The sequence below is a fragment of the Ranitomeya variabilis genome, chromosome 1 (assembly GCF_051348905.1).
Source record: "Ranitomeya variabilis isolate aRanVar5 chromosome 1, aRanVar5.hap1, whole genome shotgun sequence".
NCBI classification, from domain to species: Eukaryota; Metazoa; Chordata; class Amphibia; order Anura; family Dendrobatidae; genus Ranitomeya; species Ranitomeya variabilis.
The window spans coordinates 698,005,247-698,077,335 of record NC_135232.1 but is presented as its reverse complement, the minus strand read 5'-3'; the positions used below and the strand labels follow the sequence as shown (position 1 = coordinate 698,077,335).

Genomic DNA, 72,089 nt, shown 5'->3' with positions numbered 1-72,089 from the left:
TATTACCTTTTTGTGCATTACTGCCCTTTTCCAAGATGGCGTCTTTGGTCTCATGTGCACTGTGTCTTCTTGCTATTTGCTACTTGTCAAGTGTCTTGTTTGCCCCCTCTTCATATCCTTGCTGGACTGGTTCATATTAGCGGTCGCGTCCAGCAATCCACTGTGCTGTGATTTACTATATTGTGCTGAGCATCTCGTTACAATTGCAAGAATATCTGTGTTAGTTCTGTTTGCTTTCTTGTTTACCATATTGTGCTGAGCCCCTCGTTACAATTGCAGGAATATCTGTGTTTAGTTCTGTTTGCATTTCTGTTTTGTTTAAATACATCTTTTTCTGCAGCTTTGCTCTCAGACTGGTTTTATCCCACGCTATCAGATTCCTTAGTACCTATATATTGTTACATGATACTCAAGCCATTTAGGAATCTGCTGGGATAATCATACCTCCCAACCGTCCCGATTTCAGCGTGACAGTCCCGCTTTGGCACCGGGGTCCCGCTGTCCCGCTTCGGGCATTTAAAATCCCGAATTTGCGGCCGCCGGTGAAGCCCCGCCCACTTCCGGGACGTAGAGAGAGCCCGATTAGGCTTGTGGCTGTTTTTTTTTTCTTATACATGCTGGGTCTCCTCCCGACCGATCCCTCCCCCGCCCCCGCCCCCGCCCCCTGTGTGTGCGGCGCTGCCACGCTGAGGAAGAGAGCCAGCAGCGATCAAGATGAGAGGTCAGCGACTCACTACCTGAGGTGTGTGCACAGAGCTCTGGCGTCTCCTGCTCTTAGCTGCTATCCCGGCAGAGAAGGAGAGACGGGGGAGGTGCCGGGACAGTGCAGAGCTGTGAGCAGCCGGAGAAACTGAAGAGCTGCACATGGACAGATCAGCCGCCCCTGCACCACAGAGGAGATTGTGTGTGTGTGTGTGTGAGATGTGTGATGCTGCATTTGTGTGTGTGTCATGTGTGTATGAGGTATCTGGTGTGTGTGATGGCTGGGTGTGTGTGATGGCTGGGTGTGTGTGTGTGATGGCTGGGTGTGTGTGTGTGATGGCTGAGTGTGTGTGTGTGATGGCTGGGTGTGTGTGTGTGTGTGATGGCTGGGTGTGTGTGTGTGTGATGGCTGGGTGTGTGTGATGGCTGGGTGTGTGTGATGGCTGCATGTGTGTGATGGCTGCGTGTGTGTGTGTGTGATGGCTGCGTGTGTGTGTGTGTGTGATGGCTGCGTGTGTGTGTGATGGCTGCATGTGTGTGTGATGGCTGCATGTGTGTGATGGCTGCGTGTGTGTGTGTGATGGCTGCGTGTGTGTGTGTGTGTGTGATGGCTGCGTGTGTGTGTGATGGCTGCGTGTGTGTGTGTGTGTGATGGCTGCGTGTGTGTGTGTGTGTGATGGCTGCATGTGTGTGTGATGGCTGCGTGTGTGTGTGTGATGGCTGCGTGTGTGTGTGTGATGGCTGCGTGTGTGTGATGACTGCGTGTGTGTATGATGACTGCGTGTGTGTGATGACTGCGTGTGTGTGTGATGGCTGTGTGTGTGTGTGTGATGGCTGCGTGTGTGTGTGTGATGACTGCGTGTGTGTGTGATGGCTGTGTGTGTGTGATGGCTGCATGTGTGATGCATTTGTGTCAAAGCTGCATGTGTTTGTGAGCTGCGTTTGTGATGCTGCGTGTGTATGTGTGATACTGTGTGTGTGATGCTGCATGTGTGTGAGCTGCGTGCCTGTATGTCATTATACAGTATGGAGAACTGTGGCCATAATACAATATGGAGCATCATGTGGGGTCATTATACAGTATGGAGCATCATGTGCAGTCATTATACAGTATGGAGCATCATGTGCGGTCATTATACAATATGGAGCATCATGTGCAGCCAGTATACAGTATGGAGCATCATGTGTGGTCATTATACAATATGGAGCATCATGTGCAGTCATTATACAGTATGGAGCATCATGTGCGGTCATTATACAATATGGAGCATCATGTGCGGTCATTATACAGTATGGAGCATCATGTGCGGTCATTATACAGTATGGAGCATCATGTGCGGTCATTATACAGTATGGAGCATCATGTGCGGTCATTATACAATATGGAGCATCATGTGTGGCCATTATACAGTATGGAGCATCATGTGTGTTCATTATACAGTATGGAGCATCATGTGCAGCCAGTATACAGTATGGAGCATCATGTGCGGTCATTATACAATATGGAGCATCATGTGCGGTCATTATACAGTATGGAGCATCATGTGCAGCCAGTATACAGTATGGAGCATCATGTGCGGTCATTATACAATATGGAGCATCATGTGCGGTCATTATACAGTATGGAGCATCATGTGCGTTCATTATACAGTATGGAGCATCATGTGCGGCCATTATACAGTATGCATGCGGTCATTATACAGTATGGAGCATCATGTGCGGTCATTATACAGTATGGAGCATCATGTGCGGCCATTATACAGTATGGAGCATCATGTGCGGTCATTATACAGTATGGAGCATCATGTGCGGTCATTATACAGTATGGAGCATCATGTGCGGCCATTATACAGTATGCATGCGGTCATTATACAGTATGGAGCGTCATGTGTGTTCATTATACAGTATGGAGCCTCATGTGTGGCCATTATACAGTATGGAGCACTGTGTGGCCATATTTTTTTGTTTATAACTATTGTATATGAAACAGTGTGATCAGCAGTGCTAAATGGGTGTGCTTGGGACGTGGATATGGGTGTGACTAATTATGAATGGGTGTGGTCAGAGGCGTGGCCTAAAATTTGCGCGCCGCAAACTTTGTCCCTCTTTCCCATCTTCAAAAGTTGGGAGGTATGGATAATGTTGGCTGAGACAAAGTTGGATGAGTTGTTTTCTATGATCAACTCCTTACAAGGGGACGTAGAAACTCTGCAAAACAAGGTGGCTCACTGGGAGGCCCATTTCGGGCAGGCGCTGCAGGATTTAGGTAATCAAGTAACAGCACGGGCGCCTCCGTCTCAGGGACAGTTACTGCCAACTAGTCCTCCCAAGTTACCGCCGTTTAGATTTAATGATGAACGCTACAAATTTCGTGGGTTTATAAATCAGTGCATTTTGTATTTTGATGTACATGCTGCCCACTTTCACACAGATCGATCCAAGGTTTTGTGTATAATTATGTTACTTACTTCCCGAGCTCTTGCATGGGCGAATCCACTAATTGAGACTCGTGACCCTCGCTTAAATAACCTGGATCATTTTCTTGCTGCAATGTCTATGATGTTTGATGATCCAAATCGTCGCACTACAGCTGAAACTGCATTGTTGTCTTTACATCAGGGTAAGCGTTCCGTTGTTGAATACGCCACTGAATTTAGGCGGTTAGCAGTGGATACGGTGTGGGACTGTTATGCTCAATTACCCATTTTTAAGAAGAGTCTTTCTAGTGTGATTAAGGACGAATTAGCCCATGCAGATTCTCCTCAAGAGTTAGAGGCGTTCATACAACATTGTGTGCGCATTGACATACGTGTCACTGAACGTAGACAGGAGAAAGTTGCAGCCTTTAACCGTGTTTCTAACTCTCCCCTTCCCTCCAAAGAACTTGCAGGCAAAGCCTCTTGGGAAGCAGAACCAGTCCCTATGCAAGTGGATGCTTTACAGCGCCGTGAGAGTAACGAGCGCAGGGAGCATCGCTTTCGTGAGAGTTTGTTTTTATTGTGGTCAGTCTGACCATTTCCTTATAAACAGCCCTAAGCGGCCTCGCAAGATACTAGCTGCTGTAGGGGAACATGAGAATTGTGATGATGAATCTGTCATTTCTGAGTCCAGCTTTTCTGTGAATGCTGTGTTTCCTTCCCTAGCAATGACTGCAGCTCCCAAGACACGTAAGGATAAGGATACACATTGTTCCCTTCCCATTAAGATCTTGTTGTCGGGCCAATGGATCTCATGTGCAGCTATGGTGGATTCTGGAGCAGGGGGTAACTTTATGGACATCACATTTGCCAAGGAGCGTGGCATACAGTGTCAACAGCGAGCCACTCCAGTAACCATGGAAACAGTAGATGGTTCCCCCTTAGCCTCTGGACCGGTGGATCAGGAGACGGTACCCCTGGAGATTTACATAGAGCCCAATCATCGGGAGGTGCTTTCTTTTATGCTAATTTCTTCACCACATTTTCCTTTGATTTTAGGAATTCCCTGGCTTCAGGCACAGAACCCAATCATCAACTGGGAAACCAAGGAGATCACTTTCCCACCAAAGGAAACACCAGTAACAGGTCAGGTAAATTCTCGGGATGCAGAATGCATCACTGGAGTTTCTATTTTACCAGCCATTTACAATGAATTTTCTGATAACTGTGATAAAAGGTTGGCAGATCAGCTTCCTCCTCATATATCCTATGACTGTCCTATTGAGCTTCTTCCAGGGGCGGCTATTCCATTTAAAAATGTTTACCCACTAGCAGCTCCGGAGCTGCAGGCTTTGAAAGAATACATTGATGAAAATCTGGCTAAGGGTTTCATCCGCCCCTCTTCATCTCCAGCAGGAGCACCCATCTTTTTCGTAAAGAAAAAGGATGGAACCCTGAGACCGTGCATTGACTATCGGGAGCTCAACAAGGTAACCATTCGCAACCGATACCTTTTACCATTAATTCCCGAGTTGCTGGAAAGAGTACGACACGCCAAGATTTTTTCTAAGTTGGACCTCCGAGGAGCGTATAACTTAGTTCGGATCCGTTCTGGGGATGAATGGAAGACAGCATTTAGATGTCGTTATGGGCACTTTGAGTACCTTGTGATGCCTTTTGGTCTCTGCAACACTCCGGCCACCTTTCAACACTTGGCTAATGACATCTTTAGAGATTTGCTAGATCAATTTGTCGTAATCTATCTGGACGATATTTTGATTTTCTCCGATTCTTTGCAGGAGCATCAAGAACATATTAAGACTGTTTTAAGACGCCTGAAAGAGAATTATCTCTACATCAAGCCGGAGAAGTGAGTTCCACCGCACTGAGATTAAATTTCTAGGCTACGTCATCTCGCCACATGGGGCTTAACATGGAGGCATGTAAGATTCAGGCTATTCTTGATTGGCCTGCACCTAAGAATGTCAAGGAGGTACAACGCTTTATCAGGTTTGCTAATTTTTATAGACGATTCATCCGTAATTTCTCTGAGATTGTCCGACCGATTACCCAACTAACCAAGAAAAAAGAGACTTTCGTGTGGTCTACACTGGCTCAGGAAGCCTTTGACCGTCTTAAGTCTCGTTTTACATCTGCACCGCTGTTGATTCATCCTAACCCCGCACATCCTTTCATAGTGGAGGTGGACGCTTCGGATTGCGCATTGGGGGCCATACTCTCGCAAAGAACTGGGGAGAAAGGTCTGTTACATCCATATGCCTTTTTCTCCCGTAAACTTTCTGCTGCAGAGAAGAACTATGATGTGGGAGATAAGGAGCTCCTAGCCATCATTGCTGCATTTAAAGAATGGAGACACCATCTGCAGGGGGCAGCACAACAAGTTATTGTGCTCACGGATCATCACAACCTAGAATTTTTGAGGTCTGCTAGATGTCTTTCTCCTCTTCAGGCTCGTTGGAGTTTGTTTTTGAACCAATTTAATTTTGTCATTTCATACCACCCAGGTTCACGTAATGGGAAAGCGGATGCTTTGTCCCGAATCCATGCCACAGATTCCGTACCTGGGACCCAGTCCAAGACAATTTTGTCCGATGCCAATTTTGTCTGTGTCATCCAAGATAAGGACTTATGGAAGACTATTAAGGAGGCCTATGACGCTGATCCATTCCTTGCCAACCCTACTGATGATGTGAATCTAGTTCTTAGGAACGGTATGTGGGTTCGAGATCAACGTTTATATGTTCCAGAGGTTGTAAGGCTGCAGGTTCTCAAGTTTGTCCATGATTCTAAGTTGGCTGGTCATCGGGGGGTACAGAAGACACAAGAGTTCCTAAGTCGTTTCTTCTGGTGGCCTACCTGTCTGAAGGACGTGAAGAGCTATGTTCTATCTTGTGAGGTATGTGCACGTTTTAAGACCCCTCGTGTAACACCTACGGGTTTGCTGCAACCACTACCAGTCCCCTCTCGCCCTTGGGGGTCTATTTCGATTGATTTTATAGTGGAATTACCCACCTCTGGTGGAAAGAACACCATTCTAGTGGTGGTGGATTGTCTTACTAAAGCTGCTCACTTCATCCCTTGCACTGGGCTTCCCTCGGCTAAGGAGACGATTGAGCTGGTCATTCAGAATGTTTTCCGTCTGCATGGAGTTCCGGATGAGATTATTTCTGATCGGGGAGTGCAGTTTACCTCCAGATTCTGGAAGGGATTTTGTTCTGCACTTGGTATCAATGTCTGTCTGTCCTCAGCATATCATCCTCAGACCAATGGGCAAACGGAGCGGACTAATCAGACGCTGGAGCAGTATCTTCGGTGTTATATCAACCACTCGCAGGATGACTGGCTGGAGTTGCTTCCTCTAGCAGAATTCTCTTATAACTAGTGTTGGCCATTCCGATACCGCAAGTATCGGGTATTGGCCGATACTTGCGGTATCGGAATTCCGATACCGAGTTCTGATACTTTTGTGGTATCGGGAATCGGTATCGGATCCATATTACTGTGTAAAATAAAGAATTAAAATAAAAAATATTGATATACTCACCTCTCCGGAGGCCCCTGGACATCACCGCTGGTAACCGGCAGCCTTCTTTGCTTAAAATAAGCGTGTTTAGGGCCTTCCATGATGTCACGGCTTCTGATTGGTCGCGTGCCGCTCATGTGACCGCCACGCGACCAATCACAAGCCACGACGTCATTCTCAGGCCCTAAACTCCTCATTCTAGGAATTTAGGACCTGAGAATGACGTCGCGGCTTGTGATTGGTCGCGTGCCGCTCATGTGACCGCCACGCGACCAATCAGAAGCCGTGACGTCATGGAAGGCCCTAAACGCGCTCATTTTAAGCAAAGAAGGCTGCCGGTTACCAGCGGTGATGTCCAGCGGCCTCCGGAGAGGTGAGTATATCAATATTTTTTATTTTAATTCTTTATTTTACACATTAATATGGATCCCAGGGCCTGAAGGAGAGTTTCATCTCCTTCAGACCCTGGGAACCATCAGGATACCTTCCGATACTTGGTATCCCATTGACTTGTATTGGTATCGGGTATCGGTATCGGCGATATCCGATACTTTCCGGGTATCGGCCGATACTATCCGATACCGATACTTTCAAGAATCAGACGGTATCGCTCAACACTACTTATAACAACTCGCAGAATGCATCTACTAAGGTAACACCCTTCTTTGCCAATCTGGGATTTCATCCTAGTATCCTCCCCAGATCCCCGATTGAGGCTCCAGTGCCCGCAGTAGATGAGAGGTTGGCAAGGATGAGACAAAATCTGGAAACTCTGAAAGAATCACTATCTACCGCACAGGAAAGATACAAGAAATCTGCCGATAGGTTCCGGAGACCTGCACCTATGTTTAAGGTAGGAGACTCTGTGTGGTTATCCACTAAGAATTTAAAATTGAATGTGCCTTCACAGAATCTGGGACAAAAATTAATCGGTCCTTTCAAGATATCTGGGATCATAAGCTCCGTCGCCTGTCGTCTGAAGTTGCCAAGGACCTTGAAGGTACATCTTGTGTTTCATGTCTCCCTGTTAAAACCAGTGTCTCCAAATACTTTTCAGGGTCGTATTACACCTCCTCCTCAGCCTGTGTTAGTGGACGGACAAGAACAGTTTATTGTGGAGAAGATTCTGGACTCTAGGATCTGCAGGAATCGACTGCAGTATCTCATCAAATGGCAAGGATATCCGTCTGAGGAGAACTCTTGGGAGCCAGTGGGCAATATCTGTGCTCCCCCAAAAATTGCTCTGTTCCATCAGAAATATCCTGACAAGCCTGGTCCTGGATCGTCCTGAGGCCGCTTCTGAGATGGGAGTAACGTAAGGATTCCGGACTTCCCTTGTTCCTGTTTGCCCTGATCCAAGATGGAGTCTTAGATCTCACCCTGTCATGGAACTTCCTGTCTGTCCTGATTTAAGTCCGAGTCATGTGGTGTTCTGTGCTTGAGTATTTTGTGCTGCTGGCTCCTGAGCTTTTGCCTTTGGTCTGGGGAACTCCCTGCTTCAGCTGCTCACTACTCGGCAGTCTGCCTCGCCCCTTTGAGCTGCATCTCACCTCTGAAACTGCTGCGACTGGCAGCACACCTGTGGAAGGATTTCCCTTGTTTGCTAAGCTTTTCCCAGTGTTGTGCCTCTTTGCACAACCACACCAGGTGAGCAAGATTCCAGTGTTGCTTTTCTCACCAAGAGAGTTTTGTACTTATCTACTACGCTTAGATAGCGCTCTTCCTCTTTTTCCCTTCATCCTCTTTCACCAGGACTTCATGCTCAATGCACCACCTGCATATTATTGAGCTTCCACAAACAAGTGCTGTGCGCACATGGAATCAAGTTTTGCTGGACTTCCTCGTTTAAGTACTGTGTGCATTTCTACTTCACTTCTGCTGGATTCCCAAGTTTAAGTACTGTGTGCATTTCCACTGATAACCTACTAGACTTCCTTGTCAAGTGTCTTGTTTGCCCCCTCTTCATATCCTTGCTGGACTGGTTCATATTAGCGGTCGCGTCCAGCAATCCACTGTGCTGTGATTTACTATATTGTGCTGAGCATCTCGTTACAATTGCAGGAATATCTGTGTTAGTTCTGTTTGCTTTCTTGTTTACCATATTGTGCTGAGCACCTCGTTACAATTGCAGGAATATCTGTGTTCTGTTTGCATTTCTGTTTTGTTTAAATACATCTTTTTCTGCAGCTTTGCTCTCAGACTGGTTTTATCCCACGCTATCAGATTCCTTAGTACCTATATATTGTTACAAGAACATTATAAGAGATCGGCTGATAGATTCCGTAAACCTGCACCCATGTACAAGGTAGGAGATTCCGTGTGGTTAGCAACTAAGAATCTGAAGTTAAACGTTCCTTCACAAAAACTTGGACAGAAATTCATTGGCCCTTTCAAGATCAATGGTATTGTGAGCTCTGTGGCCTGCCGGCTGAAGCTGCCTAGGACTATGAAGGTACACCCAGTTTTTCATGTATCTTTACTAAAGCCTGTATCTCCTAATACCTTCCAGGGACGTGTTGTGCCACCTCCGCAGCCTGTGGTGACTGATAGGCAAGAATAATTTGTGGTGGAGGAAATTGTTGATTCCAGGATTCGCAGGAATCGGCTCCAATATCTGATAAGATGGCAGGGATATCCCCCTGAGGAAGACTCTTGGGAACCTGTGGAAAACATCAATGCCCAACAGAAGATTTCTCGTTTTCATCAGAGATTCCCTGAGAAACCAGGTCCAGGATCGTCCTGAGGCCACTTCTAAGGAGGGAGTAATGTCAGGACTCTGAACATTTTTTATTACCTTTTTGTGCATTACTGCCCTTTTCCAAGATGGCGTCTTTGGTCTCATGTGCACTGTGTCTTCTTGCTATAAAACTCCACCCCAGCCTTCAGTCTGTACTAGAGTATTCTGCCTAGCATCCAGCTCCTAACCTCTGGTGACTCCCTGGCTATATATCTGCTCCTGTGAACCTGTGGGGTTATCCTGCTACTCTGCTCTGAGTTCCTGCTGCATACACCAGTTCCAGTAATTCTCTTTCATCTGCTGCTCGTGTTTGCTTCCATCTGCATTTGCTGGACATGTAAGCTGTTTCTGCTCTGCAAGAACCTGAGACTATTACCCAGACCTCCCTGGTTGAGCTAAGATATTATTTGAACTGCCTTATAAGCATATCTATCTGTGTTGTGGACTAAGCAAGGACTTATTCGTGTCAAGTATCCTCAAGAATGATTGTGCTTCATAGACTTTCTGCGTGATTGCATTTTCCTCTGAAGTTTCCTATAGACTGCTGAGCTGCATTTGATATTTGCACCAAGTGTTGTGGACTTGAGTTTCTCTCTGCACCTGTTTGAATCACCGTGTGATAATATAGACTTTACCACTTATAAAACTGTGTCCTGTAGTTGTCTTGTTCCACGCAAAGAGTCTCCTGAGTTATCCCCTATAATTATTACAAGTGGATTGTGTTTTATATTGCAGCCATCAGTTCTCTCTGATATTAATTAGGAGAAAATTGTTTATTTCCATTAGAGATTAGATACTTGATTCACAGCATCAGAGATGCACTTACAGGGGTTCTCCTGTGAAAAAAGCAATCACCTATCCACCGGATTAGTGATAACATACTGATTGGTGGGGGGAATCTGACTGCTGGGACCCAGTCAGCAGAATGTGGAACTTTAATCCCTATTAGACTGGAGTGGTATGTCTGACTTGACCACTGATCCATTCATTCACTCTGTGGCTGCGAGCGCTGCTCTTATTTTTTCTGGAAGCACCCAAAGAGAATGAATGGAGCTGCGGTCAGACATCTGTACTGCTGCTGCATTTTAAAATGGGGATAAGTTTCCTGTCATTTATAAAACTTCCCCATTCTTCCGATCGGTGCAGTGTCTAATGGAGCCCATGGATCAGTGATAACTTGTTTTTACCATAGAACCTTTAATGTAAACTACCGTAATTGTACATGCCAGTTATGGGGGCACACAGTAGATGTGCAGGAGCCGTCTGTGTTTTACAGTCGATGCTCCACTATATTGGGGATAACGACTTACAGATATTTGCATATAGCTGTAGGGTGGCCCCCTAGAGTCCATTTCCCTGGTGGGCCCCAGACACCCCAGTCTGACCCTGTCTGTGTATAATGTCACCTGTGATCACTGTATTACCTGTACACTGACACTATATACTATATACAGAGCTCCTGTGTATAATGTCACCTGTGATCACTGTATTATCTGTACACTGACAGTATATACAGAACACCTGTGTATAATGTCACTGGTGGTGGTCACTGTATTACCTATACACCAACACTATATACAGAGCTACTGTGTATAAAGTCACTGTTGGTCACTGTATTATCTATACACCGACACTATATACAGAGCTACTGTGTATAAAGTCACTGGTGATCACTGTATTACCTGTACACTGACACTATATACAGAGCTCCTGTGTATAATGTCACCTGTGATCACTGTATTAAGTGTACACAGACAATATATACAGAACACCTGTGTATAACATCACTGGTGATCCCTGTATTACATGTGCACTGACAGTATACACAGAGCTCTTACGTATAATGTCACTGGTGGTAAAAGCCGTGTTGTTAGTATTGTGGTTTGTATTCATGATCAGTATTGTAGTATTCAATCACTATGTGATGGTAATATGTGGTCTGGTCACAGTGTGTTGGTATTTATCCCCTATATGTGGTATTATTCGGTCACTATGTGGTGGTAATTTGTGATCTGGTCACGGTATGGTGGAATTTATCCCCTGTATGTGGTATTATTCAGTCACTGGGGCAGGGCAATTGGGGTAATGAGGTTTGGTGTCAGCTGTGATTTTTAAAAGATCACAGCTGGCATCAAGCCCTTGTGTTAGTAATGGAAAGGTGTCTATCAGGCTCCCCCATTACTAAACCAGTAGTCCCAAACACACACACACACACACAAAAAAATACTTAATTTCAATAAAGATTTCCCCACACTTTCCCTGTTTCACCAATTTATTAAAAACAAAAGTATCCCTCGCTGTTCCACCATAGTCCACGGAATCCGATGTAGTTCAAGAAATGGAAACCTGAAAAACAAAAAAAGAGAAAAGCAAAAACTATATACCGTATTTTCCGCTTTGTAAGACGCACTTTATTTCCCCCAAATTTAGGGGGGAAATGGGGGTGCGTCTTACAAAGCAGATATACCGCTTACCGTTACAGGCTGGGATGAGGGGGTGTCCGCTGCCGCCCGCTGCTGCTGCCGCCCACCGCTGCTGCTGCCGCCCACCACCGCTGCTGCTGCCGCCCGCCACCGCTGTCGCCCGCCACCGCGGTTGTCCGCTGCTACTCCGGTGCTGCGGGGGCTCTGGCGACATTTTGTGAAAGACCAGAGCCCCCCGGCAGTTCGTCCATGCGTTCCTTCCTGTATGACTGACTCCGGGAAAATGGCCGCCGAAATCTCGGGAGATGAGATTTCAGCGCTGAGATCTCATCTCTTGAGATTCCGGCGGCCATTTTCCCGGAGTCAGTCATACAGGAACACATGGACGAACTGCCAGGGGGCTCTGGCCTTTCACAATATGTCGGCAGAGCCCCTGCAGCACCGGAAACAGCCCTGCAGCCCCGAAGCCCCCCTGCAGCACAGGAGCCCCCCACAGACCACCTCATCCCAGCCTGCAGCACAGGAGCCCCCCTGCAGACTGCCTCATCCCAGCCTGCAGCACAGGAGCCCCCCTGCAGCACAGGAGCCCCCCTGCAGACCCCCTCATCCCAGCCTGCTGCACAGGAGCCCCCCTGCAGACCCCCTCATCCCAGCCTGCTGCACAGGAGCCCCCCTGCAGACCTCCTCATCCCAGCCTGCAGCAATGATCCACTCCTGCCTCCAGCAACGACCCTGGGACCGTGATCCACTGCAGCCACAACCCCTGGTAAGTAATAAGACGCATGGATTATAAGACGCCCCACCAATTTATGAAAAAAACGTTTTTTCCTATTTTTCTCCTCAAAATTTGGGGTGCGTCTTATAATCCGGAGCGTCTTACAAAGCGAAAAATACGGTACTTTCTTTTGTTCACAAATTTATTAGAAAAAATGTTCTCACCCAGCTCTGACGTAGTCCAGAGTTCCCTGAATCCTGCCGCGACGACTGAATAGCAGAAAGGCTGAATGACCGTCGGCTCCTGCTCTGCTGTGAGTGTGAGCCAAGAGTCAAACTACTGTGCGTCGATCCTCTTGCACACAGGGGATCAGTGTACAGCTGCAAAGAAGGTGAAGAAATTAATTTCTCCATCTCCTCCGCTGCTGGCATCGGCATATATCGCACCGCACTCGGTTGATATCCGAGTGCTGCGCGTTGTCACTCGCACCCATAGATTTATATGGCTGCGAGTGAGCTGAGTCTCGCTGTCAATTGCCCCATGCTGCGATTGTTCTCTCATGCCGATTCGACATGAGAAAATAATCGCAGATCTGATGTGCCCCATAAAGTAACACTGGACTTCATTGGAGCTGTGTGGGAGCATTTTTTCTAATACATTGGTGAACAAGGAAGAGTATATTGTTTTTCTTTCTTAGACATATTCCTATATGGTGTCCTTCTAGAGGAAAATTGACAGAGTGGAAATCCAAATTCAGATGTGCGTGAAACCCTGTACGGTCTGGACCAGCAGGATGGCTCCTGACCCAAACTCCACAGCCTAATCGATACCTATGAGGCTGTTAATTTCAGGTTAGGAGACCAATGGTCAGTCCAGACATAATGGACTGTGCTCAGATCACGGGCCCAAGGGCTCATTCAGACATCTGTCTTTCTTGTACAAGTTCTATCTATTTTTATCACGGATATATCTCATCCCTTTGAAAGTTTATGGGCCTGGTCACATATCTGTGAATTTTGGCAGACCAAGTGGTCGGCACAAAATTGCAGAGTTATGTCGGATATTGATCAGAGTGTCAGATCAGAATAAGCAAAGTAAGTCTATGGGTCTTTGAAAAAATCATACAGCACTTGGATGCCATTCCTGCGCTGTCCGTTTTTCACTGACAGGTTAATAAGAGACACTGAGGAAATTTTTTTTTTTTTCTCTTCCAAGAAAAACTAATGTCAAAGAGATAATTTGCACATTTAATTTCACAGAGGAGCACGCATGGTTTTAAAGTCTCCTCACTCTGACATGTGAGAAAAACTAATGAAACTTGTAACAAACTCATATGAAACGCTGATAAAAAGATACTAACTAAAGTCATCTGAATGAGACCTAAGGCTGTTGTACGCACTTATGAACTAGGCATAAAGTAAAAAAAAACATCAGCATGCATAATTAGTACAAAAAATTAGACAATAAGTTCCTCTAGGGCGTATACTTCTGGAAATGAGACTGTAATTGTATAATAATCAAACAAGTCATGGGAATAATAAAAAAATAATGTTTCTATTTTCAAAACCTGGTCTTCAGCTTTTAGTTGTGCAGCGACGTGTGTGCTTGTTTGTGTGCATATATATATGCAGTCTCACAAAAGTTTGTAAACCCATCATCCAATTACATATTGTATTGATTTGCAAGGTGAAACTTATATATGTCATGACTCTGCTGACACAAACAGAAAATAATTAGGCAAATGTGAAAAAAGCAAACAACAAAATAGATTTATTTCTCAAGGTCGTCAGGTGAGTCGTTACAATACACAATATCTCTGTATCTGTACATAGTGCATTCAGTATCACTACATTAAATATAAAATAATTTATACATTCGGATCGTACATTCAGTTGCTTCATTCTGCTTTCGGGCGGACTAACAAGGGCAACACAAGAAATGCCTAAATTTACTGCTGCCCACCTTAATACCTTCGAAGAAACAAAGTTTGTTCCGGTGACGGTCCGTCTGCCTGTTGCGTATGTAATATAAAAGATCTTTTTTTTCTTTAGTGCTCAGGTTTCCTTTGATATTCAAGATGGCGTTAAGATGTTCCTCCCTTTTAAACAAAGTAATGAAAAGTCAATATAGTTACTGACTAAATGGATCAAGCAGTAATGTAGCAGCTTCCCCTTAAAGTTATGTCAGCTACTTACTTTCAAGAAACGACCTCAGGGCCTATATGTCTTAACAGACCACAAAGAAGAGGTCTGTCCTGATGCGGTAAACCCCCTTTAAGGGCTGCATTTGGGACCCCAAAAATGTAGTTAATAAAATAAAAAAGACATAAATACTGGGGTTTACAACATCACTCACCGTAAGTCCTGGTGCTTATCGATAAAGAAGACGGTGGTCGTGTGTAGTGATGTGTAGTCATTGGCAGTCAGCATCTCAGATATGAAATCTAGTGGATCACTAGGAAGGAGGTAATTGTCTGAAACCTTGATAATAAAAAAAGAATAATTTAGACAAAGTATTTTTGCATATTATTATTTTCAAGTCATCAACATTATCGATCACACACAGATGATGAAACGTAGAACAGGCCTCCAACCGTGAAAGATGCCCATATGCCTTATATAACTCGCCCTACTCCCTATACACATGAATGCTAAGCTTGGCAGAGTGCTCGTGTTCTTCATGGGGAGAGAAGAGTAAGTCACTGCCAGACTCCTCCGGCAGCAGATTATCTGCCTGCAGAAAAAGATCGGACGATTAGAGCTAAACTGCCTGATCCTCATCTTCCCTGAAATCATTTGTTGGTGGAGAGTTGGGAGGCGCCATACACATTTCTTGACTAAATTGGTGGTTTCAACCAACCTTCATCTCATACACTAAGGTTTACTATAAAAGCTATCCTATGCGGGTAAATGCTGCTGATTTCAAGTCATGTGATGTCACTTTCGGTGACATCATAATTAAGCTTCAATTAGGTAAGCTACCCTGACATCACATGCAAGTCTTAATTTGCTAAAGTGTCACAGAACTACATCTCAATTCCATTTTTTGGCTATTTAGATGGAAGCCCCCAATGGAGTGATCAGCAGGTAGCAGAACATGATGGCTTAGTCATTGAATGCCACCTTAGTCAGGTGACGTCAGAATTGTTGCATTTGTGGGGTTTTTTTTTTCCTGTTTTTTAGTGTTTTGTACCTGTTTATGTTCATCTGCTTTATTTAACATATTTTATTTTATACTGGCAGAGTTTAAAGAGATTGTCAATGACCTCCTTTTTTTTACTAAGGTCCTAAAATCTATCAGGCCCATGGTAGGTGCCTGTTCTACATAGTGGTCAACGACCACTCCTGCTGCTAAATCAGCTGCTCCACGTGAACAGAGCAGCTCTTCTTCTTCTGAGCTGCTCTGTCAATGGTGCATGACTGCCTACATCATGCTGATTGATAGCTGGCTCCCTGCAGGTAGTCCGTGGGGAGCCGGCTATCAATCAGCATGGCGTTGGCAGTCACTCCCCTTCAATAGAGCACAGTGGAAGAGAAGCCGCTACTCTGTTGACATGACATCAGCCGCTGAATCTCCATGAGGAGCGGTCTTTGACCCCCCTGTGCCGGCAGAGATGGGCAGCGGGCACAAGAAGCAGGTAGGTAGCAATCAGCCTGTTGTTCTTAAGCACACTGTAAACAAAAAATAGTCCCAGAAAAGCCCTTTAAGTTGCAAAATTTGTCTCAAAATTTACTTCAATCTCGACCCCTGGAGTGATTTTATTGATGCTAGATATTCCGGCACAGATTTTTAGATGACTTTTTACAGCATAAAATTACAAAATAAAAGTTAACGACAAAAAGAAAAATATTTTTTTACTTTTGTGTAAAATTCATTAACCGTGTGTGCCGTTTTGAAGAATTTGACAAAAAAAGAGCAGCAAATACCACAAGGCAAAAAGAAAAGTGCCATAACCATCCCCCATAAATGATGAATGGGGATCTCTGTGTTTTCATCAAGTAAGCTATTGCATTAAAATTTGCATTTGAAAATGAAGGATCCTAACGGGTATTTTTGCACATGGGGCAAATTCTGTGTCTGTCGCTGAGCAGTCCTGGTTGTTGTTTAGCTCACAGAGGATAATCCTGGTTGGATATGATATAAAATACCATCAAACATGAAAAGTAAGAACTTGACTTTTAAATTCACTGACATGGTACTTACCATATCTGTAAAAAAATCCAGCAGTTTTTTGCATCCATTAGAAAAAATTTCCCCCGAATTTTGATGGGATAATTTTTTGGAGCATTGTAAAAATGACTGAATGAACAGGACGACAAGCCGGTGGTGAATCAGTGTTACCATTTTCTGCAGAAACAAAAATATTAGGGTTACTAAAACACCCATTGCTTATGTAAAATCAATGCTCCTCCATTTAAGGGGTTGTCCCAACTGAACAAAGCCCCCTAAAATGCAAGCCACCCAAGTGTTCAGCTCATTCCTGGCAGGTAATGCAGCTGAAACCTCTAGGTATCGTCATCAGGAAAGAGGAAGCTGTGAAAGATTAAACGTTTTCCCTACAGTGGCCACTAAAACCCTGCTTTACTCTTCTCTACAACTTTATCCTTGACCTGTCTGGTGTGTTCCTTGGTTTTCATGATGCTGTTTGATTCCAGATATTCTCACACAAACCTCTGAGGTCTTCACAGAACAACTGTAGTTATACTGAGGGGTATGAGACTACAAAGGGCGAAAAAATCATATGCGGCATAATTTTCAGATTTATATTTTTAAAATAATTGCAATACCATGTATCATTTCCTTTACACTTCACAAATACTTGCTACTTTGTGTTGGTATATCACCTAAAATCCCAATAAAATACATTTTGTGGGTGTAACGTGCAAAAATGTGGAAAAGTTCATGGGGTATGAATACTTTTTCATGGCACTGTATTTATTTATCAAATTTTTTTATATCAGGGGGTACATATGCCTGCCTTTGGACTTTTGTTTCTGATCTTTTAGGACCCCACCAACAAATGCCGATCCTCAACAGAGATATTAATAATACATTTTCTAAGCCAGACACCCCCTTTAATCATGATCCCACATTATCAATACCAGTAATTAATAGCTTATTTTATTTACCTGGTCATTGTGAATGTCCTCCTTTATTAATGCACGTTGTAAACGCCTGAGCACATTCTCATATTCATTGCAGCTCTTCTTAAAGTAATTTTGGAAAGCTTCCTGAAGTGAGAAAAGGTATTTTCAAAATAAATGAAAACTTGGAATCTTTTATGTGCGACTGATTTGCCAATACATAGGCTTATAATTGTATATTACAAAAAAAAATCACCCTAATGTAATGAAAATATTACCTTCAATGATGGTTTCAAATTGCTGAGTACAAGGTCGATCCCTTTGTGCTCACATTGCCCAAGAAGTTTCTGAATTCTCTGTGCTTCCAAATCCTGCGCTGCACCCAAATTATTCATTGTATTTCTACATGGGAGAAAATATGTGGAACACAGATGTTATCATCTGAAGATATATCTATACCTGTCTTAGATAAGTAAGGGTTTTTTCGGGACCAAAATATTGATGACTTATACTTAGGGCAGGTGCAAACGACCATATTTTTAGTCCAAGTGCAATCCGACAGTACATGGGATTGCACTCAGACCAACGTTATTCTATGGATCTGTGCACATGCCTGAATTTAATCCGGATCGTTCTCGTCAATGCAAGTCAATGAATCCGTGGATTGCAGTCCGAATTCCGTGGACTGACAGAATGGAGAAGATGGAGAAATATATTTCTCCGCCTTCTCATCATCTGAGAGAATCGGATTCTACTTTGATCAGAATGTGATTTGCATAATTGACCTAAATCTCTCGGATAAGAGAATACACTCGTCTGCATCTGCCTTGAGAACTGGTCATCAATACAGGATTGTTAGGGGGCACCGCCGCAGATCAGCGGACTGAAGGTGCCCGAATGAAATGTGTGAAGCTCTGCCCAATAAACAATTAAATACATAACTGCTGTGGACCCTTTAGTTAACAGGTTAATGGTGGTGCCAAAGTGCTGGCAGGAACAATACCGCCTAATGTTAGATGCACCCAAAAGTCTCAGGATGGGGGTTTGAGGGGTTCTCCGATACTTCACAGTTGGAAGGCATGATTATCCATACTTGCACTTGCACAAAGTCCTGACCTTGAGTACCTCTTGGCATTAAATTAAATTTCAAATGTAAACCAAGCATTAGTGGCAAACCTTATTCACACCTACAGCTCTGGAAAAAATTAAGAGCCCACCACATCAAAACCCTGTCATGGGCAGCCCAATCTCCAGACCTGAACCCCATTGAAAACCTCTGGAATGTAATCAAGAGGATGATGGATAGTCACAAGCCATCAAACAAAGAAGAACCACTTACATTTTTGAACCAGAAGCAATGTGAAAGACTGGTGGAAAGCATGCCAAGACGCATGAAAGCTGTGATTAAAAATCATGGTTATTCCACAAAATATTGATTTCTGAACTCTTCCCTAGTTAAAACATTAGTATTGTTGTTTCTAAATGATTATGAACTTCTTTTCTTTGCATTATTTGAGGTCTGAAAGCACTGTTTTTTTTATTTTGACAATTTTTCTTTGACAGAAAAAAAATACAAAATTTATTGCTTGGAAATTTGGAGACGTTGTCAGAAGTTTATAGAATAAAAGAACAATTTACATTTTACTCAAAAATAAACCTATAAAGAGAAAAATCAGACAAACTGAACATTTTGCAGTGGTCTCTTAATTGTTTCCAGAGCTGTACATGGTAAAATAAACGCAAATCCTTTGCACCATCTTTCATACTAGTGGATAGTCTCCCTAGCACAGACTAATTCTAAGTAAATGGCGGTGGGTTTGGATTGACATAATCAATGTTTGCATTAGCTCCAACACAATTCATTTTGAATCTTATATCACTCTCTCACACATCCAAAATAGATCTTCTAAGTATCACATGAACTCCCCCATTCTCTCATATACTGACATTTTCCATCGTACATAAACAGTCATGGCCGAAAGTGTTGGCACCCTCGAAATTGTTCCAGAAAATGAAGTATTTCTCTCAGAAAATTATTACAATTACACTTGATTTGTTATATGTAGGTTTGTTTCCTTTGTGTGTATTGGAACAACACAAAAAATATTGAAAAAGGTCAAATTGGACTTAATTTCACACAAAACCTCCAAAATGAGCAGGATGAAATTGTTGGCCCTTTGTAGTAAAAAAATTGTGGGTAAACAGCTTTGCTTTAATTAATTTATTTTTTTAATCTCATTAATGTCTTATTTTTCATGTATGTTTTTAAATTGGCATAAATAAAGTGTTTAATTTTTTATATAGCTTTGTCATAAACACTTCTTGGTCTTTATGCCACATACTTGCCGCATGATCAGTATGGTTCTTTGTTTCAAGTATGTGTTGTTCATTCAAACTCACCTGTAGGGCAAGTAACAGGTGTGGGCAATATGAAAATCACACCTGAAACCAGACAAAAAGGGGAGAAGTTCACTCAATCTTTGCATTGTGTGTGTCACACTAAGCATGGAGAACAGAAAGAGGAGAGGAGAACTGTCTGAAGACTTGAGTAACCAAAATTGTTGAACAATATCAACAATCTCAAGGTTACAAGTCCAGAGATCTTGATGTTTCTTTGTCTACGGTGTGCAACATAATCAAAACATTTACAACCAATGGCACTGTAGCTAGTCTTCCTGAATGTGGAACGGACAGAGAAAAATGGATGAAAAGTTGCAATGCAGGATAGTCCGGATGGTGGATAAGCAGCCACAGTCAAGTTCCATAGAAATTGAAGCTGTCCTGCTCAGGGCGCATCAGTGTCAGCATGAACTATCCACAGGTGTATGAGATGAAATGCTATAGCAGGAGACCCAGGAGGACCCCACTGCTGACACAGACACATAAAAAAGCTAGACAGGGCAGCACGGTAGCTCAGTGGATAGCACTGCAGCCTTGCAGCGCTGGAGTCATGGGTTCAAAATCCCACCTTGGACAACATCTGCAAGGAGTTTGTATGTTCTCCCCGTGTTTGTGTGGGTTTCCTCCGGGTTCTCCGATTTCCTCTCACATTCCAAAGACATACTTATAGGGAATTTAGATTGTGAGCCCCATTGGGGACAGTGATGATAATGTGTGCAAAACTGTAAAGCGCTGCGGAATATGTTAGCGCTATATAAAAATAAAGAATATTATTATTATTATTAGACTGCAATTTGCCAAAATGCACATGAGTAAGCCAAAATTCATCTGGGAAAGCGTCTTGTGGACAGACCGAGATAAAGCACATCATTCTACTGTTTACTGAAAATGAAATGAGGCCTACAAAGTAAAGAACACAGTACCTACAGTCAAATATGGTGGAGGTTCAAAGATGTTTTGGGGTTGTTTTGCTGCCTTTGGCACTGAGTGCCTTGACTGTGTGCAAGGCATCAAGAAATCTGAAGATTACCAATAGATTTGGGGTTGCAATGTAGTGTCCAGTGTCAGAAAGCTGGGTTTGCGCCCTAAGTTATGGGTCTTCCAGCAGGATAATGACCCCAAACATACTACCAGAAGCACCTAGATATGGATGAAAACAAAGCGCTGGAGAGTTCTGAAGTGGCAAGCAATGAGTATGGATCTAAATCCTATTGAACACCTGTGGAGAGATCTTAAAATTGCTGTTGAGAGAAGACAATCTTCAAATATGAGAGACCTGGAGCAGTTTGCAGTTTCATTTTCTGGAACAAGTTCAAAGGTGTCAACACTTTCGGCCATGATTGTAGTTACATAGGTTGAAAAAGGTCTAAATCCATCTTGGTGACTTGTGATCGGATATACTAATGCTCTCTACATTGGCAGAATACTGTTCTCGTGCCAATGCCATAATAATTATCTGTTTTGTTAAATATAAAATATATCACCTATGATATTTTTAATTATTAAAACCAGTGATTGACACATATTCTTTTTGTACATTTTTTTACATTGTGTTTTCTGTAAATTATTATGGAGGTTGCCATCTTTAGTTTCTGTTAACAGTATTTAGATATATGCCTTACACTTACAGCAGCCACAACATGGGCCTCTGATATCAATATGATGGAGATGTTCACTGACTTTATTGGGAGTTTTGTGAGCATGCTCAGTGACCTGTGCAGAAGTCATTGTGCAGGGAAGGGGGAGGAAGCGAATTGTGACCATTACTTATCAAAAATATAAAAAAAAATGTCTAACATAAAAACTTGGTTTAATGACAATAGTAAATTTTTGTGATAAATTTATTTAAAAATAAATGATTTACAATACACCCAACTTTTCCTGGGTTGTAACTCATTCATTATAACTTTTCTACAGCAACTGTAGTTTTTTTTCAGTTCAATGCGATCAAATTAACACACAAGTGATAAATGGTTTAGATGAGACTAAAACGAGTTGCGAAGATCCGAATCCAAGTTTGATATCTACTGACTGTAAAGCGCGCCATACTAGATAGGTTATGAGAGTATGCATGTGCTTCCAATTGGGATGGACACCTCTGGTGGAGACTTACTTCCTTTGAGGACTAAAGGGTCATGTTTTTCCTTGTGGAGAGTGACAAGCCTGGCATGTCAGAGTGAGGAGACTTATAGGCCATGCATGCTCCTCTGGGAAATTAAATATGCAATTTGTCTCTTCAGAGAGGAAGAGTACTAGAACTCTAGCGCCACCTATTGGAAGCAGCGACCCTAAAAGTCAATATCAACTCTTTAACGAGCCTTGTCATATAATATTTTTCTTTCGCCATCTGCCATTAAACAGATAAACAGATTAGACGGTCCGTTGTTCATGCTAAACTAGTCAGGCTTGGCCGACATTAAAGGGGTTCACAGATTTAAAGCTGAAATACATATGTGGGTACATTGTCATCAGTGCCCCTACATATTCCCGTCTGGCCATACAGAAATGTGGATCTGGTGAATGAACCTTGGACTGTCATTGCCGTGCTTTGGAAACAGAAATATATTTATACAAATAGTTCATTTCTATTTATGATCCACTATATTCAGTAAGAAATGAACAATTGCACAATAATTTTATGTGATCACTGTTTATATCAAGATGTGGGGAAAGCAAAAACAAGAAATCTATATTACTCATTACTGTCTTTTACTACTGTATTATTATTATTATTATTATAGAAAATTATTAGATATTAAATTAATTGATCTATAGAAATACAATGCTCAGCATAAAGGAGTACACCCCCTTTGAAAAGTATGATATTAATCAATATCTTGCTGAGCACAAAAGCAATTTCTAAAATGTTGAAAGGACTGAGTGTGAGTGACATGGAACCTTTTTTTTTAACCCATAACATAAAACTAAGGTTAATAATGTAGGGTAACTTTCATTACAAAATCTTCAATTTTACTCAAGGGAGTTGATGCAAAAATGAGTACACCCCTCATCAAAACTACTACAAGTAGTATTTTGTGTGATCTCCATGATTTTTAAGGACAGCACCAAGTCTTCTAGGCCTGGAAGGAACAAGTTGCCGACATATTGTAACATTTATCTTTTTCCATTCTTCAAGAATAACAACTTTTAGAGCCTGGATGATAGATGGAGAGTGATGACAACTTGTCTCTTCAGAATTCCCCAGAGGTGTCTGATTGGGGTCAGATCGGCAGACACTTGGCCACTGAGTCACTTCTTTAGAAATGCAACAGACGTGTTTTGTATCATTGTCATGTTGGAAAAGTGCACGTCTAAAGGGGGCACGGACTTGGCGGCATCTTCTCTGTCACTATAGAGCTGCCAACAGTCCGTGCCCTTGGTACACGTGCAATTTTTCAACATGACATTGACACAACAAACACATCCGATGCATTTCTGAAGAGGAACAGCTCTGCACTGTATATTAGATAGAAAAATCAATAGGTTACAGATAGACAGAATAACCCCCAAAATTCAGAAACCTCTTGAAGAATATGGTAATTACCGTAAAATGATGCAATTCTTAACTATTCGGATCCCAACGCAGATCCCATTCTCAGAGGACGGTCCACCCAGTTTCTCTATAAGAAATGTTTTATACCTAAATTTGAAAAAAAAATATGCATATTAGTCCAATCTGGGCTCACGCAGGGATTTCCCGCCATTTTCACTGCACGCACACGTCACAACTTTTTGGTTGTTTTATATCTATGCTCTTGGAGTGTTTGTGTGGCGTTTGTTTGATCCTAAATAAGAAAAAGCAAAACAAGAAAATGCAAACAGTGAAATAATAATGTAAAGCCTTTTTTACTGTATGTAGAACTGCACTTTCAGTATTCAATATAACAAGGACATAATTCTCCTGCCACTAACACATGTAAGCCACCGTCAGACACTTGTGGCTGTTGTGCAGTTTCATAAACAGTGCCATCCTTGTCCACAGGCTGTGTCTGGTACTCCAGTTCATCCTTTTAGCTTTAAAGGGAACCTGTCACCCCTCAGGGCCTATTAAAGTAAAAGAGCCACCTTCAGCAGCACTAAGGCTGCATTCTGTGAAGGTGGCTCTTATGTTTATTATCCCTAGGAACGCTGAAATAATGAGTTTTATAAATTTCCCGCCATACCTCTATCGAGTCAGGGAGGTATGTGTTCTCCCCCTGACTCAACCACCTCGCAGCCGTCCATAATCCCCCTCTGGCCTCCGGGCGCTGCCTCCTCTCTTTCTCGTTACATCACTGGCGCCTGCGCTCTGCAATCTCGCAGGCACCAGATTCCCAGTCCCGCAGTGTGAATACATCATAACACACTGCCGGGCAGGATCTGGGGCCTCCGCTACACGCAGGCGGGATATCCTTACATCACCTTATGTAAGTTCCCTGGCACGGTGCATGCCCGAGAACTGATTGCAGTGCAGGCGCCGGTGACGTCACGAGAAAGAGAGGAGGCAGCGCCCAGAGGCCAGAGGGGGATGATGGACGGCTGTGAGGTGGTTGAGTCAAGGGGGAGAAAACATACCTATGGTGATATGGAGGGAAATTTATAAAACTCATTATTTCAGCATTCCTAGGGATAATAAACATAAGAGCGACCTTCACAGAATGCAGTCTTAGTGCTGCTGAAGGTGGCTCTTTTAGTTTAATAGGCCTGGGGGGTGACAGGTTCCCTTTAAAGCTCCAGGGCCCAACACACATCTATAACAATGATGACACCTTATGATGGGGTAGACGGGCTTATGGGTTTTCTCAGAAATCAGGATCCATTAAGGATTATACTTTTGTACCCCATATAAGCTCCACACCATAGCTTATTTAATGGGGTTGTCAATCTTTATGTTTTCCAGATCACATAGGTATTTTGTCTGAGAAAAAAGAATCACTTTACTCGCCCCTATTGCCCCTGTGTTGCCTTCCTGGGCATCCCCTTGGTCTTTGTTTATTGGGCTACAGAAAGGAAGTCCTGTCTACGGTACAGCACTTGACTGTAGAGAATTGCTGTAGATGTCTCCCGCAGCACTGCTAATGTGCTCAGTGATTGTCTGCAGTAGTCATGTTCTGTAGACATGATGTCAGCGCTGCAGCCAATTCAGCAAAGTTAGATCCAGAAATATTTGGACAGTGGCTGAATCTGCATGATTCAGGCTTTGCATGTCACTATTTATTTTTAGTTTTGAAACAACTGAGATGCAATTTAAGTGGAGACTCTCAAGTTTAATGTAAGGAATTGAACAAAAATATCATGAGAAACAGGAATTGCAACCATTTTTCTAAAAAGCCTCCTCATTTCAGGGGCTCAAAAGTACGGTAATTGGACACATTTATTTTACCATAAATAAAATGTTCATTTTTAATAATTTGCAGAGATCATCTACCATTGTTGTCTTCTGTGGACGTCCATGCCTTTTGAGTTCCCAGGCTTACTAGGGCTCTTTTTTTTCCACAATGAACCAAACTATTGATTTGGTCACTCCTAATATTTCTGCTATCTCTGTGATGGATTTCTTCTTTTTTTTCAGCCTAATGAAGATCTGTTTCTCTTCCATTGAGAGCTATTTTGGCCGCATGATGTATGTTCACAGCAACAGTTTCCAAATACAAATACCACACCTGGAATTAGTTCCAGATCTATTACCTGCATAATTGATGATGAATTAACGAGGGAAACGCCCATGTAGCCCATTAAAGAGCTTTTGAGATAATTCTACAATTACTTTTGGTCTCATTAAAAAGTGGCAGCTACATACTAAAGAGCTGTAATTCCTAAACCCTTACTCCAATAAGCATGTGAATCTCCTCAAATTAAAGCTGAGAGTCGGCACTTTAAGCCCATATTGATTATATAACAGTATCTTGAATATGTTTGGGTAAATTGGTAAGCAGCTAAACTGCCAAAACGTGTGTGACTACTAGTGATGAGCGAGTATACTCGTTACCAAGAAAGCAAACATTCTGCCGGGGTATGTAAAATTTTGAGCACAACTGTATATATATACATATATATATATCTATATAAAAATATATAGTACAGACCAAAAGTTTGGACACACCTTCTCATTTAAAGATTTTTCTGTATTTTCATGACTATGAAAATTGTACATTCACACTGAAGGCATCAAAACTATGAATTAACCCATGTGGAATTATATACTTAACAAAAAAGTGTGAAACAACTGAAATTATGTCTTGTATTCTAGGTTCTTCAAAGTAGCCACCTTTTCCTTTGATGACTGCTTTGCACACTCTTGGCATTCTCTTGATGAGCTTCAAGAGGTAGTCACCAGGAATGGTTTTCACTTCACAGGTGTGCCCTGTCAGGTTTAATAAGTGGGATTTCTTGCCTTATAAATGGAGTTGGGACCATCAGTTGTGTTGAGAAGAAGTCTGGTGGATACACAGCTGATAGTCCTACTGAATAGACTGTTAGAATTTGTATTATGGCAAGAAAAAAGCAGCTAAGTAAAGAAAAACAAGTGGTCATCATTACTTTAAGAAATGAAGGTCAGTCAGTCTGAAAAATTGGGAAAACTTTGAAAGTGTCCCCAAGTGCAGTTGCAAAAACCATCAAGCGCTACAAAGAAACTGGCTCACATGAGGACCTCCCCAGGAAAGGAAGACCAAGAGTCACCTCTGCTTCTGAGGATAAGCTTATCTGAGTCACCAGCCTCAGAAATCGCAGGTTAACAGCAGCTCAGATTAGAGACCAGGTCAATGCCACACAGAGTTCTAGCAGCAGACACATCTCTACAACAACTGTTAAGAGGAGACTTTGTGCAGCAGGCCTTCATGGTAAAATAGCTGCTAGGAAACCACTGCTAAGGACAGGCAACAAGCAGAAGAGACTTGTTTGGGGTAAAGAACACAAGGAATGGACATTAGACCAGTGGAAATCTGTGCTTTGGTCTGATGAGTCCAAATTGGAGATCTTTGGTTCCAACCACCGTGTCTTTGTGCGACGCAGAAAAGGTGAACGGATGGACTCTACATGCCTGGTTCCCACTGTGAAGCATGGAGGAGGAAGTGTGATGGTGTGGGGGTGCTTTGCTGGTGACACTGTTGGGGATTTATTCAAAACTGAAGGCATACTGAAGCAGCATGGCTACCACAGCATCTTGCAGCGGCATGCTATTCCATCTGGTTTGCGTTTAGTTGGAACATCATTTTTTTTCAACAGGACAATGACCCCAAACACACCTCCAGGCTGGGTAAGGGCTATTTGACCAAGAAGGAGAGTGATGGGGTGCTACGCCAGATGACCTGGCATCCACAGTCACCAGTCCTGAACCCAATCGAGATGGTTTGGGGTGAGCTGGACTGCAGAGTGAAGGCAAAAGGGCCAACAAGTGCTAAGCATCTCTGGAAACTCCTTCTAGATTGTTGGAAGACCATTTCCGGTGACTACCTCTTGAAGCTCATCAAGAGAATGCCAAGAGTGTGTAAAGCAGTCATCAAAGCAAAAGGTGGCTACTTTGAAGAACCTAGAATATAAGACATATATAAGTCTTATAAGTATATAATTCCACATGTGTTAATTCATAGTTTTGATGCCTTCAGTGTGAATGTACAATTTTCATAGTCATGAAAATACAGAAAAATCTTTAAATGAGAAGATGTGTCCAAACTTTTGGTCTGTACTGTATATATATATATATATATATATATATATATATATATATATATATATACACATATATATATATATATATACACACACACATGTATATACTTATGAAACCTAAATGTATATGCGGACAGTAGGTCCAGAAATACTTGGATAGTGACTAGTGATGAGCGGGTATACTCGTTGCTCGGGTTTTCCCGAGCACGCTCGGGTGATCTACGAGGATTTGTGACTGCTTGGAGATTTCATTTTCGTCGCCTCAGCTGAATGATTTAATCTGCTACACAGCTTGAATACATGTGGGGATTCCCTAGCAACTAAGCAACCCCCACATGTACTCAGGCTGGCTAGCAGCCGTAAATCATGCAGCTGTGTCAACAAAAACTAAATCTCCAAGCAGTCGCAAATACTCGGAGACCACCCGAGCGTGCTCGGGAAAACCCGAGCAACGAGTATACTCGCTCATCACTAGTCACTATCCAAGTATTTCTGGACCTACTGTCCGCATATACATTTAGGTTTCATAAGTATATACATGTACACTCACCGGCCACTTTATTAGGTACACCATGCTAGTAACGGGTTGGACCCCCTCTTGCCTTCAGAACTGCCTCAATTCTTCGTGGCATAGATTCAACAAGGTGCTGGAAGCATTCCTCAGAGATTTTGGTCCATATTGACATGATGGCATCACACAGTTGCCGCAGATTTGTCGGCTGCACATCCCAAAGATGCTCCATACAAGGCAGGATGGATCCATGCTTTCATGTTGTTTACGCCAAATTCTGACCCTACCATCCGAATGTCGCAGCAGAAATCGAGACTCATCAGACCAAGCAACGTTTTTCCAATCTTCTACTGTCCAATTTCGATGAGCTTGTACAAATTGTAGCCTCAGTTTCCTGTTCTTAGCTGAAAGGAGTGGTACCCGGTGTGGTCTTCTGCTGCTGTAGCCCATCTGTCTCAAAGTTCGACGCAGTGTGCGTTCAGAGATGCTCTTAGGCCTACCTTGGTTGTAACGGGTGGCGATTTGAGTCACTGTTGCCTTTCTATCAGCTCGAACCAGTCTGCCCATTCTCCTCTGACCTCTGGCATCAACAAGGCATTTCCGCCCACAGAACTGCCGCTCACTGGATTTTTTTTCTTTTTCGGACCATTCTCTGTAAACCCTAGAGATGGTTGTGCGTGAAAATCCCAGTAGATCAGCAGTTTCTGAAATACTCAGACCAGCCCTTCTGGCACCAACAACCATGCCACGTTCAAAGGCACTCAAATCACCTTTCTTCCCCATACTAATGCTCGGTTTGAACTGCAGGAGATTGTCTTGACCATGTCTACATGCCTAAATGCACTGAGTTGCCGCCATGTGATTGGCTGATTAGAAATTAAGTGTTAACAAGAAGTTGGACAGGTGTACCTAATAAAGTGGCCAGTGAGTGTATATATATATATATATATATATATATATATATATATATATATATATACAGTTGTGCTCAAAAGTTTACATACCCCGGCAGAATTTTTGCTTTCTTGGCCTTTTTTCAGAAAATATGAATGATAACACCAAAACTTTTTCTTCTCCACTCATGGTTAGTGGTTGGGTAAAGCCATTTATTGTCAAACTACTGTGTTTTCCTTTTTTAAATCGTAATGACAACCCAAAACATCCAAATGACCCTGATCAAAAATTCACATACCCCATTTCTTAATACTGTGTATTGCCCCCTCTAGCATCAATGACAGCTTGAAGTCTTTTGTAGTAGTTGTGGATGAGGTTCTTTATTTTCTCAGATGGTTACGTTGCCCACTCTTTGTAACAGGCTGGGTGGTGGAACCACTGTGCCAAAGCCCAAGGAAGACCTGGAGGGGCGTGACTAGGAACCTCACCCAATCTGACCACGGACACGCAGCAGCTAACGACACCGAAGTCCGTGGAGAGACAAGGGAGGTGATCCAGGTGCTACTCCAGGACTGACCTTGGGTAGATGGCGGCTGACCCCTAGGAACGGATAGCTGGAATGACACGGGGAATGTCCATCAGATGCAGGCAGAGTAGATGACAGGAACTGCAGGTGCAAACAGGACAGTCTGACGGAGAGATGAGCGCTGGCGGGTGCAGCTAGCTCGGCTGCCGTTGAGGTGAGCACTGGCGGGTGCAGCAGACTCGGCTACCATTGAAGGAAGCACTGGCAGGTGCAGCAGACTCGACTACCGTTGAAGGAAGCACTGGTGGGTACAGCGGACTCGGCTACCATTGAAGGAAGCACTGATGGGTACAGAAGGCTGAGATGCAAGTACTCACAACTCACAACATTGCACAGGCACATACATGTTGGAGGAGGCAGTTTAAATAGTAAGTGACCTCCAGCTATTGGCTGGGGACACTTTAGAAGAACGCGTGCGGCCCCTTTAAGAAAGAGGAAGTATGCGCATGCGACCTAAGCACAGTGCCTCGACAATTGCTAGGAGTGAACACACCTCAGGCAGCAGTAGACCCGGAAGGAGCAGGATGGGAGCTTCGGCGGTGAGTACGTTGGAGGCTCTGCAGGGAGAGAGGGACTGCAGGCAGAGATGTGGGTGCTACACTCTTCTTAGCAAAAAGCTCCTGCACGCTTGAGATCTCCCCAGAGTGGCTCAATGATATTGAGGTCAGGATACTGAGATGGCCACTCCAGAACCGTCACTTTGCTCTGCTAGAGCCAATGACAGGTTGACTTGGCCTTGTGTTTTGGATTGTTATCATGTTGGAACGTCCAAATACGTCCGATGCGCTGTTTCTGGGCTGATGAGTGCAAATTTGCCTCCAGTATTTGCTGATAACAGGCTGCATTAATCTTTCCTTCAACTTTGACCAAGTTTCCTTTCTTTGTAGTTAACACATCCCCAAAACATCAGCAATCTACATCCATGCTTTACAGTAGGAATAGTGTTCCTTTCATCATAGGGCTTGTTGACCTCTCTCCAAATGTATGGTTTATGGTTGTGGAAAAAAATTTAAATTTTGGTCTCATCACTCCAAATTAGCTTGTTCCAGAAGTTTTGAGGCTTGTCTCTGTGCTGTTTTGCTTATTGTAGGCGAGATACTTTGTGACATTTGCACAGTAATGACTTTCTTCTGGCGAGTCGACCAAGCAGCCCATTTTTCTTCAAGTGCCTCCTTATTGTGCATCTTGAAACAGCCATACCGCTAGTTTTCAGAGAGTCCTGTATTTCAGCTGATGTTATTTGTGGGTTTTTCTTTCCATTCCGAACAATTTTCCTGGCAGTTGTGGATGATATTTTTGGTAGTCTACCTGACCATAGTTTTGTTTATACAGATCACCTGATTTTCCATTTGTTAATCACAGTTTGAACACTGCTGACTGGCATTATCAATTCTTTGGATATGTTTTTGTATCACTTTCCTGTTTTATACAGTTCAACTTTTCCCATCGATTCGTTGACAATTCTTTTGCTTTCCCCATGACTCACAATGCAGAAACGTCAGTGGCTGGATGAAAGATGCAAGAGTCTGTCTGGATCCCAGAAACTCACTCAGTTTTTATGCATACACACTGATTACAAGCAAACATGTCACAGGTGAGAATGTTACCTTTAGCAGCCATCCAAACCCATTTGTGTCAACTTCTGTGCATGTTATCAGGCCTAATCGTGAGTAGAGAAAAAGTTTTGGTGTTATCATTCATATTCTCTGAAAAAAGACCAAGAAAGCATAAATTCTGCCCAAGTATGTAAACATTTGAGCACAACTGTATACACAGTTTATCAGTTATATCGTGACCCTTTCTGTTTGCATTTAGAATACATATTAGTCATTTGAGTGCAAAAAAACACAAATGTCAAGACATACAGAGATAAAGATGTATTTGAAATGAGAGTAAAATGCAAAAATGACTTGGAAACAATTATATTTAGCTAATGAAGATCTAAAAAAAAGGATGTGCAATGAAACCACACAGTATTCGTGCCTACACTGTCAACGGACCATGTACATGTGCACAGAAGGGACTTTCATAAGATGATTTCAAGACTTGAAATTTGCAGACTGTACAAGTATCACAGGCAGCTGAATATATTAGATTCACATTTACTAGACTTGATAAAACCCATTCGTAGCCAAAGCATAGACTCAGTTGTGTAAGGGGTAGTAATTGGGTTCCCACAGAAGTGCATCCATGTTCCTTCATACAGAGGCATGTGAAGATTAATTGCGGCATGCTCCATCAGATGGCATGTGCCAGGAATATTCTCCCCTGAAAACATTGATTCTAGAGGAAAATATCCACATCCGTAAAAGTCTAAAACTTTATAATATCACATGTTTTATCCCGAACAGTAAAATGCCATTAAAAAAAATGTAAAATGCCAGAATTGCTGATTTTAATTTTTTTAAAGTAGTAAAATTCAAAAAGACTTGTATAAATTTAGCATTGTCATAATCACACTGAGCCGCAAAATAAAGTTCACTTTTTACTTTTATTACCCAGTGGAAGCCGTGAAACAAACCTCAAAATTACTGATGGTTAATACTGATGAAATTCACGTCCAAACCTCTGATTAATGAAGGTCTGTGTTCTGACATACGAGAAAAATGTTGGACATCTGAATGAAGAGTAAAAGATATTATAACAAAGGGGCTAAGTGCCTTATAAACAGATTATTACCTGGTCACAAAATGCAAAAACTCCTCCCAAACCAAGGACTGTAGCCTAGATACTAAGGTATCCCCAAGGTCTTCAACTGCCTTGCATATCCTGGTTCCTTCCTAAATTTGAAGGCAAGACAGGGTTGAGGTTAGTGTGTGGCTTAAGTTTTACACATTTCCTATTTTAAAATCCATTGCTTGTGTGGGACATGGGAACGTCTTCTGTTGTTTCTGACTACCTCGTTTACTTGCAAATCATTTAGGGAAGCAAAAACAGATAATTTCCCTTCAAAAAGTTCCCTAAAAAAATGTTTAAATGTTTTCAGCTAGCATTATTGTGAAGAAGTTGAGGTTTGGAGACACTACATATATAAATTAGGAAATGTCATAATGATCATTATGTACCGTAATATGTGCACAGTTATCATCTAGGTTATCCCCTTTTATTAGTAGGAGACCATTTTGCAGGGATGAAAAGAGCAAGTGCCTAGGGCGGCAAGAAGGGAATGGCGGAATATTACAGAGAAATTAAAGAGGTTGTCTGAGCATCTAATATTTATGATCTTTAATTAGGACAGGTCATCAATATCAGATCTGTGAAAGATCCAACATGAATTTGGAGGCCCCCAAAGACATCCCCATACTTTTCAGATGTTTGCACGGCCCGGCCAAAATCGTCAGGTTCATCAAATATTCATCTAATGGGTATGCACTGTATCGCCAAGAGATTTAACATGCATTTTGTATCATTCCCTCCTTTAATAGCGAAAATTAAATCTTTAATATCATAACTTACAATTCTCCCGAAATACTTGAGAGATTTCCAGTAAAAGAGCAGAGCTCCATCCTCGGGTGGCAATAACCACACATACAGCCAGGCCCAAAAATAATTGGTTTTATGCAATGGCAAATATGTAGAAGGAGTAAAATACCTAGCACAAATGTTACCTGTAAGACATCAGTGAAATAATACCGAATTTCACCACCTGGATACGAATTCCACACAATTTCACTCTGAAGAATTTCAACTAATGTTCTATACATTGCTTCCTGCAACGGAAAGATGATGGGTTTCATCATTGCACTGAAAATAATAATACACTACTTTATTATTACTATATACTATCCATAAAATTAAAGGTCTGAATGTTATCGGTCACAGTGCCACTCTTGACTATAGGTTGAGTTTGGAATTGCAGTTGAGCCCAATTCGTGTCAATGCAGCAATACCAATTCAGGCTAATATGACTTGCAGCGCACTCGAAAATTCATGGTCCCTCTTGAATACATTTCCGGTGCAGAGTCCCAGCACTCAGGACTCGGAATCCTTTTTGGACAAACACCCATTCGTAAAAAAGAAAAAGGCGACAGCCTCCGGCCAAGAGTTGGGACCTCTAAGACTTTATCAATGGACCATACCCATCTTTGTTATTTGTGGCATATTGGCAGGTCATGCCATAAATGTAGAGTTGATATACTTCCCATCACTTAGAGCCTCATGTACCCCAAGAACAAGGCTTGGTTGCCTACCGCTGTCAGAGGAGAGGTGACCGTGTCTCTCTTCATTCATTTCTGTGGTAGCCCCAACAATTTTCTGGGCTGCCATAGAAATGAATGGAGAGTGCCACTCCTGACAGCGTATGAGGGTCTCAGCGGTGAGACCTAAACAATTAGGACAATTATTAGTGTATTCTATTGATATGCCACCATATGAACCAGATGTGACATCCCCTTTAATTCAGCATAATTAATATGTAATATTTCAATCCCCGTGTGGGTGAAAACATGACATGTCGACATATCGCTCCAGAACCTTAATGCAAAACTTGCAATAGTGCCCCCCATCTTAGTAAAGGCACCTCATGTTTTGGGGCCCAGGTGCTCTGCTCCCTCTATACTTACGCCCAATGCGTGCTGATTATTCTGGATTAATAAAGTGTTATTTCAGATCACTCAGTACGTGGAGCACTGCTGATACCCGTCACTCTGCATGTGGAAAGCTGCCATACCAATAACAGTTACAAAAGTGGCACAAAAAAATAAACCTTCTATTCTAATCCTAGACAACCCTTCTGACTGTGTTCAGTGTTCGGGGAGAGGACAGGGCAGGCCCCTTGGTCTGCAATGCTTCCTTCTTGTGGGAGTTGTGTACTGTCAATTTTATTAGCAGCTTTGATAACAGAATCAGTGTCCGGCCCAGTTTGGTGTATGAGAAGTCATTTATCCAGTTCTGATATTATGGTAGTAGTCAGTAAATTATTGGGGCTGTTCATCAAAGTTTTTTCTCCAGAATACTGTCATAAAATGCTTTGAAGAGTTTTGTAAAAATTTTGCAAGTTATGCCGTTTTCACGCCAATTTGAATTGGTTCTGCCAAAATGGATGAAGTTGGAGAGGAGCCGGGGCTGAACCCATCACCTTCACCAAAAGTGCTACTGGAATAGTATTTCTGCAAAGTTGTAATTCAACATGTCTGCTTCTTCTCTCTTCTGACATCATCTATTAAGGAAGAGTTGGGAAGACCCCATTCACCTTAGATAGCTGACTGCTCATGTCCAATATGGGGGATCTGTGGACTTAAATCTAATGTGTATGTGGGCGTATACTACTTTATTGCTCATTAGCTTGCTAAATGCAATAAATGCAAAGTTATGCAACTTTCTAAATAGTCTTTACGAATCCTCAACCGTTTTGCCGTAGTTCTTTATGTAGCTGAGTGATTTGGATAATTATTATTATTATTATTATTTATATAGCACCATTGATTCCATGGTGCTGTACATGAGAAAGGGGTTACATACAAATTACAGATATCACTTACAGTAAGCAAACTAACAATGACAGACTGATACAGAGGGGCGAGGACCCTGCCCTTGCGGGCTTACATTCTACAGGATTGTGGGGAATAATCTTTACAAATCCATCAGAGACCCAACTCCTGTTTTTCTCTCTTACTCTCTGTCCTTTCACTCAGTGTTACAGATCACAGCAGAAGGGAGGGAGTTGTAAAAAGATCTGAAATGGACAGGGGAAAAAGTATGTAAAGTCTTATGGCGAGCAAAGAAAATAGACTCAGGCTGCAATCAAGGAGAGGACATAAAGAGAAAATAGGTGCAGGATGGAAGCTGTACTGATAGATGATGTAAGTGAAAACAGCAGCACCCTGCATACATTAACCTCACATCCAGCCTATATTACAGATGAGGGACACTTCTACCAGAGAACAGTGTGAAATACCGATCAGGCTGTAAACTTTATATTGGGAGGTCTGGAAATGAATGAAAAAATGTAGTTGTCAGCCTGAAACTTAGAGCAATTTGATTAAGTAAAAATGTCCACTAATAGATGTAAAAATCATTTGTTTTCCATGCCAAAGGTGTCCATAGTCTTTAAGAGTCTCTTGTAACAAATATCCCACCCATCAAAGTGCGAGAACGTAAGGCTAAATTAACTTACACGTCCAGTAGAAGCTATCTTGTCCCCACTTTTGAAGAACCAGTTTCCAAGCAGCATATGATCAAAATCTTCTGATTCAACCCGGCACTTGCACAGCCTGTATGTGGATGCAGGCATTATTACATCATATATAAAACAGCAATACAAAGTATTCCATTTTTCTTATATAGTCTACAGCAGGGGTGTCAAACTGCATTCCTCGAGGGCTTCAAACCATGAGTGTTTTCAAGATTTCCTTAGCATTCCACAAGGTGCTGGAATCATTCTGTGCAGGTGATTAAATTATCACCTGTGCAATACAAGGAAATCCTGAAAACATGACCTGTTGGCGGCCCTCGAGGAATGCAGTTTGACACCTCTGGTCTACAGGCATAGTATGGAGCTATTGTCACTCATACTCATAGAGGGAGCTCAGGGCATTAGCACCCAAAAAATCCAGGTAGGTGGCTGGGGTCCGCTGAGCCTGCTGTGAGGCCGACTCTGACCCACATTTATATTAGCGACATCTGCTATAGATAGATAGATAGATAGATAGTTGATGAGATCACTGCATGCTCCTCAGAGAGAGGTTGGACATGGTGGGAATGTCCCCTCCGGTCTATCTGCAAGGGAGCTTATGATATACATGTGCTGCGTGTGGCACCCCGTGAAAAGGGGCGCATAGGTTGAACCCCATACTGGTGGCAGCAGTCAGCAAAAAAAAAAAGTAATTAATTTGTGAGTCTGTGGCAGACATAAGCAGCTTTATATCAGAAAAACAGCGCTCTGGCTGTGATCAAGGTACAACAAGAAGTTAACAAGAAAGTAAGACTAACATGGAAACAATGTATCACATCATGAATGTTGTATTACTGGCACAGTTCTCTGGCATCTATCTCTTGGAAAGAATTCCATGTTTTTTAATGTTTCCATGCAATAATATAAATTTATAAGACGGGGAAATTCCCAGCCCTCCAGAGACGTTGGGAAACTCCAAATCACAAAAAAAGTTTCATTTTCTGTTTGTACAGAAATAATCAGGCATTAATTACGGTAATTAGTTATTTAACTTTGAAATGCAAAGCACCCACATTGTGGGTGGACACGTACAGAAATGGATTCTCGTCTGAATACGGACTGAGAGCTTTGTGGAGAGCAGGACTTGATGCAGATGTAAGGCTACGTTCACGTTTGCGTTGTTGGGCGCAGCGTCATCGACGCATACCGACGCATGCGTCATGCGCCCCTATCTTTAACATGGGGGGGCGCATGGACATGCGCCGGTATGCGTTGTACTGCATTTTACGACGCATGCGTCATATAGACGCACAAGACAGGGCGCAGGGGACGCTACTTGTAGCGTTTTCGCTGCGCCGAAAGTCCCGATCTGTAGGATCTTATGACAACGCATGTGTCGCAAAACGCTGCGTTGTGTACATGCGTTGTTGGTTGCGTCGCGTCGCCAACGCTGCGCCCAACAACGCAAATGTGAACGTAGCCTATGGAGGTGACAGTGACCCTCGCGTGCTTCCTCTCTCCTGAACACTGAGCACATGTGTCACGTGCAGCACCCTGACAGTTATTCATGATCACTAATGCTAATGTAATGTGCGGTTCTCTAATGTTCATTAATGTGTGTCATGTATTGTGATATGATGCATTTGTTATATACTTTGTGTAAGCTTAGGGACAGTAAAAGACCATAGGGGGCACATTAGAGATAGAGAATCGGATAGATAAGAGTATTAAGGTACCGTTACACTAAACGATTTACCAACGATCACGACCAGCGATACGACCTGGCCGTGATCGTTGGTAAGTCGTTGTGTGGTCGCTGGAGAGCTGTCACACAGACAGCTCTCCAGCGACCAGCGATGCCGAAGTCCCCGGGTAATCAGGGTAAACATCGGGTTACTAAGTGCAGGGCCGCGCTTAGTAACCCAATGTTTACCCTGGTTACCATTGTAAATGTAAAAAAAAAAAACAGTACATACTTACATTCCGGTGTCTGTCACATCCCTCGCCGTCAGTGCCGGCCGTAAAGCACAGCACAGCGGTGACGTCACCACTGTGCTCTGCTTTTACTTTACAGCCGGCGCTCACAGTCAGTGCGGGAAGCTGACGGCGAGGAACGTGACAGACACCGGAATGTGAGTATGTACTGGTTGGTTTTTTTTACATTTACAATGGTAACCAGGGTAAACATCGGGTTACTAAGCGCGGCCCGATGTTTACCCTGGTTACAAGTGAACACATCGCTGGATCGGTGTCACACACACCGATCCAGCGATGACAGCGGGTGATTCAACGACGAAATAAAGTTCTGGACTTCTAGCTCCGACCAGCGATGTCACAGCAGGATCCTGATCGCTGCTGCGTGTCAAACACAACGAGATCGCTATCCAGGAAGCTGCAACATCACGGATCGCTGTCGTTCTCGTTCAAAAGTTGCTCAGTGTGACGGTACCCTTAGTTTAGGTACAGGCAGCAAGGAGTTAAGTAGATGGGAGGGGCACAGAGCAGAGCAGCACAGAGCAGGGAGATATAGGACAGACACTTCCTGGTTCTGTCAGACACCAGGGCAGTCTGCCCAAGGGGCAGAATGCATACAGTGAGACAGTTACAGTCTGTGGGGGATACGTCTGCAGATGGCACAGTACGGGGCCCCACGGCTGAAGAATAGTGCAGTTGGGCACCAGCTCAACAGGACCATTCCCAAGAAAGATCCGGGGTCTACGACCGGGGCGGGAGCAGCTGAGATGGCGTTCCCGACACCTTTCCCTATTGGAACCGGACAAGGGGCTGACAGGGAGCTGGTGATGCCGAAGGTACAGATGGGACATGAACTGTCCAAAGATGCTTCCCAGATGGCAGAGGAAATGACACCGCAGACAGGACAGAGTCTGGCTAGAGATACGGCCGTGAATGCCAATAGTAATTTGAAAGAAATGACAGAGATACTAGAGTCTGCTTGTATGACAAAGGAAGAGAAAGTACAGGAAACGTTGCCTTGTGCGAACTGTGCTGCTGATGTGAAGAATACATAAGAAGTTGTCTCTGTGTTTGAACTGTGCTGTCTGTGAGATGAATATGCTGCTGTCTAGTAAGGTTAAGCTGTTGGAAAAAGAGCTAATCTCTGAAGTGATTTGCAGAGCTCATGAATGCGGAGCCGGCATGGCAGCAGCTGAGGGGAATCTGACAGAGCCTATGAGTGTGCTGTGGAGCATGTTGCACAAGGGACTTTATTTATCTTTTCATGTACAAAGTGCTGGGGTGTTCACTGACTGTTGCTTAGTGAACTCGCCTATGACTACCACTCCGTGACACCTTGTTACACAGACATAACCTTATACACTGTGTTTTACTGCTAACAACCTCGACCTCGAGGGGTAGAAAATGTACACCTTGTAATTCAGCTTGAAGCCTCCCAGTCCTGATGCCAGGGCGGTAGCTATAATTGGTGCAGAGGTAGCAGCCCATCTGCTGTGATCATAGCCCAATGCTCTGTCTGCCACCAGTATTATAAATGGGGGCTTCTCACATTCTTATCAACATTTAGAACTGGAAAACTGAGAATTGGATTGACTAAAAAAATGCCCAGGAATGCCCTCATTGTTGTGCCTCTGCCTAATGCAAAACTTTTAAATGGGACCCCCAATTTTCATATGCTATTTACAACACTTATACTAATATTAATTTGGGGCTTCTAGGGAATGATTGCAAATGAAATATCATCCGTGATGGTAATTGCCAAAACATCTGTTCAAATAACAAATTGCTACTTTCTAAGTAGCAAAACTATAAACAAACCAATAGTTTAAAGGGAAATTCAAACCATTACTAGTAGATTGGGTCGACTGGTTGTGGCCATACCAATCACTAGAGTCAGACTTCAGTATCTGTACCCCATCAGTACATCTGTGGTGGGAGGCTTTGTGTGAAGCTCTATGAGAACGAGACAAGTGAGAATAGTAATAGACATACATTTAAGGCTGGTTACTCCTTTAATATGTGGCATGGTTCTATTCTGCACCACTAGCATTATATAGATTCAGAAAGAGACAATTAGCTAAGGTTTCTTTTGTGATATTATAGTACTACATGTGTCCTGGATGAGTATACATGTTATTCTAGTCTTGACCTGTGAATAACTCCTGGCTCCGATCACTTAAATGCAAGCATTTTTGTCCTAAAAAAAAAAACAATTTTGTAACACGGTTATATTCAAAATTTTGGACTAGTTCGTCTTCCACAGCCTCTATGCATCACAGAACATAGCTGACTGCAGACTGAGTTACCAGTAAAACCGTCAGCGAGCTTGTAAGACTGTACAGCCTTTAACTCTTCTTCTTCTAAGGAAATTAACTGGACTGTCCAGGACTTTAAAATTGATGACTTATCCTTACGATAGGTCATCAATGTCTGACCGGTGGGGTTGAGGCACCATCACCAATCAGTGATTCCCGATGCCGGCGATGAATCAAAGGGTGGATGTGCAGTACACGACTGCGGCCACTATGCAGTTGAAGGAACTGTGCTGTGCAACTCCGCAACTAAGCAGTCCAGGGCAGCATTGGGAACACCTGATCGGTGGGGGGGTGTCCCAGATGTAGCACTAACACCTATCAATAAACTATCTTAAGGATACAAACTAATCAAAAAAGGTAGAGGAAGAAAGGGGAAAACTCCCAGCACCGCAGATAATGGTAAAATAAAAAAATTAAAAAGTATGAAAGCAATAAAATCGTGGAAAAGGGGGGATGAGAGAGGTATTAGGGAAGGTGGTAGATGCGCATATGAACCTCACGCGTTTCAGGCGGACATGAGTCTGTATTTGACCTATGAATAAGGTCTCATGACAGTCGGAAACGCGTGAGGTCCATATGCGCTTCTACCCCCCTCATCTAACACCCCCCCCCCCCATTTTACCCCCTTTTCCATGATTTTATTGCTCTCATACTTTTTAATGGTGGAAATTTGTATTTTACCATTTTCTACGGTGTAGGTAGTTTTCCCCTTTCTTTCCCTCTCTTTTGTGATTGCTTCGTTGATTGCTCAAGGTTCACGGCCTGGAGGATTCCTTGCAAAGTTCTCCTTGATTTATGCATTATTGATGGCAGTGAAGCAGAAAGCTAAAAAAATTTTAATGATCAACTCAAAGTTCAACTTTCACTGTTCAGGAAAAGAAATATAAGGCTTACAGAGCCAGCTGTCAGATGAGCTGACTGATGGATTCACCGCTACCTCACTCTGAAATCTGCTATATGTACAGTGATACACAGAGGATATAGAATCCAAACACTCAAAAATTAGTATCAAAACTCAATAGCAAAATTGCTTTATGGCCAAAAATACAAGCATTTAAATAAAAAGAAAAAAGTCCCAAGATGTAAATGCAGGGAAAATGAAGGTGGGCTTACATATGACAATATTCCAGACTACCGGGGTTTTACAAGGTTAAGGATGTGATGGATGTTCCCATCAGTATGGAGGTGAGCATCTAGTGACGGGTCATAACTTACTTTGTCACTGCTTTTACCATGGTTAATCACAGTTTTGATTTTTCAGAAATTCGTGAATAAAGACGTTAATAAAGGGTAAACCCAGTATTTGTGAGATTAGGATGACTTTGTGTTTTATACGTAGTTTGTATACTGACTTCCAATATGAAATCTGGTTTGATCAACCGTAGATATTGTGCGAGAACGCTTTTTTATTTCCCACGAGGTACATCTGGGCGATATTTTATAATAAGCCTTTAGTCTCTGGCATATTTATTGCTTTGTAACATTAAGTCTCCAGCACATGACAGGAGCGGGTGTATGCAGCACCCGCAGATGAGTGTATGAAACATTTTTCGACTTCCATTCAGAAAAATTGTGCGATTTTTTTTTTTTCTAATTTCATCTGTGTGTTTGTTTTTTATATCTGTGTGGCGTCACTGTGCATACAACTACACTAAAACATGTACATGACCACATACAGTTTCCCAGGTTTATAACAGAAATCTATCCATAAAAGTCTGATGCCGCTCTGATGGTCTGTGTGGGATCCGATTTTTTTCACGCACCCATAGACTTGAATGTCCAAAACTCGTATGAAAGTAGCGCGTGCTGCGATTTATGCGATAAAGCTGAGGGTAAACGGATCACTGACCTGCCAGAATCAGGCAAAGAAGGTACGAAGCTGTGATCGGTCACAGAGCTGGTGACTGATCTGGAAAAACAGTCAACACATGCCTGGGACAAAGCTAGTGAGGTCAGACTCGATACAGCATAGCCATGATGTCCTGGTAACATCAGTTTCTTTAAAGGGGTATTCTCAAGTTTGAAGATTATCCCCTATCCAGGGATAGTAGATAACTTTCTGATTGCCAGGGCTTAGAATTGGTGTCAATTGATTTGCTTGCTTCATTCCATCAGCCGCAGCAGTGGTCTGTGGCCGCTGGAATGGGGGCGAGAGTACCACCTCTTACCTGACAACATCCATGGCTCTTCTTCTGATTAACTGTCCTGGTGCGATGTCCCATGAACATCATACCGCATGAATGATGATGACGTTGCACCAGATTGGCTAAACAAATGTAGAGCAATCAGGTAAGAGGCTGTGCGCCAATTCCTATTCCATCAGCAACAAACTATTGTCGTGGCTGATGGATTATAACGTGCAAATAAATTCACACCGACTATACTGGGGGTCCGAGCATTGGGCCCCTAGCAATACAGAGAACTGGGGCTCTGAATAGCCCAGTGTAAATGGATCAGTGGTCAATCATGAACACGGCTGTTCTATTCACTGACAATGGCAGCGCCGAAGATTACCGAGAACTGGCCTTGGCTAATCTTTGGCAATCCCAGTAGAATAGACGGAGTGTCAGTAAACCTGATTGATCTCCTCTCCATTTAGCTGGATCGCAGTACTTGAGATCATTGGGAACCCCAGTGATTGGAAATTTATTGCCCATCCTGCTGATAGGGAATAACTTTTGAACTTGAGAATGTAACTTTAAGTTACAACAGCCATAGCTTCTTACCAGCTGCTGTAACCCGATTGGGAAGCAGCTCTGTCGGGACCAAAAGAAGAGGAAAAGTAAGAAATCTGCAGACTCAGCTCTGCTCACCACAGTTTTCCTCCACTTCTATAACGGAATAGCTTTTTTGGAGACATAAATAAGTGTGATGCGTGAATGTATTTGTGATGTGTAACGTGTAGGAAAGAGCATGTCTTGCATGTCTTTTTGGAAGAAATCAGATGTTTTCCTAATCCTGGATTTACCCTTCAACATGGCATATTAAAATACTTAACAAGTCTGTTTTACCAATATGTACCGCACCTTCTATGCTCCTTATGAGCCCATTTGAACAGCAGCACGTGATCTTCATATTTTAGTTTCTTATCGACCAAAGATGTGAGTTGTTTAAATAACTCAACGTGTAGGCACTTCAAGTGCGACGCAGTTAGGAAATCTGGAAAATGTTCAAGTCTCAATATAATCTCTGACAGATTCTTTTCAAGTTCCTCCAGATATTGGTCCAGGCCACTTTCGAGTTCCAGTTTTGCATTGTGCTTCTTAATATCATTTTCAAAAAGACTCTCTACGTGAATGACCCACATTTGTGGGCTCCAGTCAGGACTTTTGTTGCATTGTTGCTGCTTTGCCCATTGAATACATTGAGAGATGGACTGAAGAGTCACAGTCTGATTGGAATCCCCATCGAGGGCCAGAGTCAAGCATCTCCACATCTCCTGGGCTACGGCCTCATACAACTCGCTGCCGTCACATTTTTCATTTTGCTCCACATCATGAATGAGTAAACAGGCATTGTAGTATTCTTGTTTCCTTATCAGACTGTTCAAATGTTCTGTAAGAGTAAGATACAAGCAATGAGAAGAGATTTATCCCCCACAATGTATATCGTGCACCTACACATGGAGGGGCAGAAGCAGGGGTGGATTAAGGGTAGCCAGGGCCCCGGGCTGTTCAGACACTGTGGGCCCCCCGGTCATGTGACGGGGGGTCACGTGACGGGGGTCATGTGACGGGGGGGTCATGTGACCGGGGGTCATGTGACGGGGGGGGGGGGGGTCATATTATACCCGAACCAGATTATTCCAGAAAAATGGCCGGGCCCTACTCTACTGTAACCTATTAAATATTTGTTAAAATCTGCAATATAATTTAGGTATATTTTGACCAATAATATCACATACAAGGAACAAATACCACCGCGCCATGACCAGACCACAAATTACAAACACAGTGATCGAATAATATCACATACAAGGAACAAATACCACCGCACCATGTCAAGACCACATATTACCACCACTTGGTGACCAAATAGCACATTGAAGGGACAAATACCACAACACCATTTCCAGACCACATATTACCACCACATAGTGACTGAATACTACAATACTGATCAGTAATAATAAAAAAAACCCCACAATACTATCACCATAAGTGCCAGTATTCACAGGAGATCTATACTTAGTATGCAGTGTCTGTGTAGAGGTAATACAGAGATCACTGGTGACATTATACACAGGAGCTCTGTATATAGTGTATAGGTAATACAGTGATCACTGGTGACATTGTACACAGGACCTCTGTATATAGTATAGTGTATAGTGTCAATGTATAGGTAACACTGACTCACCAATGACGTCTCTAGGTGAAGTCCTTCATCTTTCATCCAGCACAGACCGCCATCATTTCTTCCAGCCAGGACTCGTTTCTGCAGGAAATAACACAGTTATCTCGAGCTCTGCTTGCAGAACACATTACTTAATTTTTCACAACTTCTACATTACACATGGAGAAAAAAAGGCGATATAGAGTCACTCTGCACAGTAACAGGACCGCCCCCCCATTTAAAACAGTATACTCAAAAAATAAAATAACTACATCACTGCAGTAATAATATCCCTTAATTAGCCCCTATGGTAATAATATTCCCCACCCTGGCCCCGTGTGTCTCATTCCTGGCTCCTGCCATATGTTCTCCCATCCTGCACTCATGAGTATCCATTCTACCCCATGTGATCTCCCCATCCTGCCCCATCTGTCTCCATCGTATTCTCCTGCCCCATGATCCAATCCTGCCCCATGTCTTTCATTCTGCCCCGTGTCTACATTCTGCCCATGCCTCCAGTCCTGCCCCCAGTGTGTCCAGCAATCTGCCCCAGTGTGTCCAGCATATTAACCCCAGTGTGTCCAGCAATCTGCCCCAGTATGTCCAGCATATTGCCCCAGTAACCAGCAATCTGCCCCAGTGTGTCCAGCATTGCCCCCAGACAGTGTCTCCAGCAATCTGCCCCAGTGTCTGACTCCAGCATATTGCCCCCAGACAGTGTGTTCAACAATCTGCCCCAGTATGTCCAGCAAATTGCCCCAGTGTGTCCAGCATATTACCACCAGTGTGTCCTGCAATCTGCCCCAGTATGTCCAATTGTCCAGCATTGCCCCCAGTGTGTCCAGCAATCTGCCCCATTGTCTCCAGCATATTACCCCGTGTGTCCAGCAATCTGCCCCAGTATGTCCAGCAATCTGCCCCAGTGTCTCTAGCATTGCCCCAGTGTCTCCAGCAATCTGCCCCAGTGTGTCCTCCAGCATTGCCCCAGTGTCTCCAGCAATCTGCCCCAGTGTGTCCTCCAGCATTGCCCCAGTGTGTCCAGCAATCTGCCCCAGTGTGTCCTCGAGCATTGCCCCAGTGTGTCCAGCAATCTGCCCCAGTGTCTCCAGCATTGCCCCAGTGTCTCCAGCATTGCCCCAGTGTTTCCAGCAATCTGCCCCAGTGTCTGCAGCAATCTGCCCCAGTGTCTCCAGCAATCTGCCCCAGTGTCTCCAGCATTGCCCCAGTGTCTACAGCAATCTGCCCCAGTGTCTACAGCAATCTGCCCTAGTGTCTACAGCAATCTGGCCCAGTGTCTACAGCAATCTGCCCCAGTGTCTACAGCATTGCCGCAGTGTCTCCAGCATTGCCCCAGTGTCTCCAGCAATCTGCCCCAGTGTCTCCAGCAATCTGCCCCAGTGTCTCCAGCAATCTGCCCCAGTGTCTCCAGCAATCTGCCCCAGTGTCTCCAGCATTGCCCCCAGTGTGTCCAGCAATCTGCCCCAGTGTTTACAGCAATCTGCCCCAGTGTCTACAGCAATCTGCTCGTGTCTACAGCAATCTGCCCCAGTGTCTACAGCATTGCCCCAGTGTCTACAGCAATCTGCCCCAGTGTCTACAGCAATCTGCCCCAGTGTCTACAGCAATCTGCTCCAGTGTCTACAGCATTGCCCCAGTGTCTACAGCAATCTGCCCCAGTGTCTCCAGCAATCTGCCCCAGTGTCTCCAGCAATCTGCCCCAGTGTCTCCAGCATTGCCCCCAGTGTCTCCAGCAATCTGCCCCAGTGTCTCCAGCAATCTGCCCCAGTGTCTCCAGCAATCTGCCCCAGTGTCTCCAGCAATCTGCCCCAGTGTCTCCAGCAATCTACCCCAGTGTCTCCAGCAATCTGCCCCAGTGTCTCCAGCATTGCCCCAGTGTCTCCAGCATTGCCCCAGTGTCTCCAGCAATCTGCCCTAGTGTCTCCAGCAATCTGCCCCAGTGTCTCCAGCAATCTGCCCCAGTGTCTCCAGCAATCTGCCCCAGTGTGTCCTCCAGCATTGCCCCAGTGTCTCCAGCATTGCCCCCAGTGTGTCCAGCAATCTGCCCCAGTGTCTACAGCAATCTGCCCCAGTGTCTCCAGCAATCTGCCCCAGTGTCTCCAGCATTGCCCCAGTGTCTACAGCATTGCCCCCAATGTGTCCACAGTCCACCGTTAACTTATAAAAAAAAAACGAAAAAAAAACAAAAAACAGTCTCCTCACCTTACCAGCGCTCCACGCGGCGAGCTCCCTCCAGCAGCGCACACTCGCCGGCGACTGACAATGACGTCAGACGCCGGCGACGTGTGCGCTGCGGCCGACTTCAGCTGCCAGCCTCCAATTGGCTGGCTGGCGGCTGTTGTTAACTATTGAGGTGCGGGCGCGCGCACGCACGTCAATAGGAAAGCGCCGCAGCGCCGGAAGGGGCCCGGTGAGCAGATGAGAAGGGGCCCGATGCGGACCCCCTCTCTCTGCCCACCGGGTCCGGCGGGCGGGGCACATAAATGCCGGCGGGCCGGGCATTCAGTCACACTCCGGCGGATTATCAGAGGGTCAATCTGCGGTGGCCCAGGGCCCCCCCAAGCCACTGGGCCCTGGGCTACCGCCCATATTGACCCTCTGATAATCCGCCCCTGGGCAGAAGTGATCTGACCACCAGAACTGGAAAATCAACTGTAGAAAGTTAATGGGAATAAAATTTGCATATTTGTGTTGTTGTATTTTTAAAATATAAAACTTATTTCCAGGCAACTAGTTACATAAAGTGCAGTGGAGTATGTGATAGGGCAGAAAATGGTCTATAGGTAAAATAAAAGATAAATCAGACGTCCAGTCTACTGCCACACTAAGAATTTCAAGGTTATTATCCAAACAGTGAGAAATCAGTGTTACTACTCTAAAGTGGCATCACTATGTGCGATTCCTTTGTGTTTGACATTGATGTGGGAACTATTCTAATGCTTTTTACCTCATAATGTGACATCGCTGCTTATAATCACTTTACTGTGTGACATCATTGTGTTTATTACCTCTGTATTGTGACATTACTGTGTGTATTATCCCTGTACTGTGACATCACTATGTGTATTATCCCTGTACTGTGACATCACTGTGCGTATTATCCCTGCACTGTGACATCACTGTGTTTTATCTCTGTGCTGTGACATCACTGTTTATAATTGTTTATAATCACTTTACTGTGACGTTGTGTTTATTACCTCTGTATTGTGACAATATTATGTATATTATCCCTGTGCTATGACAACACAGTGTGTATTATCCTTGTGCTATGCCATCATTGTTTATTATCCCTGTAACTATGACATCGCTGTGTGTATTACTGTACTGTGACATCACGGTGTGCATTACGCCTGTACTATTACATCACTGTGTGCATTATCCCTTTACTGTGACATCACTGTGTGTATTATCCCTGTACTGTGACATCACTGTGTGTATTCTCTCTGTACTGTGACATCACTGTGTGTATTATCCCTGTACTGTGACATCACTGTGTTTTATCCCTGTGCTGTGACATCACTGTTTATAATCACTTTACTGTGAAAACATTGTGTTTATTACCTCTGTATTGTGACATCATTATGTCTATTGTCCCAGTGCTATGGCATCACTGTGTGTATTATCCTTGTGCTATGCCATCATTGTTTATTATCCCTGTAACTGTGACATTGCTGTGGTATTACTGTACTGTGACATCACTGCGTGCATTAACCCTGTACTATTACATCACTGTGTGTATTGTCCTAGTGCTGTGACATCACTGTGTGTATTATCCTTGTGCTATGACATCATTGTTTATTATGCCTGCAACTGTGACATCGCTGTGTGTATTACTGTACTGTAACATCACTGTGTGCATTATCCCTGTACTGTGACATCACTGTGTGTATTGTCCTTGTGCTGTGACATCACTGTGCGTATTGTCCCCATGCTGTGATATCATTGTGTGTATTATCGCTGTGCTGTGACATCACTATGTGTATTGTCCCTGTGCTGTGATATCACTGTAAGTATTACCCCTACTGTGACATCACTGTGTGTATTATCCCTGTGGTGTGGCATCACTGTGTTCATTATCTCTGCACTGTGACGTCACTGTGTGTATTATCCGTGTGCTATCACATCATTGTTTATTATCTCTGTACTGTGACATCACTGTGTGTATTGTCCCTGTGCTGTGACATCACTATGTTTATTATCCCTGTCAAGAAAATAGGCAAATTGAAGCTACTTAGCGCATAAATTGGCCAATTCATGTGTGCCCAGCAGCCAATGAGAAGGCGATCCTCTTTGCTGGGAACCTATCCTAATGTGATTTCTCTCCTGGGCTGATAGCCTACATTTATATGACTAGGTAGGATCCTGCCGTGATTAAAACCGCCAGAGGCTGATGGTTGGAGTGCTCGATGTTATTTATTATCCATGTATTGTCACATCACAAGGTTTGTTCTCGTTTTGTGACAACCCTTTGTGAAATATCCCTGTACTGTATATTGATGTGATCATGCTCACAGTGCTATGACATCACAGTGGATGACCTCAGCATTGCTGTACATCTAAATACATTGAAGGGAATGCAGCTCTGAAATATTTGCTGCAACCTCTTCATTTTCCTTATCAGTTATGGATGCAGAGGTTCGAGGCCCATCTGATCATAAAGTGGTGGAATATCCTATAGCCTTTATTACCCTTTATGCAATTGTAAGGAGGAAGACCGGGTGGCGGGTACCTGCATCATGCCGGGTCCGGAACTGCTGAGGCTGCGTACCATGTTGCCCGGGGGGGAAGTACAGGGGACCAGACAGGCCCATGACCCGGGTAGAGGGGGTGAGGCTAAGCCTGGCAGTGAGGAGATAGCGCGCGAAGGAGCAGTCAGCTTCCCGCCGTCAGGGAAAGTGCAGCAGGGTGTGCAGCGCGCTCCACACCTAGCACAGCAGAGCCGAGACGTGCCGCAACCAGGCTTACCCGAACGCTCCAGCGGGGCAGTGATAGAGGAGAGTGCCGGGCGCCCGGATAAACATTGGGCAGTGCTCGTGCGGAGAAGTGTGGGCCATTACAGGACACTGACGTGCGGTTCCCTTTACTGGCCAGCACGCATCAGCTCTTTCTTGATACAGCGACTCCTGCAGCTTCCTTCACTTTGGCTGCCCGGGCTTATGGACTAGGGGCTCAGCGGGTAAAACCTGAGACCGCCCATTGCCGCCAGAAGCCAGACCGTTGACAGAGGACCCCATCTCAAGACTCTACGCCGGCCGTTGCTGATACCACAACCCCCATCGGACTGTATATCAAGGAGAACCAGTGGGAGTGCTGCTTAAACCTCAGACTGTCGCATTAATCCTTGTTCTCCCTTTAATTCTTGTTTACTGTTTATTAACTCCCTGCAAGGAGATTACTTTCATCTTTACTGTTAAATTAAATAATATTGTTATACCGCATTGCTCTGCAATCCCTGTGTACTGCATCTCAGCACCTGCTTACACACTGCTTAGTATAGTTTTTATTCAGGCACATGTCATAGTTGGGTAAAATAATAGTGGCACCACTTGCTAATGGTTTCCCAAGATTCACAGAAGACCTTTTATCCAACTCATCCTAAAAAGTCCATGTAAAATCCTCGTTTTTTGGCACAGTTTTTGTGCACGGGTGTTTTTTTTGGGAGGGGAATCATTGTATAGGAAAACTCTTTAGCAGCAAGTGAAAGGCATCCAAAAATTCTATCTTTTGCAGGGCCTCTCAGGCCAATTAATGTGCCACATCTTAAGGGCCAGACAAATCCTTGGAGTTTAAACAGCAATGACTTCTTCATCCTTTAAAAGAGGTTGTCACCTTTCAGAAAATACCAGTCTCTTGAGACAGTTTGATATGTAAAAATTGACAGCACTATACTCACCTTCCCCAGGTCCAGTGCGGAGTTTCCACCATTGTAGCATTTACAAGAGATAACTTGCTGATGGGACCCGGCCATCAGACACCCAGCGATCCTAAAAATGCAGCTCTCCAGCCTTGTCCTGCATAGAGCAGTTTCCACCTCCCTCATTGTCTATGGAACCGATGGAAATAGCCCGAGTGCTGTGCTAGGCAGTCCCATAGACAGTGAAGGGAGCTGAGGCCGTACACTTATATCTCCACTCCATTCAGGATAGGCCTGCAGAGTCCTGAAGTCCTAACTGAAGCAAGATTTGGCAGTAGCAGGCACTGAGGTCTCCATTTTCTCATAAAGGAGCAATACTAAACACAGAATATCTTCATAACAAACCGCAAGATGTACAGTTCGACTTAAAAGGGCAAACCGCAAGTGCACAGTAACCATGTGATTCTGATGCAGCACAGGGGCCACAGTCGGCACCTGCCTGCAGAAGCGTTTTTTATACAGTTAGGTCCATATATATTTGGACAGAGACAACATTTTGCTAATTTTGGTTATAGACATTACCACAATGAATTCTAAACAAAACAATTTAGATGCAGTTGAAGTTCAGACTTTCAGCTTTCATTTGAGGGTATCCACATTAAAATTGGATGAAGGGTTTAGGAGTTTCAGCTCCTTAACATGTGCCACCCTGTTTTTAAAGGGACCAAAAGTAATTGGACAATTGACTCCAAGGCTATTTCATGGACAGGTGTGGGCGATCCCTTCGTTATGTCATTCTCAATTAAGCAGATAAAAGGCCTGGAGTTGATTTGAGGTGTGGTGCTTGCATTTGGAAGGTTTTGCTGTGAAGTAAACATGCGGTCCAAGGAGCTCTCCATTCAGGTGAAACAAGCCATCCTTAAGCTGCGAAAACAGAAAAAACCCATCCGAGAAATTGCTACAATATTAGGAGTGGCAAAATCTACAGTTTGGTACATCCTGAGAAAGAAAGAAAGCACTGGTGAACTCATCAATGCAAAAGACAACAGTGGTGGATGATCGCAGAATAATCTCCATGGTGAAGAGAAACCCCTTCACAACAGCCAACCAAGTGAAGAACACTCTCCAGGAGGTCGGCGCATCAATATCCAAATCTACCATAAAGAGAAGACTGCATGAAAGTAACTACAGAGGGTTCACTGCATGGTGCAAGCCACTCATAAGGATCAAGAATAAAAAGGCTAGACTGAACTTTGCTAAAAAACATCTAAAAAAGCCAGCACAGTTCTGGAAGAACATTCTTTGGACAGATGAAACCAAGATCAACCTCTACCAGAATGATGGAAAGAGTAAAGTATGGCGAAGGCGTGGTACAGCTCATGATCCGAAGCATACCACATCATCTGTAAAACACGGCGGAGGCAGTGTGATGGCTTGGGCATGCATGGCTGCCTGTGGCACTGGGTCACTAGTGTTTATTGATGATGAGACACAGGACTGAAGCAGCCGAATGAATTCTGAGGTATTCGGAGACATACTGTGTGCTCAGATCCAGCCAAATGCAGCAAAACTGATTGGCCGTCGTTTCATACTACAGATGGACAATGACCCAAAACATAAAGCCAAAGCAACCCAGGAGTTTATTAAAGCAAAGAAGTGGAATATTCTTGAATGGCCAAGTCAGTCACCTGATCTCAACCCAATTGAGCATGCATTTCACTTGTTAAAGACTAAACTTCAGACAGAAAGGCCCACAAACAAACAGCAACTGAAAACCACTGCAGTGAAGGCCTGGCAGAGCATCAAAAAGGGGGAAACACAGCGTCTGGTGATGTCAACGAGTTCAAGACTTCAGGCAGTCCTTGCCAACAAAGGGTTTTCAACCAAGTACTAGAAATGAACATTTTATTTAAAATTATTGAATCTGTCCAATTACTTTTGGTCCCTTTAAAAACAGGGTGGCACATGTTAAGGAGCTGAAACTCCTAAACCCTTCATCCAGTTTTAATGTGGATACCCTCAAATGAAAGCTGAAAGTCTGAACTTCAACTGCATCTGAATTGTTTTGTTTAAAATTAATTGTGGTAATGTCTATAACCAAAATTAGAAAAATGTTGTCTCTGTCCAAATATATATGGACCTAACTGTATTTAGTATGTGATGGTATTCATTATACAAACTAGGGGGTGGGTCACTGAGTGAGCAATGAACTGTCAGCAGTCTACATTATGAATATATAATCAGAGCCCCACGTACATGAACCCCGCCTTAGGGCACAAGAATCTCATTAACACAAAACTGAAAATGAAGATTAAGAAACAGCCACAAGACGGATTTCATTAACCAAAGTATCATTATAATCAGTGTCACGGTTCACACCGTGCTGCCAACACTGTGTCACGGATCCCAGCAGTATGTCAGGGATCCCGGGGAGGATATCTTTATCGTCCCCACTACTTACACCAATTTGTCATGAACCGGGGTTGTTTGATTGCCCCTGGTTCCTTCTGAAGGGGATTTATCTATATCCCACTTCCCAGTTCCGGTTTGGAACTTGCAGTTCTCTGGCGCCCCCCTTACCCTCAGGTCAGATTAGGTACTGCACCTAGGGTAATTAGTCACCAGAAAGGCTGCCTGCTAAATACTGGCTACTGGGCTCTCTGCAGCGTGGGCGATTTAACTACTCCCACTCAGGCAGGAACAATAATTATCAATGCCGCCGGTCGCTGTACAGTTTCCCAAACGCACAGAACAAAGTATGCTGCCACCAGCTCCGATTTTCCACCAAAGGTTTAACGGGTCCGGAGCCAACCCAAATCAGTAGCGTAATTCACCTCAGAGGATGCACAGTTCGTATAGAGCAAAAGAGACAAGCTAGCAATTAAATATTTTACTCCATAAAAAGTTAGGCAGTGTTTACAAAGTATAAAAAGATATTATAAAAGGAGACAATACATGCATACATTACAGATTACAAAATAAAATAAAATTAAGGGAAGAAAACACACTTACAGGTCATTCAGCTCATTTCAAATCAGCATGGCGGCCATGTGCCCAGGAGATACATCCAGGTGCATTAGCAGAGCTTGGCTGAGCTGATGTTAGCCCGCTTCCTGGACCAAAACTGACCCACTACTCAGCAGGCATAAAAGATATGCCTTCTTTCGTGACATCACTAAGTGGGCTGAGTAATGATATGCACTGCTATGCTAGTTATTTACCTTCTTAGAGTCTTCAGACAAAGGCATTCCAAGCCCAAGGGGAGGAGGGAACGAGTGGCTTTTCAGGATTGGTTGTCTGCAGTTTAAAAGCCACACCCTGCTCACACCTTAGTATCAAGTTGCCTGGTGTATAGTCATAGGGCTTTGTGTCTATACCAGCGATTGCAGTGGGGAGAGAAAGAATGGGGGGTCAACGCTGCAGTGTCTGTCTAGGACCATGGTCACATGTGCAAAAATCCCTCAGGCCATGGTATTTTACATTATCGTAACAATCAGTATAATGGTGCCGACCTGACACTGTGTGTAGGTTACTGTGCACAACCCTGCTGACAGGGCTTTAAGGTCAGGTGATCAAGCAATTGATCCTTTGTTTTTAAACCTGGTATTGATACTTTTGGACAGGTGCCAAGTCCTGCTGGAGAATAAAATTTCCATCTCCAAAAAACTTGTTGGCAGAGGGAAGCATGAAGTACTCTAAAATTTCCTGGTAGACGGCTGCGCTGACTTTGGTCTTGGTAAAACACAGTGGACCTACACCAGCAGATGACATGGCTCCCCAAGCCATCACTGATTGTGGAAACTTCACACTGGACCTCAAGCAGCTTGGATTGTGGCCTCTCCACTCTTCCTCCAGACTGTGGGACCTCGATTTCAAAATGAAATGCAAAATTTACATTCCTTGTGGAGTGTGTCAATGATTGCCTTCTGGACATCTCCATGATTGTGGAGCCTACCGAAACAGACTAAGGACCTATTTAAATGCTTAGGAAGCCTTTGCAGGTGTTTTTGTTAATTTTTTTAATTTACTGAGAAAATGCTTTTTGGGTTATTATTGGCTGTAAGCCATAATCATCAACATTAACAGAAATAAACACTTGAAAACTGACTATAATGACTCTATACTGAATAACATACGAGTTTCTCTTTTTGTATTGAAGAACTGAAATAAATTAACTTTTTGACGATTTTCTAATTTTGTGAGAAGCTCCTGTATTTTGTAACCTGGAGGCCATTGCCGATGAGGCAACTGGTTTCTGGCTATGAGTAACATTTGTAGCAGGTCAGAAAAACAGTCAAAAAGCAATGTGCTACCTAGCAAAGACGCTTGTCATGAAGTGGTTGAATAATTCTGTGATGCAGTAGTGAGTAAAAGTGTCGTTTTTGTAATGAATATGGAGAAGCCACTTGTTATATTGTTATATTAGTAGTGTTGAGCTAATGATATTGCTCTTGATTGATTTGTTTATTGTAAACAGCAGAACGTTTGTACATTTTGCCAATAAATTGAATATGAACTGGGGTTTAACCCCTTAACCCCTTCACCCCCAAGGGTGGTTTGCACGTTAATGACCGGGACAATTTTTACAATTCTGACCACTGTCCCTTTATGAGGTTATAACTCTGGAACGCTTCAACGGATCTTGGAGATTCTGACATTGTTTTCTCGTGACATATTGTACTTCATGATAGTTGTAAAATTTCTTCGATATAACTTGCATTTATTTGTGAAAAAAATGAATATTTGGCGAAAATTTTGAAAATTTCGCAATTTTCCAACTTTGAATTTTTATGCCCTTAAATCACAGACATATGTCACGCAAAATACTTAATAAGTAACATTTCCCACATGTCTACTTTACATTAGCACAATTTTGGAACCAAAATTTTTTTTTGTGACGGAGTTATAAGGGTTAAAAGTTGACCAGCAATTTCTCATTTTTACAACACCATTTTTTTTAGGGACCACATCTCATTTGAAGTCATTTTGAGGGGTCTATATGATAGAAAATACCCAAGTGTGACACCATTCTAAAAACTGCACCCCTCAAGGTACTCAAAAACACTTTCAAGAAGTTTATTAACCCTTCAGGTGTTTCACAGGAATTTTTGGAATGTTTAAATAAAAATTTAAATTTCACACAAAATTTATTTCAGCTCACAGGAGCTAACAGGAGAAAATAGACCCCAAAATTTGTTGTACAATTTGTCCTGAGTACGCTGATACCCCATATGTGGGGGTAAACCACTGTTTGGGCGCATGGCAGAGCTCGGAAGGAAAGGAGCGCCATTTGACTTTTCAATGCAAAATTGACTGGAATTGAGATGGGACGCCATGTTGCATTTGGAGAGCCCCTGATGTGCCTAAACATTGAAACCCCCCACAAGTGACACCATTTTGAAAAGTAGACCCCCTAAGGATCTTATCTAGATGTGTGGTGAGCACTTTGACCCAACAAGTGCTTCACAGAAGTTTATAATGCAGAGCCGTAAAAATAAAAAATCATATTTTTTCACAAAAATGATCTTTTCGCCCCCAATTTTTTATTTTCCCAAGGGTAAGAGAAGAAATTGGACCCCAAAAATTGTTGTGCAATTTGTCCTGAGTATGCTGATACCCCATATGTGGATGTAAACCATTGTTTGGGCGCAGGGCAGAGCTCGGAAGGGAAGGAGCGCCATTTGACTTTTCAATGCAAAATTGACTGGAATTGAGATGGGACGCCATGTTGCATTTGGAGAGCCCCTGATGTGCCTAAACATTGAAACCCCCCACAAGTGACACCATTTTGGAAAGTAGACCCCTTAAGGAACTTATCTAGATGTGTGTTGAGCACTTTGACCCAACAAGTGCTTCACAGAAGTTTATAATGCAGAGCCGTAAAAATAAAAAATCATATTTTTTCACAAAAATGATCTTTTCGCCCTCATTTTTTAATTTTCCCAAGGGTAAGAGAAGAAATTAGACCACAAAAGTTGTTGTGCAATTTGTCCTGAGTACGACGATACCCCATATGTGGGGGTAAACCACTGTTTGGGCGCATAGCAGAGCTCGGAAGGGAAGGAGCGCTATTTTACTTTTCAATGCAAAATTGAATGGAATTAAGATGAGATGCCATGTTGCGTTTGGAGAGCCCTTGATGTGCCTAAACATTAAAAACCCCCACAAGTGACACCATTTTGGAAAGTAGACCCCCTAAGGAACTTATCTAGATGTGTTTTGATAGCTTTGAACCCCCAAGTGTTTCACTACAGTTTATAACGCAGAGCCGTGAAAATAAAAATTCTTTTTTTTTTCACAAAAATGATTTTTAGCCCCCAGTTTTGTATTTTCACAAGGATATCAGGAATGGATAAATTGGACCCCAAACATTGATGTCCAATTTGTCCTGAGTACGCTGATACCCCATATGTGGGGGGGAACCACTGTTTGGGCGCATGACAGAGCTCGGAAGGGAAGGAGCGCCATTTGGAATGCAGACTTAAATGGATTGGTCTGCAGGCGTCACGTTGCATTTGCAGAGCCCCTGATGTACCCAAACAGTACAAACCCCCCACAAGTGACCCCATATTGGAAACTAGACCCCCAAGGAACTTATCTAGATGTGTTGTGAGAACTTTGAACCCCCAAGTGTTTCACTACAGTTTATAACGCAGAGCCGTGAAAATAAAAATTCTTTTTTTTTCCACAAAACTTATTTTTTGGCCCCCAGTTTTGTATTTTCACAAGGATAGCAGGATAAATTGGACCCCAAAAGATGATGTCCAATTTGTCCTGAGTATGCTGATACCCCATATGTTGGGGTAAACCCCTGTTGGGGCACACGGGAGAGCTCTGAAGGGAAGGAACACTGTTTTCCTTTTTCAACGCAGAATTGGCTGGAATTCAGATCGGATGCCATGTCCCGTTTGGAGAGCCCCTGATGTGCCTAAACAGTGGAAACCCCCCAATTATAACTGAAACCCTAATCCAAACACACCCCTTACCCTAATCCCAACAGTAACCCTACCCACTCCTCTAACCCAGACACACCCAACACTATTCCCAACCGTAAATGTAATCCAAACCCTAACCCTATCTTTAGCCCCAACCCTAACTGTAACCCCAACCCTAGCCCCAACCCTAGCCCTAACCCTAGCAATAACCCTAGCCCTATCACTAGCCCTAACACTAGCCGTAACAGTAGCCCTAACCCTAGCCCTAACCCTAGCCCTAACCCTAGCCCCAACCCTAGCCCTAACCCTAGCCCTAACCCTAACCCTAGCCCCAACCCTAGCCCTAACCCTAGCCCTAACCCTAACCCTAGCCCCAACCCTAGCCCTAACCCTAGCCCTAACCCTAGCCCTAACCCTAGCCCTAACCCTAGCCCTAACCCTAACCCTAGCCCTAACTCTAGTCCTAACTCTAGCCCTAACCCTAACCCTAATGGGAAAATGGAAATAAATATATTTTTTAATTTTTTTATTTTTCCCTATCTAAGGGGGTGATGAAGGGTGGTTTGATTTACTTTTATAGCGGGTTATTTAGCGGATTTTTATGATTGGCAGCTGTCACACACTGAAAGACGCTTTTCATTGCAAAAAATATTTTTTGCGTTACCACATTTTGAGAGCTGTAATTTTTCCATATTTGAGTCCACAGAGTCATGTGAGATCTTGTTTTTTGCGGGACGAGTTGACGTTTTTATTGGTAACATTTTCGGACACGTGACATTTTTTGATCGTTTTTTATTCCGATTTTTGTGAGGCAGAGTGATCAAAAACCAGCTATTCATGAATTTCTTTTGGGGGAGGCGTTTATATCGTTCCGCGTTTGGTAAAATTGATAAAGCAGTTTTATTCGTCGGGTCAGTACGATTACAGCGATATCTCATTTTTTTATGTTTTTTTATGTTTTGGCGCTTTTATACGATAAAAACTATTTTATAGAAAAAATAATTATTTTGGTATCACTTTATTCTCAGGACTATAACTTTTTTATTTTTTTGCTGATGATGCTGTTTGGTGGCTCGTTTTTTGCGGGACAAGATGACGTTTTCAGCGGTACCATGGTTATTTATATCAGACTTTTTGATCACGTGTTATTCCACTTTTTGTTCGGCGGTATGATAATAAAGCGTTGTTTTTTGCCTCGTTTTTTTTTTTTTTTCTTACGGTGTTTACTGAAGGGGTTAACTAGTGGGGCAGTTTTATAGGTTGGGTCGTTACGGACGCGGCGATACTAAATATGTGTACTTTTATTGTTTTTTTTTATTTTATTTAGCTAAAGAAATGTATTTATGGGAATAATATATATATTTTTTTCTTTATTTAGGATATTTTTTTTATTTTTTTTTTACACACATGTGGGGAATTTTTTTTTACTTTTTTACTTTGTCCCAGGGGGGGACATCACAGATCATTGATCTGGCAGTGTGCACAGCACTCTGCCAGATCTGCGATCTGCTGTGCAGGGCTGCAGGCTTACCAAGTGTCTGCTCTGAGCAGGCACTCGGTAAGCCACCTCCCTCCCTGCAGGACCCGGATGCCGCGGCCATCTTGGATCCGGGACCTGCGGCGAGGAGGGAGGTAGGAGACCCTCGGAGCAACGCGATCACATCGCGTTGCTCCGGGGGTCTCAGGGAAGCCCGCAGGGAGCCCCCTCCCTGCGCAATGCTTCCCTATACCGCCGGTACACCGCAATCATGTTTGATCGCGGTGTGCCGGGGGTTAATGTGTCGGGGGCGGTCCGTGACCGCTCCTGGCACATAGTGCCGGATGTCAGCTGCGATATATGCAGCTGACACCCGGCCGCGATCGGCCGCGCTCCCCCCGTGAGCGCGGCCGATCGCGTATGACGTACTATCCCGTTGGTGGTCATACGGGCCCACCCCACCTCGACGGGATAGTACGTCAGATTTCAGAAAGGGGTTAACAACCAGGGGTATTTCAGTTTTTGAATTTCTATTTTTTGCTCCCCTCCTTTACAGAGCCATAACTTTTTTATTTTTCAGTCAATATGGCCATGTGAGGGCTTGTTTTTCGCGGGACAAGTTGTGCTTTTGAACAACACCATTGGTTTTAACATATCGTGTACTGAAAAATGGGGAAAACAATTCCAAGAGCGGTGACATTGCAATTCCACAGTTGTTTTTTTTACTATGTTCACTAAATGCTAAAACTGACCTGCCATTATGATTCTCCAGGTCATTACAAGTTCACAGACACCAAACATGTATAGATTCTTTTTTATTTAAAGGGAATCTGTCACCCCAAAATCGTATATGAGCTAAGGCCACCAGCATCAGGGGCTTATCTACAGCATTCTGCTACATCAGCCATCGCAGTTCCAGCTCTGCTACAACAGCCATCGCAGTTCCTGCTTTGCTACATTAGCCATCACAATTCCAGCTCTGCTACATCAGCCATCGCAATTCCAGCTCTGCTACATTAGCCATCACAGTTCCAGCTCTGCTACATTAGCCATCACAGTTCCAGCTCTGCTACATCAGCCATCGCAGTCACAGCTCTGCTACATCAGCCATCGCAGTTCCAGCTCTGCTACATTAGCCATCGCAGTTCCAGCTCTGCTACATTAGCCATCACAGTTCCAGCTCTGCTACAACAGCCGTCGCAGTTCCAGCTCTGCTACATTAGCCATCACAGTTCCAGCTCTGCTACATCAGCCATCACAGTCACAGCTCTGCTACATCAGCCATCGCAGTTCCAGCTCTGCTACATTAGCCATCGCAGTTCCAGCTCTGCTACATTAGCCATCACAGTTCCAGCTCTGCTACAACAGCCGTCGCAGTTCCAATTCTACTAATCAGTTATCAGTAGTCCAGCTCTGCTGCATCTTTCCATCACTTCTACAATCTGCACTCATCACCACCTCAGCTTGATTCAGCCATCCTGCTCCACCTGTACCACTTGTGCTTGTTGCTCAAGAACTGGTCATGTGGACCAGGAGCTTCAAGGAGCCACCTCACCAGGTGAGACATAACATCCACGCTGTCTAACCTCTTAGATGCCTTCAGACAATGCAGACTGCAACATCTAAGGTCTCCTTTCCATGTCCATGTTTCCGGTACATGTAGTATCTGATTTTTTCATTGATGTCACTTGTACCCATTATAACATATTGTGCTATTCACATCTTCATCATTTCTGGCAGTGCGGATGACAAGGGCCAACACAAGTCTATGGGTTTGTGAAAAACAAGTACAGCATACGGATGGAATCCGGGTATAGTCCGTGTGCAACTTTGCAAAGTATAGAAGAAGCTTTGTAATTTATTTCTTTACCATGCCAGAAAAATATTGTCTACACTGGATACAATTGTAACGATCCCTCAGCTGTTTGTGCAGAACTAGATCTTTAGGCTTTGCAGCCTCTGAATGTAAACTGGAGTTTTCTCATCCACTGACAGCAAGCGGAGATTTTGAAAATGGTTATAGGATTACAAAGTATATTTTTACAGATGATTAAAAAATAGACTTACCTTTTGATTTGCAATTTCCCTGAGGTTCAGAAACAAGATTCACTTTGTTTCTCAGTTTGACATAATTAGGGATGGGGATGTCAAATCTGAAACTTTCTTTAAATTTTTTCAGACAAGGGTTCTCCTTGTTCTGGCTTTTTTGAGGCAGTAGGGGGCCATTTTCAGGGTGAGATGTGTGAATGGTCTTGAGTTTACTCAGAACGCTCTTGATTGAGTTTTTCTTCTTGCCCATCTGCACAGTTGGATGAGGCATTTTTGATTTCCTGTGCAGACTGAAGCTGTGCCCCTGCCCTTGTGCCTGCCGGCTGTGACAGTCTGCTCGCCCGCCCGCAGGATCAGCTCCTCCTCTATTTACTTCTCTAACATACTAGGTAATCCCGAAATGAATTAACCACGCCTAGGAAATTTATAGTCTGTGACAACGACTTTGACCAGAAGGCAGAAAACGAAAAGACAAAATAAAGATGAACTTCCCACCTTGGTCTCAGTTCTTCCCCTAATGAAATACAACATGAAAATGCTATATTATTGCCCATTTTATGATATATACCCATGTGGATACGTAATATGTCACAGATGTTTTAACTGTTTCTCACCTTTTTCTTTTAAACTACAATGAATGGGTAGATGTATTGTTAATACAGATCATTTCATGAGCATGAAGTTTATATTAGGCCGGGGTCACACTTGCGAGTGCAATGCGAGAAAGTCGCACGATTCTCTCGCATCAATACCCAGCACCCAGCTCTGCCGCCGGTGGTTCGGACCGGAGCGTTCAGCTGCATAGAAATACATGCAGCCACACACTCCAGTCCCAAGTGTCGGCGGCAGTGTCGGGTATTGATGTGAGAGACTCACGTGAGTTTCTCGCATCACACTTGCAAGTGTGACCCTGGCCTAAAGGCATCGCCTTAACTTCTTAATTGGGTGAAATTACAAAGTGCTGTAAAAACAAGCAAGTTTACCATTTCTCTATTATTTAAAATTCCTCTCCATTCTCAAGAATGAATGAATATTTAAAGAGGATGTTCAGGACTTTAACATTGGCGGACTATCCTTAAGACAGGCCATCTATATCTGATCGGAGAGGGTGCAACACCCTGCACCTCCGCCGATCAGCTGTTTCCAGTGTCGGCTGGAACTGCTCGATTACAGAGCTGCAAAGCTCCAATGATGGAATAGTGGCCACAGCCAAGTACTGGACATCTGTCCAGTATTGATTTCAATAGGAGGCGGATCTGCACTATACGGCCGCGGTCATTATACGGTCGACAGAGCTGTGCTGTGCAGCTCCATAACTGAGCAGTTCCGGCAGGTGTGCCAGATGTCGCACTCCTACCGATCAGTTATTGATGACCTATCCTAAGAATAGGACATCAATGTTAAAGTCCTGGACAAACCCTTTATTTATGTCATTGCCAAGGTTACCGGTCACCACTGCAGCCTATAGACTTTGGCTGGTCTTTCGGACAAGGAGTGCAGCACTACCTAGCTCTTTGTTACAGAACTGGCAAGCAATGCTTTGCAGCTTGGCCAGATTTCTGGATCAGGCCAACTTCACAACATAATTCTTGCATCCATTGAACTTGTGAGTTTTTGGAGAGTTTCTGCTTGTATTTATTTGCATGAAGTCAGTATAGCCTCCCAGAGCTGCTGTTTTGATGTGAACTGCCTCCCACCCTCATAGATCTTTTGCTTGATGATTCTCCAAAGGTTCTCTGCAGGGTTGAGGTCAGGGGAAGATGGTGGCCACACCATGAGTTTATCTCCTTTTATACCCATAGCAGCCAATGACTCAGAAATATTCTTTGCAGCATGAGATGGTGCATTGTCATGCATGAATATGATTTTGCTCCTGAAGGCACGTTTCTGCTTTTTATACCATGGAAGAAAGTTGTCAGTCAGAAACTCTATATACTTTGCAGAAGTCATTTTCACACCTTCAGGAACCTTAAAGGACCCTACCAGCTGTTTCTCAATGATTCCGGCCTAAAACATGACTCCTCCACCTCATTGCTGACGTCGCAGACTTGTTGGGACATGGTGGCCATCCACCAACCATCCACTACTCTATCCATCTGAACCATCCAGGATTGCTCGACACTCATCAGTAAACAAGACTGTTTGAAAATTAGTCTTCATGTATGTCTGGGCCCACTGCAACCGTTTCTGCATGTGAACACTGTTTAGGGGTGTCTGAATACTAGGTTTATGCACCACAGCAAGCCTTTGAAGGATCCTACACCTTGAGGTTCAAGGGACTCCTGAGGCACCAACAGCTTCAAATAACTGTTTGCTGCTTTGTAATGGTATTTTGGCAGCTGCTCTCTTAATCCAATGAATTTGTCTGGCAGAAACCTTCCTCATTATGCCTTTATCTGCATGAACTCTGTCTGTGCTCTGTTTCAGTCACAAATCTCTTCACAGTATGATGATCACTCTTAAGTTTTCGTGAAATATCTAATGTTTTCATACCTTGTCCAATGCATTGCACTTATTTAACGCTTTTCAGCAGCAGAGAGATCCTTTTTATTTCCCACATTGCTTGAAACCTGTGGCCTGCTTAATAACATGTGGAACATCATTTTTAAGTAGTTTTCCTTTAATTAGAATCACATGGAAAACTAATTATCACGTGTTTAAGATTGATTTCAGTGATCCATTGGGCCCTGAGACACAATACCATTCACGAGTTTATTTGAAAAACAAAACAATTAAATCACTTAAATCCAATTTGCATAATAAGTTGGAACATGGTGTATATGTAACACTTATAGATAATTTGATTGATCTTATATCATATGCATCTAATATCTCCTCTCTATATGAGAAATACTGCACATATGGACGGTTCTGCCAAACAGGGACCTATGGAGGAGTGGAACCCAGTAGAATCCAGTCTGTGCTGATTATTTCTCTGTATATGGACCCTTGGCAATCACATTACATCTCCTGTTTGCTTTTTTGTACACTGCTATGTTCTCTCATCTTCCTTAGCGGATTCTCCTCCAGGAAAAAGGACACTTTGGCATATGGCTATGAACAGTGGGTGCCTTTATATATTAATGATCTGCTTTGTTTAGAGTCTGTTTGGTATGGAAGGAAGGGACTCCATGGGCTCATACTCACTTGCGCGAGACTCGATGAGTCTCGCACGGCAATAGCCGGCACTGCCCTGGCACAGAGGAGCGGAGCGTGCAGCTGCCTGTATTCCTATGCGGCCGCACGCTCCGCTTCTCTGTGCCGGCAGCAGCGCCGGGTATTGCTGTGCGAGACTCATCCAAGTCTCGCGCAAGTGAGTATGAGCCCTAACACTAAGCCACATGCTGCACTGGTGTGTAAGGAAGAATTTTCTCTGCCTTAAAACCTAAATAGCATACTTTTTTTTATTTAGGCTAGGAACACACCATTGTATTTTCTCTCACTGGAAAGAATCAGGCCAATTATGCTAAGTACACTCTGATCAGGGTTTGATCACAGTGTGATCCGATTTTCTCGGATGTAGAGAAGATGGACAAAAAATTGGTCCATCTTCTCCATTCTGTTAGTCAATGAAAATCACATCACAATCAGACGTCGTCTGAGTGTGATCTGAATATCCGATGCAAGTCGAACATGCTGTGACTTCTTTCCCTTGGACAGACTCTGTGTGAGGAAAAAATCGGACATGTGCATGGCCCCTTAGAATAACATTTAACATTGGTCCGAGTGCGATCAGATGTTTTGTCGGATCACACTCGGACTGAAAATAAGGTCTTCTGCACGAGCAATTACAGGAACGATATAGGGGTACATAGAGGAACATCTTTTTTTACTAGTACCTTATAGGGAAAAAATTAAACATTTTTTTTCCATAAAGTTATTAAAAAAATATCATTTTAAATCAATTACAATAATCACATTTTTTTAATAACAAATGTCACAAGCCACTAAATAACATAACTGGTATTCGTGTAATTGTAACAACCCAAACAATGCAGTGAACACATCATTAATGGTGTGAATAAAAATGGCACAATCAATTTTTTTTTCAGCATTTAGATTATAACAATAGTTAATATGAATGCAACTCTTGATATAGAATCAATCTATCTATTGCCTTCCTCTCGGGGAGGGTGATGCAATGCCTGGAAGCGAGGAGGATCCCTTTAATAGGTAACACATACATGCAACATGTTCTGACTCCTGGCCAGAAGGGGGAATGGAGCGCCCCCAGGGGCCGTGGGGTACTCGGTACCGGGTCCTGCGGTTCACAGGGGGATGTCACGGTGGTGACCCGGTCTGTGGCCCTGGGATGTCCGTATAAAAGGGAAAGGTCTTTAAAGGGATAAAGTGTATGTTCATGATGCCACCTGTGGTATTCGGTCAGGGTGACCGACGCTGCTTTAAGGGGTCCGATGGGGTGATGTTATGGCAGCTAGATGGTATACCTTCCCACAGGTGAAGTATATCCCCAGGGCTCCCGATGTTTAGATGGTGGTATGGTAAGAGGTGCAGTGAAGAACGAGGACACAAGGTTGCAGTCTCTTTACCTTTTACTGGTAAGACTTCAGCATCCACAGTCCAGGGCGCCAGATCACAGGGCAGGCAGAGTCCGGAAGGTCCAGAGGCAAGTCCAGAGTCCCCTTGTCCAGGTGGAAATCAATAGCCTTCCCTTGCGCTGCAGTGGTGTAGTCCCTTACTGCCTATGGCTTCACATAAGGGTCTCATAGATGTGGTGTTTCTCTCTCTCTGTCCCCCATAAAGGATAGGACAAAACCCATATGACTGGTGACTTGAGCCTGCTTATAGGGTCTCTTAGATAACCCAGCTCTGTGGGGTGTCACCATGCCTCCTGGGTATAGGTGCGGACAGGTAACCTGCAATTAGCTGTCCTGCCGGTCTCTGAAATAAGGCATAGAGATCCTTACTCCCTCGGTGTTCCGGCCATTGGTGCTCTGCGCCTCAGAAGGAGGCAGCCTGTTCGGGGCTGGTCCCCTTCTGGTATCCTCTCCTTTGCTTTGCCTTCCTTCACGCTCGCTGCAATACAATTCTGCCTTCAAAATGTCTCTTTCTGGGAGCTGCAGCTCTGAGGGCATGCACAGCTCCGTGGACCCTCTGTCCTCTTCAGACGGATGTCTGGAACTAACTAACTTTCCCTACAGACTACCAGTTATATATATATGGGGAGTCACCTAATAAATAGGATCAGAAACTCCCCTGGTGGCCTGGAGTATGAAATGTGTTGCATGTTTGTGATACCTGGATGCAGTTATCCTTCCTTGCCTCTGAACGTAGCATCACTCTCTCAGGGAGGAAAGCGACACTACTGCGACGACCAGGACCCTGGGGCGCCACAGGAACTCTAGACCCGGTTTTAGGGGAACTTCCCTATATATGTTCTGGCTTGGGGGAGGAATTAGATTAGTCTGTAGGAAAGTGTGAGGGAGAAGGAGCACAGGAGAAGTGAGGAGCTGGAGGAGAGCTGCGACTGAGCTCCCTCCACGCTGAAGAGCAGGAACCGGACATCAGGAGTTTGAGGCTGTGTGGGACTGTATGCCCCATAGCAGACACTGGAGGGCAAGAGATTTAAAGTTGCCTGTCCACAACTACACCTGAAGGCACAGCAGCATATAGAGCCCATAGTCACCGCAGTAGAGACACCTGTAAAAAGGCTCGCGTTGCCTGCCATGCAGGTACTGTCCTAAGACAAATAGAGAGAGAGGACCTTGTGAGAAGCCTCAGGCAGCAAGTGACATACATTACAATGCAGTAAGGAAGGCTTTGAACCCCACCTGGTTAAAGGGACTCTTAATCGCATCCAGGCTGCCCGGACACCATCACTTGTGATCCACACCCTGGACTGTGGCTGTATACCACCAGTAAAAGGTAAAGAGACTGCAATCTTGTGTCCTCCAATTCTTTCCGGCATGACACCGTCTGTCATCTTAACCACTACACCTGGAGCCCTGGGGATCAAGCTTCACCTGTGGGAAGCCATAATATCCCTGCTGCAGTACCATCATCCCAGTGGACCCTTTTAGCAGCGCTGGTCATCCCGGACCGAATACCACAGGTGGCGTCATGAACATTCTTTATTCAAAACAACCCCTTTAAAGACATTCCCTTTAACTGGGACGCCCAGGGCCATGGACCAGCTTGCTGCCATTTTAACTACCCCTTTAATAACCACCGGACCCGGCCCGAGTACCCCAGGGTCTTAGCGGGCACTCCACATCTATTATCTATCTATCTATCTATCTATCTATCTATCTATCTATCTATCATTCTATCCCATATCTATCTATCTATATACAGCCATGAAAAAACAAAATGTGCACTCTTTGAATTCTATGGTTTTACGTATTAATAAATATCTGGCCCTTAGAAGGTTTTAAAATTAGGCACAGACAACCGCAGATGAACAATAAAACATGACAAGTTACACTGTGTCATTATTTATTTAACAAAAACTAGACCAAAATATAGAAGAGAGCGAGGAAAATACAACCTTGCTGCTTCCGTACATTACTGCCAGGTGCTGCTAATCAAATGCCGTTGATTAATTGTTCAAAGCCAAGTGTGAATCAATACATGTATAAAAGACGTCTTGTTGGCCTGTAGCATTCAGGGTATGTTAATGGAGCGCCCCCACAGTCGCAGGGCCGAGGGGTACCCGTTACCGGGCCTCTCTGTCTCGGTTCTGGGATTGTCACGGTGGCTAGACCCGGTCCGTGACCCTGCTAAGGGGCGTCCAGTAAAAGTTGAGAGTGATGATGTGTGGTGCAGGGTACGATGAATAACGAGGACACAAGGTTGCAGTCTCTTTACCTTTTTACTGAAGGCTTCAGGATCCTCAATCCAGAGTACGGTTAACAGGGTTGTCTGAGACCGGCCGGTCCGATGGCACCTCCAGAGTTCCCTTTGCAGGTGGAAATCTGTGCCTTCCTTCTAGCGCTTGTGTGTTGTAGTCCTTCCCTGCTGAGCACCACGGGATAGTCCTCACAACTGTTGTGTCTGTTTCTGATGTTCCCTCACAACTGATTCTGATGTTCTTCTCCGTCCCCCAGATGATATGGCTAGGACGCACCCGTATGACGGGTAGGCCTGGAGTTCTTCCGGGACCCTAGAGTCGCCCCTCTCCCACTGTTGCCCCCCTATGTCTGCTTAGGTGATTTAGGTGAGACAGCCCACCTATAACTGACTGTCCTGCCGTAGGTTTGAAGTAAGGCTTGGAGCCAGTACTTCCTCGGCTTTTCCGGCCACCGGCTACACGCCTCAGTAGGATGTTGCCTCGATCTTACAGCACGACTCCTACTGGTGTTTTCTCCTTGTTGCGTTGATCTCGTTTCTCACTCAGCACAATAAACCTCGCTTCTTGTCCTTTCTTGGGGTACCGCCGCGATGAAGTGCAGGCACGGTCCCGTAAAGTTCTCTCTGTTCGCTAGGCCTCTGTCAGGATCCCACCCCTGACAGGGACCCCCCTGAATCTTCCCCTGCAACCCCTCTGCGACAGGATGTTGCCTGGTTCCAACCCAGTCAGCTTTCTGTCTAACTTTCTATCTAACCCCCAGTTTTACCAGATTGTGAGGAGTGGCCTAATGCATAGTGCCATTTGCTCCCCCTGGAGGCCAGACTGTGAAGTGTATTGGTGTCTGTGATACCTGGTCAGGTGAACTCCTTCAGTGCCATCAGACGTACCATAGCCCCCCTTAGCGGCGGAGCATCAGTACTGCAACGACCAGGACTCTGGGGCGCTGAATTAACTCAATGCCAAGAAGGAAAGACATCAGCAATGATCTTAGATCTTTCTGCTCACCAATAGGTGAGTGGGGATAAAGCCATCTATAAACAATGAATCATTCCACAATGAGAAAGCTTATTCACAAACAGAAACGATCACGACAGCTGACAATCTTCCCAGATGGAGGCATCCCAGCATATTCACGCCAAGGTCAGACCGTGCAATGCTCAGAGAAATTGCAAACAAAAAACAAAGCTACCGCTCAGAGTCTAAAGGCCTCAGCATATTAAATGTTCAAGTTCATGACAGTACAATTAGAAAAAGACTGAACTCGTATGGCTTCTTTTGAAGAGTTCTAAAAAGTACGTTGCGGCAAAGTTGCTAATGAACAAACTCTAGGACTGCTGGAACAATGTCCTTTGGGCAGACAAGACTAAAATAGAGATGTTTGTCCATAATATCTTGCACCATGTTTGATTACAAACAGACACATCATATCTTCATAAACAGATCAGGCCAGCTTTCAATCATGGTGGTAGAGGGGTGAAGATTTGGTGTTATTTTGCAGCAACAGAACCTGAGTGATCAAGTCTACCATGAACTCCGCTGTGTGCCAAAGGATTCTAGCGTCAAACATGAGACGATCTATCCAAAGTTAAGTTTGGCTGAAGTTGGGTTATGCAATAGGACAATGACCAGAAAGTCTGTATCAGAATGGCTGAAAAAGAAAAGAATCAGTGCGAAGCAATGACCCAGTCCGAGTCCAGATCTCCATTTTGGCACAGCCTGATTACTTCAAATTACTACTGCTAAGGGTGGTTTCAGTAGCTATTGATTCATAGAGCGCAGTTAATTTTTCATATATTTTTTCTGCGTGATATTATGTTACATGAATGTGGCAGTCTATCGGCAGCCGCTAATGGGCGGCAGTGCTCACACTTCTGGCATAACAATGTCACTTGAGCCTGGGAGACCTAGCACCAGTATCGCTGGTACAGCGCCAGTACGGGAGGTCAGTACTTATTTTTACTTTACAAAGGGAATGCAGCTTTAAGGAGTTATCCCAGTAGTGGACAACCCCTTTAAAGAAAGACGGGGAAGTCAAAATCTGCATTTTAGAGAAGCGCTGAAGGTCAGGATTCATAGAATTTAGCAATTTGACTTTCGTCAGCTTGGGATGATTTCTTAATATAAAACCTTAAAACCGCACCAGTTAGTGAAACTTCACTTTAGACATTTCACAGTCTGTCACAATTTAGTACTTGAGAAAAGTGTTCCCTTAGAAACAGCAGATCGTCGCTCGTACACCGTGGCTAGATAAACCGCCATGGGGGACACCAGATTTCTATTCTTTTTTTAGAGGTTACAGAAATGAATTTGTGCTTAACGTCAGTACTCAATTCAATATAAAAGTATTTGGAAAGCAAAAGTGTCACCTAGATTTTTTTTAGAATAAATTTATTTTCCTATTGTAGAAAATCAAATTGTGTTTCCTAATGTATTTGGTGTATATAATAATGGGGCGGCCATGGGGCCTCAGCTGCTGTTATCAGAGGTATTCTGTGCAGACATTATGTGGGCAACGGAATCCTGTAGTCAGTACATAACCCATTAACTTCTATGGGATATATGTGCATTCTCCTTCATTTGTGCAGAGAGCGTAAGGAGGTGAGCTGTGACAGCTCCTATTGTGAATGGTGGATCCTGTGTTATCTACTGTATTTAGAGGTGTTATCAGTCATTGTACAGGAGGAGGAGGTGAGCTGTGACATCACCTATTGTGAATGGTGGATCCTGTGTTATCTACTGTATATAGAGGTGTAATCAGTAATTGTACAGGAGGAGGTGAGCTGTGATATCACATATTGTGACTGGCGTATCCTGTGTTATCTACTGTATATAGAGCTGTTATCAGTCATTGTACAGGAGGAGGAGTTGAGCTGTGACATCACCTATTGTGAATGGTGAATCCTTTGTTATCTACTGTATATAGAGGTGTTATCAGTCATTGTACAGGAGGGGGAGGTGAGCTGTGACATCACCTATTGTGAATAGTGGATCCTGTGTTATCTACTGTATCTAAAGGTGTTATCAGTCATTGTACAGGAGGAGGAGGTGAGCTGTGACAGCTCCTATTGTGAATGGTGGATCCTGTGTTATCTACTGTATTTAGAGGTGTTATCAGTCATTGTACAGGAGGAGGAGGAGAGCTGTGACATCACCTATTGTGAATGGTGTATCCTGTGTTATCTACTGTATATAGAGCTGTTATCAGTCATTGTACAGGAGGAGGAGTTGAGCTGTGACATCACCTATTGTGAATGGTGAATCCTGTGTTATCTACTGTATATAGAGGTGTTATCAGTCATTGTACAGGAGGGGGAGGTGAGCTGTGACATCACCTATTGTGAATAGTGGATCCTGTGTTATCTACTGTATCTAGAGGTGTTATCAGTCATTGTACAGGAGGAGGAGGTGAGCTGTGACAGCTCCTATTGTGAATGGTGGATCCTGTGTTATCTACTGTATTTAGAGGTGTTATCAGTCATTGTACAGGAGGAGGAGGTGAGCTGTGACATCACCTATTGTGAATGGTGGATCCTGTGTTATCTACTGTATATAGAGGTGTTATCAGTCATTGTACAGGAGGAGGAGGTGAGCTGTGACATCACCTATTGTGATTGGTGGATCCTGTGCTATCTACTGTATATAGAGGTGTTATCAGTCATTGTACAGGAGGAGGAGGTGGGCTGTGACATCACCTATTGTGTATGGTGGATCCTGTGCTATCTACTTTATAGAGGTGTTATCAGTCATTGTACAGGAGGAGGAGGTGAGCTGTGACATCACCTATTGTGATTGGTGGATCCTGTGCTAGCTACTTTATATAGAGGTGTTATCAGTCATTATACAGGAGGAGGTGGTGAGCTGTGATATCACCTATTGTGAATGGTGGATCCTGTGTTATCTACTGTACTGTATATAGAGGAGATATCAGTCATTGTACAGGAGGAGGTGGTGAGCTGTGACATCACCTATTGTGTATGGTGGATCCTGTGTTATCTACTATATATAGAGGTGTTATCAGTCATTGTAGAGGAGGAGGTGAGCTGTGACCTCAACTATTGTGAATGGTGGTGTCATGTCGGACGCTGTTCAGACCAGGTCGTCCGACAGACAGCGGTAATTCCGCTTTTGACCACTATTTGCTCATTGGCGTCGGCTAGGTTTTATCTAGCTGTTCCGGGGTTAATTTACCTGATCCTCGGATTGGAAGCTGGGCCATGCCCATTGCCTTTAAATAGTTCTCCTGATCATTGGGCGTCGCCGATTATAGCTTCTGTCTTGTGCGTTGTTATCTCCGTCTGGAGTGGAGAGCTGGTTGTTGGAGAATCATTGCTGGTGGTGTATTTTCCTTTGTCTTATTTACTCCTTCCTATATTTGTATTTATTTTGCCCTGCACATTTATAGTGTATTCCTGAGTGACTGCGGCGTGGTGTATATTTTCCTTTATCCTTGTCTGTGCTTACTGTGGGTATTGGTGTATTGCATTCACTGGGTGGTGGGCGGAGGTTTTCAGCCTAGGGTTGAAACAGGAGGCAGGGTGAGGTTAGAGGC

At 43.7% G+C, this 72,089-nt stretch overlaps 1 protein-coding gene across 1 annotated transcript; it reads right to left on the bottom strand.

Annotated features, from left to right (window-relative positions):
* Nucleotides 1–14,283: 14,283 nt before the first annotated feature.
* Nucleotides 14,284–61,037, bottom strand: LOC143817752 (uncharacterized). Its single transcript, XM_077299251.1, has 11 exons — nucleotides 60,748–61,037; nucleotides 43,091–43,619; nucleotides 35,779–35,875; nucleotides 33,272–33,373; nucleotides 32,343–32,443; nucleotides 23,567–23,662; nucleotides 17,901–18,024; nucleotides 17,668–17,769; nucleotides 16,742–16,885; nucleotides 14,894–15,018; nucleotides 14,284–14,636 (listed from the first exon to the last, which is right to left on the bottom strand). Exons 1-11 carry the CDS (start codon nucleotides 60,998–61,000, stop codon nucleotides 14,456–14,458), a joined length of 1,854 nt encoding a protein of 617 aa, XP_077155366.1. The 5' UTR covers nucleotides 61,001–61,037; the 3' UTR covers nucleotides 14,284–14,455.
* Nucleotides 61,038–72,089: the final 11,052 nt, after the last annotated feature.

Excerpts from the sequence above, each read along its gene's own strand:
- LOC143817752 (XM_077299251.1), bottom strand. The coding sequence starts at position 61,000 with ATGCCTCATCCAACTGTGCAGATGGGCAAGAAGAAAAACTCAATCAAG. Across the intron at positions 43,620-60,747 it reads GGGAAATTGCAAATCAAAAG|AACATTTGAACAGTCTGATA; the intron begins GTAAGTCTATTT and ends TTACTCTTACAG. Across the intron at positions 35,876-43,090 it reads GCTCATAAGGAGCATAGAAG|GCTGTGCAAGTGCCGGGTTG; the intron begins GTGCGGTACATA and ends ATCCACATACAG.